The sequence below is a fragment of the Pinus tabuliformis genome, chromosome 6, assembly GCF_031772625.1.
Source record: "Pinus tabuliformis cultivar Carrire ecotype Pingquan chromosome 6, CPIR1, whole genome shotgun sequence".
NCBI classification, from domain to species: domain Eukaryota; kingdom Viridiplantae; phylum Streptophyta; class Pinopsida; order Pinales; family Pinaceae; genus Pinus; species Pinus tabuliformis.
Genome location: NC_142292.1, coordinates 605,768,108 through 605,840,196, shown reverse-complemented (window position 1 = coordinate 605,840,196; position 72,089 = coordinate 605,768,108). Strand labels below are relative to the sequence as shown.

General features: G+C 35.4%; 2 protein-coding genes across 3 annotated transcripts; both read right to left on the bottom strand.

Moving 5' to 3' along the window:
• Positions 1 to 6,492: 6,492 nt before the first annotated feature.
• Positions 6,493 to 9,872, bottom strand: LOC149260023 (LEAF RUST 10 DISEASE-RESISTANCE LOCUS RECEPTOR-LIKE PROTEIN KINASE-like 1.4). Of its 2 annotated transcripts, none has more exons than XM_089378474.1 (3): positions 9,078 to 9,872; positions 8,079 to 8,108; positions 6,493 to 7,918 (listed from the first exon to the last, which is right to left on the bottom strand). In XM_089378474.1, exon 3 carries the CDS (start codon positions 7,250 to 7,252, stop codon positions 6,779 to 6,781), a length of 474 nt encoding a protein of 157 aa, XP_089234600.1. In that variant the 5' UTR covers positions 7,253 to 7,918; positions 8,079 to 8,108; positions 9,078 to 9,872; the 3' UTR covers positions 6,493 to 6,778. Both variants share the same exon structure in this region, with proteins under 2 accessions (XP_089234600.1, XP_089234609.1).
• A 3,708-nt stretch (positions 9,873 to 13,580) lies between these two features.
• LOC149260022 (LEAF RUST 10 DISEASE-RESISTANCE LOCUS RECEPTOR-LIKE PROTEIN KINASE-like 1.2) lies at positions 13,581 to 49,616 on the bottom strand. Its single transcript, XM_089456194.1, has 3 exons — positions 49,519 to 49,616; positions 48,678 to 49,321; positions 13,581 to 14,960 (listed from the first exon to the last, which is right to left on the bottom strand). Exons 1-3 carry the CDS (start codon positions 49,614 to 49,616, stop codon positions 13,762 to 13,764), a joined length of 1,941 nt encoding a protein of 646 aa, XP_089312320.1. The 3' UTR covers positions 13,581 to 13,761.
• Positions 49,617 to 72,089: the final 22,473 nt, after the last annotated feature.

Below are 72,089 nucleotides of genomic sequence, written 5' to 3'. Positions count from 1 at the left end.
ATTGGATCCTTTTTTTGGAGCCTCTAGTGATGAAGTCTCTCTGTCGGCCTGTGCATTGAAGATTGTGCCAAACTATTAGGCACTAATTGGGGATGAGTTTTTTTACTTTGTTTCTAGGTGGTTGTTTATCACTGTGTGGAGAAGCGACTACAATGGCAAGGTATTGTGCATTATAGCAGCCACAAGGTAGAGTCAAAGTCCATTGTTTTATGTAGATTTGATTATGTGATACAGTGATGGGTCGGAAAAGAAGACTCAAAGATTTTAGAAGAAAATTGAAATAGTTGAGGAAATATAATAGAAGTGCAATTGTTGCAGAAGAGTATGAAATACTTCAGCCAAATATAAATCTGATTCAACCTAAATAATTTGAAGACACTGATGTAATATTGAAGCAATTAATGCCACTTCTGTCAATTTTCTCGGGTAAACGTTTTAAAATTTTGGCTATCAAAATGGAGGGACTGCTTGGTTCAGTAGATTTATGGAATTTTGTCCAAGAAACTTCTATAAATCTCAAATATAAGAGAAGAGGTGCAGTAGCATTGCTTCTCATTATTTCAGCGCTAGATGAAAACACTTTGTCTAGTATTTTGTATGAATTTAGTGAAATATGTGATTCAATTTTTTTGGGGGATATTCTTGAAATGAAGTACAGTATGTAGGGGTGTGAGAAAGCTAAAGATGATGAACATAGTTATGTTGAAAATGATGATTGTGGTTTCAGTCTCATAATTGGTTGTGAAACTGAAGATGGCAACATTGAGGTTGCAATGATGTATGATTAATGTGTGCTTGTAATTGACATTGAAACATGTGTGGATGATGAAACAACATTGATGTAGAACCTGAATATTTTTATGAATTCAAGTCTCTCTGATGCAGAGATGTATGATGTCAAATTTGATGAGAATTATGTATGTCATGAAGAGTGGTTGAATCTGATGCAAGAAAATCATCTTATTGATGAGTTGTTGTTTGGTGAGAAGAGCTTCTTACCTCCATACACAAATCAAATGCAGGACAACATGTTTGCGGCAACAAAGTTGATTAAAGAGGTTGAAGACATGAATCAACCAACTATGTCAGCAAAGAAAGATGAACGAAGCAAAGCTCTCTTAAAATATAAGGATGACAATGGTTATTTTTATGATCTTTTATATAAGGCTGACATTCATTTTAAGTGTGCAAATATTGATAGTCAGGTAGAAGCAATAAAACTTGAAGAAATTGCAATCATTAAGGACAAGTAAAAGTCCCAAGAACCTGCGGAAATGTTGAATACAAACAACGTTAGCCCGCAATCAAGATCAATAAAGAGGAGATCAAAAGTTCAATTGTTCCACTATCTTATGGAAAGAAAGGTGAAGATGAAACTTCACTAGCAAATGAACAAGCATGGACCCTTTGGCAAGAAGGCAGAAATGAAATGTTTTATTGTAAGCCTAGCTGAGACTTAATCTTGATATGTCACCAACCAAGAAAAGACTAATATTTTATAAGAGACTCTAATCAAATAGACACCATGAAGTCGATGAAGCCAACAATTTTCTTCATCCACAAGAAAACACCTAACATTACAAACTAGTCCTAACTCATGACACTGATTCTAAATAAAATAGATATTATGAGAATCATATCGAGTCAAAGGGAAACCAAAACTCCATTCCCAATCTCTCTAGAAAGGACCATCCATATCAATATTCATCTCCAAAAGGTCTTCTTAAGGGATAAGCTTGATACTATCCATAAAGGTATCCAAATTTGGAGACGGTAGGGAAAACTCCTAGTCCACTAAACACTAGTTTTTCCAAGAATGGGAATTGAAATTCCAAAGATCCTGAAATGATTTTTTATAAAATTATTTTTTGAAAATGATAAATATTATAATACAGGTTACTTATTGTTTCCAACTCTTGATTAGAATTTTTGAAAAATCCCAACCTAATGTACTATCTGACCTCTTCCAACACACCGAGTTTTCCACCTTCCTCCAAGCTGGCCAAATACTCTTAAAAATGATAGGCCATAAATTTGAAATTATGAGTAGAAATGATGTGACATAAGCCAACTAACCCATAGTTTTTCTAACATGTTTTCCTACCAATGACTTTTTGTCACATCAACACTTTCTAAAGGGATGAATCTTCCAACAATTTGACCACCTATGTAGTAGCCAAAATGTTTCCTTGGATCACCACATTGATCACACCAAGACGTCCCTCATCCGTACGCATAGTGCAAGCATTCAAAGGAACAAATTAAGACCTCAGTATCCACCATATGAGGCCCACTAATAAGAATGTAGAAAATACTCCAGTTAACTTGAAAGTTGTACTCAGGTTACAACATGACACATATTTAATATGAGATGTATAAATAATTTTTCTCACCATTGTTGGCCTACAAACAAAAGGAAGATCTTTGTCTTGCCATACAAAATTCTTATGTTGCAATCAATTCAAGCACCAAAACTACATAGAAATGGGGAAAGGTCAACCTCAAAAGGAATTCCAACATGTCCCACAATAACCCCTGGTTGAACAAACATCCGAGTAGTTGGAATCCATGTAATAAAATTTTGAAGACGAAGAAGCAAAAATTTTGTCTTATGCTTACTCATGATAGAGCATGAAACCCCACAGAATATAGAAATATGTTCCTCGGAAATGGAAACTTACTCCTGATCAGTGACAAATAAATAAGGCAGAGTCACTTGTAAAGTGATTGTTAACCATCTTCTTCCTCTCTGATAGGAAGATAACTTTAAGCCAACCTTGGAAAAGGGCCTCCTCCAACAAATATTGGAGATAATCTATTTTCAAGACATAAACAATGCAACGGAATGCCCCCAATGACCTCTTTATTCTTTTATTTCCTTTTGATTTTTATTTACTCCCCTTTAGCCCTCTAACTAAACTCCAAATTCTTATGTGCCTGAGGTTAGAATCAAGGTTTAGCACCCAGTGCTCTTAAGCCCAAAATGTTTGTTCCTCTCTTTTCCCTTTATAATTTATTTCCCTGAAAGTTTCCCTTTTGCATGGTCCATGGTTGGAAGGCTGCGCAAAATAGAGTCAGAATTTCTTCCAACTATTGTATCTGGGTTCTTGTACCGTATGTCACTTTCTTCATTCTTTTGAGTTTCTAATCTGATTATCCCCTCAGGCTCGCACCAATGACATCGCTATGGAACAACTCTAGTCATATCTAGATGGGATTCACAATATGATCCTACCACGAGCTCGGGTTTTGTCAACCCTCGAATATTTGACTTATTCCAAGGTTTGGATGCTTTTTAACAAATGCCTCTACTAAAAGCTCGAAAGGGTAGTCTATCGAGGCCAAAACTTTTCTCGAAAAATGGTGAAAATTTCAGAAATATTTTAATTAAAACTTGATAGAAATTTTTGAAAATTGGGTTAAAACTGTAAAGCTTTAGGATTTTAGTTGCCCCAGTGTTTTTTAATGGTGTCAAATTTACTTCCACCATCGAAAACATGATTTAAACACTCATATCTTGTTGGTGCTGAATCTATTTCCACCATCCAAAAAACGTTTAAACACTCATATTTTGATGGTGTTGAATCTATTTCCACCATCCAAAAAATGATTTAAACACTCATATGGTTGGATTTTTTGAAAACAGATGGCCAGATTCTGGTGAAAAATGGTCTTCTATGCAAAATTTGTTGCCTCAGAAGACAACGCCCAAGCCCAAATATCCTTCCACCAAATTTCTAGCTCTATACAAGAGTTTGGATAAATTAGCCATATGTACTTTTGCAACGAGCTAGATGAGTCCAGAACCAGAACTCTTCAAGTTGGGTCCCATGCCAAATGTTTTCAACTTGAACACATTAACATTAACGCTGAATATGCATTTGTTACAAATAATGATGCTTTGCCTCAAACAAAGCCTGATATCTGTTGTGTCTCGATGGGATGAATAAATCTATTTATGATCTTTTCATAAAAAAATCCACATCCCCAATTTATGCCTCGAACCTTTGAGATAACCCCATTCCTTCTTGGTGTATGAAGCCACGAGAGCCCCACTTGTTATTGAGGAGACATAAGATGATATTTCCACTATACTCTTAAGCTTAGCGCAACTATCAAGAAGATTCACTACATAGGTAAATTGAGTTTCAAACCTGGGAAGGGCTCCTATATTGGTTGGAAAATTCTTTCCCATGTAGAACGTCCACCGTTTGACCTAGCCCAATGGGCACAAATTTTATTAACTTAATAATCGAACATCAATTAGTGGTAGGGTACATTATTAAGGCATTCCTTGTGACATCACTAGTTCAAACCCCTAATTAGATATGTGTGACATTCGACCCATGTTAGATAAGTATAAGCCAACCTCTTAGTTCACTAGACGAGCAGAAACACTTTGAAAATTTAAACTTTTTGGATTAAAAAGAAAAAAAGAAACATGGTGAGACATACTACAATTTTGAATAACTTTGGCCAAAGCATTATTGATACATGAATTAATGTTTCTTCCATCTATTTTTTTATCCATATCCTCTGTTGGGGCAAAGAAGAGATCATGGGATTTTTTTTGAAATCTTGTCTAATTATAGAGGTATTGTGCAGGAGGGTATTGACATCACACACTACAAACCCCACAGAGACGTGATAGATAGCACAAATGTGCCACAAAGGATGAAGATTATTACATGGTAACCAAACTATTTCCCAACTGACAGGTTATTCGCCAATCATGTAGGTCGGTTGGATACAGGATAAGGTGGAAATTCGGCTGAGTGTAGTGCAACTAACGGTTGAGGCTTTGCACATATGAGGACAACTCATCAAGGTGACATGCCAAATGATTCCCCAAGTTGAAAGGATTTGTGGTTTGTTGGTTCCATTATTCTACTGTTCGAATGATTAAGTGTTACTTAGCTGGTTTCTTAGTGGTCAGAAATTATGTTCTATTATGTTAAGTTCAATTTTATGTATTGCCTAATACAATTTAGTTCTATTGATGGATTCTATCGAATTAATTGTATGGAGGCTCTGACATGGAACCATTATGTGGATGTTGTGTTTGTTGTATTATATGCCATCAATGAGTAGTATAATATGAACATCCACTTCTTGAGTCTTTATTGTCTAACACATGAAAGTGATGCACATTTTTCTATTTACTGGTTAACATAATTATGACATGTCCATGAGCTTTGTTCCAAATATATGATCTAGATGTTTAGATACTTTGTGTTGATGATGAATGTTATGAATGGATTATGAATTTGTGCAAATTTCTTGGTTCTTGTCTATGTAATTATCTTGTATGTTGTAGCTAACTATCACTGTATAATGAATGAACCTTGTTTTTGGCTATATTTTCATGTCGAAGTTAATTTTGCATGTATATTATGATCTATGTCTAAACCACATATGAGGGATTAACCATGATATGCCTTTATTCATACTTCATATGCACAGAATAACTCAAATACTGATGAATACCTTTCTCCATGGCTAGCATCTCAGAAAATATCTCACCATAGGTTTTGTTCCCTTAATTGTGGCTTGGGGAATATGGCTAGAAAGAAACCATGGCATCTCTAAAGGCGAGGCCACTTCTAAAATCAATATTGTTATTCAAAGCCTAGCCATTGCACAAAATTTGCCTAACAAGGAACATGCTCTACATTCTCACCATCTCCTTGAACCAAAATTCATAAAAGCACTCCATGGACATTCTTTGATGAGGTAGCTCAATGGAACATCTCTTCGGGAGGGGGGAGAGGAATGCTCCATTTATCTCAAGCAACATTCATATTCTTTTATGCAAATATTGGGCATGCTTCAAACAATTATGTTGAACTTTTGGCTCTCAAATAATTGTTTCAAATTTCTATATCACAAGGAATCATCTTTATCCATGTCTATGGGGATTCTCACAATGTCATGAATTAGGTAAAAGGAGTAGTTAGAATATGTAATTATACTCTCAGTCTAATTTTTGATAAATTACAACAACAAATTCTCACCTCTATCCATGTGTATGTTGAAACTCAAAAAATTATAAATTAAATAAAAGAAATAACTATAACTCACAATTATACTCTTAGTCTAATTTTTGAGAAAATACAAAAACAACAAAAATAAATTTGTGAATTTACTCAAATCTATTTTGCATATTTAAAATCACAAAATTAGAAAGAAACCAACCAAAAAAAATATTTTCTTTACCTAAATAAATAAATTTGTAACTTTGTTTTAAATAAATAAATTTGTATATTTTTGTTTTTTGGTCAAATCATTTATAATTTTACTAAAAATTATATCATTAAACTAAGGTAAAAAAAAATACTAAAATCTTAAAACATTTAAATTGCATTTATATAAAATAATATATAGTTAATCATTTCATATGAATTTATCAATCACAAAACAGAAAATATAATTTGATGTGCTCTTAGTCCGAGCTAAATATGTTAGTGGACGTATTTAGATATTTCCTTAGGAAAAAACCATACAGAGATGTATGTTCTATAAACCGACGAGTGGAACAACTATAATGACACAAACAAACTCCTTTGCAAAGATTCTACTGATACTGCTAAATAAAAACCGTGTAGATGCATAGGTCCAAAGCTGTACAATCTGGATATCATCACATAATGGATGGAAAATATGGCCCTCCTTGGAGTATTGCTTGGATGGAAAGTATGGTCCTCGGTGTACTGCTTCTCAGATATAAAGCATAAATTTATACGCTACTGTTGGGAATGGAGCTTATGCTAGGCCACTTTTACTGCGCAGATATGGGAGATACTGCCTCTGTCGTTGGCTGTTTGATGTCGGAAAATGATTCCGACTGTTCACCTGGAGGTGTTGAGCTGAGCCACGAATATTGTCTGATTTTGTCCAGCTGAGCAACAACTTCATTCATGACTGGTCTGTCCTCCCTCTCTGACACCAGACATCTGAAGGCCAATTCTGCAACTGCAGTTACCCCGACCTTTAATTTTGGATTCATTTCAATCTCCAGCTGCTCATCCACTATTTCATGCAAAGCCCCTTCTTGGATCTTTGTTACCGCCATGTTTGCAAGGTTGATTTCTCCTTTCTTCCGATTTATGTACACTGCTATTTTGCCAGAGATGATCTCCATCAAAACAACCCCGAAGCTGTAGACATCGGATTTCTCCGTCAGTTCATAACACTGATGGTATTGTGGGTCAACATAGCCGGGTGTGCCTTGTGGAGCAGTGGTGACATGCATGGGAATTAGCTTGCAAAGCCCAAAATCTGCTACTTTCACATTGAAATCCTCGTCCAGGAGAATATTAGACGATTTCACATATCTGTGCAATAAAAGCGGATCATGGCTGTGAGGGAAAGCCAGAGCCTGGGCAATTTGTATAGCAATGTTCAAACGAATGTCCCATGTTAATCCCTTCGGGCTTCTGCGCTGGCCATGAAGATGATCTGCCAAGGTTCCATTGGGGACAAATTCGTATACGAGCAGAAGCTCTGGACTGTCTTCATAGGGACAGCCTTAGAGACGAACTACACGTGGATGATTCAAGCTGGGAAATGTCGTCACCTCGTTGATGAACTGTTGGACTCTTCTAGCATTATCTTGATAAAGTCTCTTTACGGCCACACTTCGTCCGTCCCCGAGTTTTCCAAAATATACCAACCCGAACCCTCCATCCCCAACTTCGTTCTCTTTATGGAAGCAATTTGTAGCCTGACAAAGTTCTTGGTAAGAGAATATAGGAAAATTACCTATCTTAAGCTCACTGAGTCCACTTTCTTCCATGTCTTTCTTCTTGCGTTTGCTGAAACCACTGGTAAAATCCATCCTAACACTTTTTCATGTAAAACATCATGAACAGTAGTATTACTGCTACAGCTGTGAGCAGAGCCCCTCCAATGGAGCAACCTGCAATCGAATGAAGAGATTGATGGCAATCCCCAAAGAAAATATTAACGGAAGCACAATGCAAATCCACGGCCATCGAAATGAGAGATTGACAGGAATATTAATGGAACTAAAATGCAAATTTCTCCTCTAGTACTGAACTACAAGAAAATATATTTACCTGTTATAATGGCTGATATGTTTGATCCCACTGTATCAAGAATACACAGTTTTTTTGGTAAGAGAATGCATACTTCACAGGAAAAACATATAATAACATAATTTTAAAATATTATCTAAACATTATTTTGGACAAATAGAAAAAAATATTATCTCAGTGCATTATGTTTGCACTAATAGAAGGGCTTATACATAACTTTTTTAAGAATCCTATTTAAGTATCAACAGAAATGAAATGTGTTGTTCACAGTTCAGTGGGACTTGAATGTGTAATTTCTAGGTTTCAAAATGCTTGGATATATATATATATATATATATATATATATATATATATATATATATATATATATATATATATATATAAAATTCAATTTTTCAAAAAAATTATGGTATTGCTATAATAGAAATAATTTCTAGAAATTTTATATAATATTGAATTTAATTTTGGTTAAAAAATATCTGAAAATTTTTCTATTATATAATTTATACAGAAAAGACTCTTTCTTAATATAATATGGATCGCAGAAATATGAAATCAAAAAAATTCAATATTATTGAAGTTAAATTGTATAAAAAAAGTTCACTATTATTAAAGTTAAACTGTATAGTGAGTGATGTTTTTTTTGTTTTTCTCAGACTAATATAAAAGACAATTATCACTCACTTCTATCTTATTGAAAAAATATATATTTTATTAAAATAATTAAAACAAAATAATAATAAAAACAAAAATTTACTATCAAAATTACAATAAAGAAGAATTTAATCTAATCTTATATAATAAATAAGAAAAAATCTACTGTTTTTATTAAATCTAACGAAACAAAAATTCTAAAAAAACATAAACTTTATCACGCCAAAGTTTATGTTTTTATTAAATCTAACAAAACAAAAATTCTAAAATTTTCAACTAAATTATAATAAGGCTCATCATGTAAATATTAAAAATATTGAACTTCATATTTCAATGATTAGAAGGTAGGGATTCGGGAAGACTTACCGTGATCCTGACCATGACATTTGTCAGGCGTCGATGTAGCAAAGAAATTCTGTTGATACGTTAAAACCGCAAAACCCTTGACTCGACAAACAGGCCCGACAGTTTTGATCTCTGTAGGGGTCGACACGCCGTGTTATCCAAAAACCCTGCCTCATGAATGTCTGGTTACTAATGGATTGATTGAACTCCACAACTTCCTTCTTAACTGGTAGATGAAGATGCGTTTCACATAGAAGTGTCCAATTCATATAGGTTTCTGCGTTGAAACTGTAGTACCAGATTTTGCCACATAACTCAAGCATCATTAATGTATAATTCTTCTCATAGCGATTAATTTGGCGGCAGTCCGTCCAGAACGCTAAATCTGTGTATCCTGGGGCCATTTGGAAAAGCTTGGGACGATACCACCACGAATGAGAGTAATTACCAAAAAGTTTGCCTCCTCTCCCACAGAAATCGTTGATAAGGATTCTGATGCTCTGATTAGTTCTATTATCCCCATTATTAGTTCTATTATTCCTATTATTCCCCAAGATATAGGGCTCCAATATCTAAAATTCAATTTCACTAATATTTATGAAAGGGCGGTGAATACCTGGATCACAGTCAATCTGAAAATAACGGTCAACACAACTGCTGTGTTTCTGTCCAAATGGATAGCTGAAACTGAAGTTGCCGCACCTACTAACAGAAGTACAATTGTTCGGGAAACATGATATTGACGAGGAGCAGAAGAGGATGAGCAGAGTGCGAAGGAGAGGAGTTCGAGACATTGCATTGAGCTGGGAACACCAAAACTTGTTCTGTTTTCTCTTGATTTATTTTTCAATAAATATCAGCGGCTTAAAAAGCATGGGACAATATTGGCGACCAACTTGATAGGTTGTGCAAATCAGCTGGGAGAGCGCCGTGGGACAGGCGGCATTCACTTAGTTCTGCTGAAGTATTTGATTTGGATTTTTATACTATAATTTTGCTCGGAATTTCGGGAATATTGCTCACTAAACTTGTTTCCACCCGTAAATTTTATTAATTGCTGAATTTTGTGACAAACATTTCGGTGATTTTTTTCCGAAAATCCGTGATACTCCAACTTTCTCCTGAATCTTATAACATTCAGGTGAACTTTGTCCTAAAATCCGTGATACTTCGAACTTTCTAACTAAAGTTTCTGCGTTTGGCGAATAAATCGTGACACCTGAGCTTTTTGAATCGTGGTATCGTGACTAATGTATTTTAAGCCGTAGTATACACTTCTTCAAATTTGGTTGGAAATTATATTTTAAGCCGTAGTATACACTTCTTCAAATTTGGTTGGAAATTATAGAAATTTTGGTTGGGAACTTTTTTAAATTTAAGTTATAGTTATCAAATTTCAAGATTTTCAGTGTTTTATAGGTTTTTGATGGCATTGAATTCATTTCCACCATTAAAAAATTAGATTAAATATTCTTACTAGATTTTTTGAAATATTTTTTTGTCAAATTCAAACAATTTGGTCGAATAAATTTGAAAGCTAAATAAAGTCACTTAAATTTTTATAATAAATTCCATTATCTTAAAAAACAATTATTAACTTTTTGTTTTTAAAATCAAGAGAAATAATAGACTTGTCACCTGTCATCCAAAGACCTAAGATAGACCTAACACTATATTCTTAAGGCTAAAGCAATTGCTCACAACATTCACTACAAAGGTAAACCAAATTTCAAATCTAGGCAAGGCCCCTATATTGGTTGGCAAATGCCTTCCAGTGTGAGATATCCACCCTTAAGCCTAGCCGGATGAGCAAAATTTTTATTAACTTAATATTCAAGCATCAGTTAGTAATAAGATACATTATTAAGGTATTCTTTGTGACATTTGTCATGTGTGCCATTCCACTACACAAGCACAAACATTAAAAATTGAGACCTATTACAATTTTGAATAACTTTGGCCAAAGCATTAGTGATACATGAACTAATGTTTCTTCCACATATTCTTTTTATTCATATCCTTTGTTGGGGAAAGAAGAGATGAGGGGAATTTTTTTGAAATTTTTCTTATGTATGAAAGTACTACCCAGGAAGGTATTGACATTGTGCACTCTAGAACTCATAGTGGCTTAACATACCGTGCAGATGTGCAACAAAGGCCAAACACTACTGCATGATAACCATTTTTTTCTCAGTGATAGGGTATCTGCCAACAATGCAGGGTTGTTGGATATGGACTAAGGTGGCTATTTGGCTAAGTGTAGTGCGGCTCACGGCTGAGCGTTTACACATACGAGGACAACTCATCTAGGTGAGTTGGAAAAAGATTCCTCGAGTCTTATATGAAAAACTACCCTATATAAAGGATGACCTTGTTGATGATCAAGATTTATGTTGTTGGTTGGTTCTATTGTTCGATTGTTCCACTGATTAGATGTTGCTCAGTTAGTTGCTCAGTGGTTGGAAATTCTATTCTATTACGCTATGTTTTCTTTTCTATTATCTAATATCATCTTGTTCTATCGATAGATTCTATGGAATTAATTTTATTGAGGCTCTGACATAGTGTCGTTTTATGGATATTGTGGATTTTTTGTTGTATGGTATTAACTAGTAAGATAATATGAACATCCATTTCCTAAGTATTTGCTATTGGACACATGAAACTAAGTCTTTATTGTTGGACACATGGAACTAAGTCTTTGTTGTTGAAACTAATTCTTTTTACTTATTAATAAAATATGATCTCTCCTTGAGATTTGTTCTAGATCTATGATCTTGTTGTTTAAATACTTTATATCGATGGTGAATGTTATGAATGGATTATGAGATTGCGCAAAGTTCTCGGTTCATGTACGTGTAATTACATTGTCTGTTGTAGTTAGCTATCAGTGTATAATGAATGGACCCTATTTGCTATTGTATTTTCATGTTGAAGTTAATTCTGCATTTACATTATGAAGACCTATTAGGAAATGAATTCTATGTCTAAAACACATATAAGAGGTTAACCATGATATGCCTTTATTCAGACTTCATATGCATGTAATAGCTCAAGCACTAAAGAATGCCTAACATCTCAGAAAAATCTCACCATAGGTCCCTTCCCTTAATTGTGGCTTGGAATATGGCTAGAAAGAAACTATGCCATGTCTAAAGACAAGGCCACTTCTACAACCAAGATTGTTTTTCAAAACCTAACCAATATTATTTTGCAAAGCCTAGCCATTACATAAAATGCTTCTAGCAGGGAACCTGCTCTCAAGATTGGTTTTCAAAGCCTGGCCCTTTCATAAAATGCTCGAAAAAGGAACCTACTCTCAAATTATTGTTTCAAATCATTATCTCATAGGGAATCACCTCTATCTATGCCTATGGTCCCATTTTCAAAATGATATAAATTGGATAAAAGGAGTAGCTAGAATTTGCAATTATACTCTCAATCCAATTCTTAAGAAAATACAACAACTAGAAAATACAACAACAAATTCTCATCTCTGTTGATGTCTATGGGTAATTTTAAAAAGTCATAAATTAGGTAAAAAGAGTTTATCTAATTCACAATTATACTCTCAATCCAATTCTTGAGAAAATACAACACTAATGCACATTTGAAGTCACAAAATTAGAAAGACCAACAACAAAAATATTTTTCTAGACCCTCATGTAAGTAAATTCTACAATATATATAGATGTTTATTGATGTTTCTTATTACACTTTTACATTTTGTAAATGATATTTGAGATGAATACAAGACTCCTTATGGGAAAAATATAAAAAGACTCTTAATATATAGCTTTTGCAAAAGATAGACAGTTACCATCATCCTATCACCCTCCCAAAAAGACTTTTTATCAAATACTACATTTTTATAAGGTTCAAAATCAATGAAATACCATGAAGCATCTATAGTTTGTAATATTATTTTAAATAAATAAAATTACAGATTTTTTTCTTTGAGAAAAAAATTCATAATCTTCAAAAAATTATATCATTAAATTTAAGTAAAAAACAAAAATGTTAAATATTTAATTTAAATTATATTTATGTAAAATAAAATAAAATAAAATTAGTAATTTCATATAATTTTATTAATCACCAAAAATATATTTTAAATATTAAAATTTTCCAAACTACTAAATTTAAATATAAACTTTCCAGATTAATGAAAAAATTAAATCAACTATAAACTGTTCAAAAACAAAATGGAATTAACTATATCTTAAACCATATTCTACATTAAGAAAATATGATAAAGATAATATACCTATTTGATTATTAAAAATAACTTTGCCACTTTTCAAAACCCTTTCGTGAAAAAAAAAACATCACTCCACACCACGAAATAGAAACAATAATGGAGTATATTTGTTCATAACATACTGATATCATATCAGAAAAATACGGTTGGCAATGGTACGACTAATGTCCTAACATTTTTCGAGCTAAATATGTTAACAGAGGTATTTAGATATTTCCTTTGGGTTAAAATTTAAAACCATACATAGATGCATGTTCTGTAAACCGGCCAGTGAAACAACTACATTGTCACAAACTAACTCCTTTGCAGAGATTGGATTGATAGTGTAAAACAAAAAGCGTAAAGATGCATAGGTCGAAAGCTGTACAAGCTGGATATCAACCCAAAGTGGATGGAAAGTATGGTCCTCCTTGGTCTACTGCTGCTGAGTTATAACGCAGATATTTATACACTACTGTTGGGAGTGGAGCTTATGCTAGGCCACTTGTACTGCACAGATATGGGAGATACTGCCTCTGTCGTTGGCTGTTTGATGTCGGAAAATGATTCCGACTGTTCACCTCGAGGTATTGAGGTGAGCCACGAATATTGTCTGATTTGCTCCAGCTGAGCAACAACTTCATTCATGACTGGTCTGTCATCCCTCTCTGACACCAGACATCTGAAGGCCAATTCTGCAAATGCAGTTACCTCGACCTTCAATTTTGGATTCATTTCAATCTTCAGCTGCTCATCCACTATTTCATGCAAAGCCCCTTCCTGGATCTTTGTTACCGCCATGTTCGCAAGGTTGATTTCTCCTTTCTTCCGATTTATGTCCACTGCTATTTTGCCAGAGATGATCTCCATCAAAACAACCCCGAAGCTGTAGACATCGGATTTCTCCGTCAGTTGATAACACTGATGGTATTGTGGGTCAACATAGCCGGGTGTGCCTTGTGGAGCAGTGGTGACATGTGTGGCATCATCGGGCATAAGCCTGCAAAGCCCAAAATCTGCTATCTTCACATTGAAATCCTCGTCCAGGAGAATATTAGAGGATTTAACATCTCTGTGGAATAAAGGCGGTTCAAGGCTGTGAAGGAAAGCCAGAGCCTGGGCAGTTTGTATAGCAATGTTCAAACGAGTGTCCCATGCCAATCCCTTGGGGCCTCTGCGATGGCCATGAAGATGAGCAGCCAAGGTTCCATTTGAGACAAATTCGTATACGAGCAGAAGCTCTGGAGTGTCTTCATAGGCACAGCCATAAAGACGAACCACGTGTGGATGATTCAACGTGGAAAATGTCATCACCTCGTTGATGAATTGTTCGACTCTTCTTGGATTATCTTGATAAAGTCTCTTTACAGCCACACTTCGTCCGTCCCCGAGTTTTCCAAAATAAACCACTCCGAACCCTCCATCCCCAACTTCGTTCTCTTTATGGAAGCAATTTGTGGCCTGACAAAGTTCTTGGTAAGAGAAAATAGGAAAATTACGTATCTTAAGCCCGCTGAGTCCACTTTCCTCCATGTCCTTCCTTTTGTGTTTGCTGAAACCACTAGTAAAATCCCGGATGAGAATTTCTCTCTTCTTCACATAAAACATCATGAATAGTAGTATTACTGCTACTGCTGTCAGAAGAGCCCCTCCAATGGAGCAACCTGCAATCGAATGAAGAGATTGATAGCAATCCCCAAAGAAAATATTAATGGAAACAAGATGCAATTCCATGGCCACCGAGACAAGACATTGATAGGAATTCCCCAAAGAGAATATTAATGGAAACAAAATGCAAATTCACCTTGACTGAAATCATATATTTACCTGCTATAATTGCTGATTTGTTTGGACCTCCTGTATCAAGGGTCCACAGTTTTTGTTAAGAAAATGATACTTGAGATATCACGAAGCACATATACACAGCATAATGTAAAAACACTATCTAACCTGTATAAGCACAAAGAGAAACATATACACATAACTTCATTAACAATCCTATAATCATCATCAGAAATAAAATTATTTGTTGTTTACAGTTCAGCAGTTCAGCAGGATTAATAAAAGAAGAAGCGTGTAATTCCTTTTTGTAAAAAAAATATAGTTAAAAATTGTTGAAAATATAATTTCAACTGCGATCGCCGATATCTCATCGGCAAAGTCGAAGTGAAGGAATTATAAAGGAGCTTTTGTGTTTGCGATGAGCGATCGCCGATATCGCATCGGCAAAGTCGAAGTGAAAGAATTATAAAAGAGCTTTTGTGTTTGCGATGAGCGATCGCCGATATCGCATCGGCACATCGCTATCGGCAATATCATAGGGTCGGGGTCTTTAACATGAGTTTATTTGCGATGCGATCCGATCGCATATCGCAGATCGCAACATATGTGTGTGCCCCAACTTTGTGTTCCGATTAAATGGTTTTTTGCGATGCGATCTAATTAAAGTCAAAGGGTGAAGTATGGGCCAGCATTAAATGAATTATACGTGAAGTAAAAGTTTTTCACTTACCGCCAGTAAATGTCAGTAAAACAGTAAATGCTATTTACTGTGGGTTGGTAAGTTTTGATGAATTTTTTTTAATTTTGTTTCAGCAGGAGTATGGGCACAAGTAAAGCCTGATAAAAACATTTAATTTTGTTCATTTTTTTACGGAAGCATGGCAAGTGGAGACGTATGTAAATCTTTTTGTTTTATTGCCATGAATATATATATGTAATTTTTTTTGTGTGTGAATTGTATGTAGAAGAGGTATGGTAATGCACAGCAGTGCGATGTAATGAAATTGAAGAGTGATACACAGCAGTGTGAAAAAGGGATAGAACTAGATGATGTAATTTTTGGTGTAGGGAAAAACCATGTGTGGTTTTGCACAGCAGTGCATGAAGGAAATGGTGGAGCGATTTTTTGTAAACCTGTGTTATTATTATTTACAGCAGAAAACTTATGTAAACTTTTATTACAGCAGTAAGTTGTTGTTTTTCACAGCAGTGAATATAAAAGGGATTTTACAGTGGTAAATCTTTGCATCAGGTCTTAATGAATAGAATGTTTTTAATGGTGGTGAAATACTCTGTTTCTTCATGAAATTCTTTTAAGCTGTCTGTGCACAAAAATCCTGTGGAGGTAAAACAGAGCATTGCCTCTGTGTGTTTGGTTTTTGGTTTTTGGTATTAACTCCAAATAAAAAACTTTCCCAACAGTGGTATCAGAGCAGGCTTAGGCTCTTGAAGGTGTTCAAGAAGCTGAAGGGAGAAGGTTGTTGCTGCAGAAAAACTTCTCAGGCAAACAGAAGACTCTGACATCAAAGGATTCAGGTATTTCAAAAGTTTTTTTTGTGTTGCTGAAGAAACAGTCAGTTTTTTTTTTTAAATACACAGTCAAGGAATGGCCAGCACAAGCACTGGTATGGGTTTGTTTAACACCCAGCTCCCACAGTTTAATGGGAAGAACTATGACTATTGGTCAATAACTATGACAGCCCTGCTTGCCTCCCAAGACTTATGGGAAATAGTTGAAGATGGCTGTGAAGAACCAGCAGATGAAACTGAGTTCAATGCATTAACTCAGGGAGAGAAGGATCTGCTTAAGAACAATAGGAGGAAGGACTCAAAAGCCCGTGTGTTGTTGTATCTAGCAGTAGACCAGAGTATGTTTCCAAGGTTAGCAGCAGCTAAGACAGCCAATGAAGCATGGCAAACCCTTAAGACAGCCTATCAAGGCATGGAGAGAGTGAAGACAGCTAAACTACAATTGCTGAGAAAGGATTTTGAGAACTTGAACATGAAGGAGTCAGATAACATTGACTCATTCTTCACTCATGTGATTGGTGTAATCACACAAATGAGAACTCATGGAGAAACCATTGAAGATAGAAGAATTGTGGAGAAAATATTGAGGGTCTTACCCTCAAGGTTTGATGCCATAGTCACCACCATTGAAGAAACAAAGGATCTCTCAAGCTATTCAGTTGATGAGCTACATGCATCACTGATAACATATGAGCAGAGGTTGAGTAGGAATGAAAACTCATCTCTTGAGCAAGCCTTCAAGACCCAGATGTCCTTTGGAAGAGGAAGAGGTCAAGGAAGAGGAAACCGAAGAGGAAGAGGCAGAAGCCAGAACAGAGGTGGAAGGAACAACCCATCAAATGCACAAGGAAGAGGCAGCAATCCAAATCAGAACCAAGGCCAAGGCAGCAGCCAACAAAGAGATCAACATCATGCTCAAGGACAAAGGTATGATAAATATAATGTTCAATGCTATTATTGCAAAAAGTATGGACATTATGCTAGTGATTGTAGAAAGAAACAACATGATATGAACAGCAGACAAAATGCAAATGTTACAAGAGAAAACAACAGTCAAGAAAATGTCCTGTTAGCTTGTAACATGGCTGAAACACATAGTGAGGACATATGGTTTTTAGACTCAGGTTGCAGCAACCATATGACCGGAAACATAGCCTTCTTTTCTGCCCTAGATAAAAATGTGAAATCAGAAGTCACACTAGGATCTGATAGTAAAGTGTCTGTTATGGGAAAAGGAGAAATAAAAATACTTTCAAAGCAAGGAGAAAGGAAAACCATAGCAGATGTCTACTATGTCCCCGGAATGAGATGTAATCTCTTGAGCATTGGACAGCTTGTCCATAAGGGGTACAATGTTTTCTTTAAAAATGATGTGTGCACCATCATGGATATACCACCCAGCAAAAGATGCATTGCTGAAGTGAAGATGACAAGGAACAGGATGTTCCCTCTCCGGATCCGGGCAGACTTGAAGAACAAGAAGGAAATGGCAGCAGTCACCCAAGAGGCCTTCCAAAGCGTGCCAAAGGATGAGAACTGGTTATGGCACTTGAGATTTGGGCATCTCAATTTTGGAGGCCTAAACTTATTGAGCAGAAAAGGAATGGTAAAGGGATTACCATTGATAGAGAAGCCTGACAGCCTTTGTGAAGGCTGCATTTTGGGAAAACAACACAGAGAAAGTTTTCCATCAGGGAAAAGCATAAGGGCAAAGACACCCTTAGAGATCATCCACTCAGATTTATGTGGACCAATGCAAGCTCCATCATTAGCTGGCAGCCAATATTTCCTAACATTCATTGATGACTGTACAAGAAAGACTTGGATATATTTCCTTAAAAACAAAAGTGAAGTGTTTGAGAAATTCCAAAACTTCAAGGCATTTGTTGAAAACCAAAGCGGGCTGCACATTAAAGTTTTGAGAACTGATAGAGGAGGTGAGTATATCTCCAAGTAATTCCTAAGATTCTGTAGAGAAAATGGAATTCATAAACAGTTTACAACTCGGTACACCCCACAGCAAAATGGAGTTGCTGAAAGGAAGAACAGGACCATCATGGATATGGCAAGAAGCATGTTGAAGGCAAAGCATTTGCCAAATGAGTATTGGGCTGCAGCTGTACATTGTGCAGTTTATATATTGAACAGGTGTCCTACAAAAGCAGTCATGAACAAGGTGCCAGAAGAGGCATGGAGTGGGAGAAAGCAAGGAGTCACCCACATGAGAGTTTTTGGGTGTGTGGCCTATGCACACATACCAGATCAGCTAAGGAAGAAGTTGGACAACAAAGGGGAGAAATGCATCTTCATTGGATACAGTGATGAATCCAAAGCCTACAGGCTGTACATTCCATCTACCAAGAAGTTCTTTGTCAGCAGGGATGTTCAATTCATTGAAGAGGAAGCTTCAGATGGAAGCATAGAGAAAACAGTGAATGTCAAAAACTGTTTGTCTCATGATGAAGATGATGAGGAGGTGGCTAAAATACATCCCCAAACAGCAGTGCCAACACAAGGACAGCAAGGTACACCATTGAGGATCAATGAGAGTGCTTTTCCAAGCACACCACAAGGAGGAAATTCAAGTGCATCTTTAAGCACTTGCACACCAAGTGAACGAGGTAAGAAATTTAGAAATCTAAGTGATATTTATGAAGAAGGAATGAATTCCTTATTTGCCTTGTATTGTCATGTTGATGATCCTATTCATTTCGAAGAAGCAATTAAAGATAGGAAATGGATAGAAGCTATGGATGAGGAGATGAATGCCATAGAGAGAAACAAAACATGGGATTTGGTAGAGTTACCAAAAGACAAAGAAGTCATTGGTGTGAAATGGGTCTACAAGACCAAGAGCAATGCTGAAGGCAAGATTGAAAGGCACAAGGCAAGGCTGGTTGTCAAGGGGTACAAGCAGCAGTATGGAAGAGATTATGAGGAGACTTTCGCCCCGGTTGCAAGAATGGAAACCGTGAGAGCAGTGCTGTCCATAGCAGCACAAAACAAATGGAAAGTCTACCAAATGGATGTGAAATCAGCATTCCTAAATGGAGTGTTAATGGAAGAGGTCTATGTGGAACAGCCTCTCGGATATGAGAAGAAAGGTGAAGAGCACAAAGTGTGCAGATTGAAGAAAGCTCTTTATGGGCTGAAGCAAGCGCCAAGAGCATGGTACAGCAGGATAGATTCATATCTATTGGAGAATGAATTTGACAAATGTGAAGGAGAACCCACAGTCTACATCAAGGAAAAGGATGGTAAAATTTTAATTGTTGTCTTGTATGTAGATGATGTTATTTTCACTGGAAATGATAGTTATCTTATTGAGAATTTTAAATCAGTCATGAAGGATGAATTTGAAATGACTGACATGGGTTTGTTGAGATACTTCTTAGGCATAGAAGTAGATCAAAATGAAAAAGGAATTTTTATATCTCAAGCAAGATATGTAAATCAAGTTTTGGGCAGATTTAACATGGAAGAATGCAAGGCAGCCATCACTCCCACAGTAATAGGATTAAAACTCAGCAGAGAGGACAGCAGCAAGGATTTTGATCCTAGTTTGTATAAAAGCATTGTGGGCAGCCTTATGTATTTAACAGCAACTAGGCCTGATTTAATGTATGCTGTTAGTTTGATTTCCAGGTTCATGGAGAGGCCGAAGGAGGCACATTGGCAGGCAACAAAGAGAATTTTGAGGTATGTCAAAGGTACCAAAATGTTTGGCATATTATATAGTGTCTCAGAAAGTTCAGATTTAATTGGTTACACTGATAGCGATTGGGCTGGAAGTGTAGATGATCGGAAGAGCACTTCCGGTTATGTTTTTCATATGGGTTCAGGAGCCATTTCATGGGCTTCTAAGAAGCAGTCCATTGTAGCATTGTCTACAGCAGAGGCTGAATATGTGGCAGCTACAGCAGCAGCTTGTCAGGCAGTATGGATGAGAAGAATGTTGAGAAGCTTAGGCCAAGAGCAGGCAAAAGCGACAGTCATCTTTTGTGACAATAGCTCAGCCATTGCATTGTCAAAGAATTCAGTGTTTCATAAGAGAACGAAACACATTGATACAAGGTTTCACTATATCAGAGAATTGGTAAGCAATGGAGAAATCAGTTTGCAACATTGCAGCACTCAGGAACAGGTCGCAGACATCTTGACAAAGCCATTGGATCAGAAGAGCTTTGAATTTTTGAGGAAGTGTTTGGGTATGATTGAATGCCCGACAGTTGAAATTAAAGGGGAGTGTTGAAAATATAATTTCAACTGCGATCGCCGATATCGCATCGGCAAAGTCGAAGTGAAGGAATTATAAAGGAGCTTTTGTGTTTGCGATGAGCGATCGCCGATATCGCATCGGCAAAGTCGAAGTGAAGGAATTATAAAGGAGCTTTTGTGTTTGCGATGAGCGATCGCCGATATCGCATCGGCACATCGCTATCGGCAATATCATAGGGTCGGGGTCTTTAACATGAGTTTATTTGCGATGCGATCCGATCGCATATCGCAGATCGCAACATATGTGTGTGCCCCAACTTTGTGTTCCGATTAAATGGTTTTTTGCGATGCGATCTAATTAAAGTCAAAGGGTGAAGTATGGGCCAGCATTAAATGAATTATACGTGAAGTAAAAGTTTTTCACTTACCGCCAATAAATGTCAGTAAAACAGTAAATGCTATTTACTGTGGGTTGGTAAGTTTTGATGAATTTTTTTTAATTTTGTTTCAGCGGGAGTATGGGCACAAGTAAAGCCTGATAAAAACATTTAATTTTGTTGTTCATTTTTTTACGGAAGCATGGCAAGTGGAGACGTATGTAAATCTTTTTGTTTTATTGCCATGAATATATATATATATGTAATTTTTTTTGTGTGTGAATTGTATGTAGAAGAGGTATGGTAATGCACAGCAGTGCGATGTAATGAAATTGAAGAGTGATACACAGCAGTGTGAAAAAGGGATAGAACCAGATGATGTAATTTTTGGTGTAGGGAAAAACCATGTGTGGTTTTGCACAGCAGTGCATGAAGGAAATGGTGGAGCGATTTTTTGTAAACCTGTGTTATTATTATTTACAGCAGAAAACTTATGTAAACTTTTATTACAGCAGTAAGTTGTTGTTTTTCACAGCAGTGAATATAAAAGGGATTTTACAGTGGTAAATCTTTGCATCAGGTCTTAATGAATAGAATGTTTTTAATGGTGGTGAAATACTCTGTTTCTTCATGAAATTATTTTAAGCTGTCTGTGCACAAAAATCCTGTGGAGGTAAAACAGAGCATTGCCTCTGTGTGTTTGGTTTTTGGTTTTTGGTATTAACTCCAAATAAAAAACTTTCCCAACAAAAATAAATTATTACCTAATATTATTTATATAAAAATGATTAATATTTTTGAGGAATTTCTGAAATTACAAATTTTAACTCATTATTTAATATTATGACATTGTTTTGATAGAAAGGAAACTAAAGATTTATTATAATTATTTAGTTATATGATAATTGCTTTATAGTCAAATTTATTTGAGTAAGCATGGTTGGATAATTGTTTTATAGTTAAGTTTATTTGAGTGATGATGATGATAATGATGATGGTGGTGATGGTGGTGGCGGTGGTGGTGGCCGCGCAGAGGACAGCTAATGATGACGATGACAATGACAATTATGTCAAATTTAATATTATTTAATATTACAACATTGTTTTAATAGAAATGAACTAAAGACTTATTATAATTATTTAGTTATATTTAGTTATATGATAATTGTTTTATAGCCAAATTTATTTGAGTAAGAATGGTTGGATGGGGATGACGTCAAATTTATTTTACTAAGAATGGTTGGATGATGATGATGATGATGATGATGATAATGATGATGATGATGATGAAGAAGTGTTTTTTAAGTTTGTTTAAAAATATTTATTATTGAGAAGACCTATATTCCTATAAATTTTCTAAATATTTATTTGTAAATGTGGGTACTTGTACTTGAGCCCTGGAAGAATTCTTTTTTTGTTTTTTTTCAAAAGAAAAAAGCATTAATTTATATAATGTACTATTGCATATGTTCAAAAAGTGTCTTTGTACAAAAATATTACACAGGTCTTCCAAAAGGAAAACTAGTAAGAAAAAAGTGAGGTAAGGGTACATATCTGCCATAGTTCTAGTAAGATCTACCAATGCATCAGTATGTAAAGAAATTAAGAAAAGATATGTCCCAATTTCTAGACGAGACAAAATGTGGAGCATGACTAGTGGTCAAAATCACAAACCAAAATATGAAGAGAAGTATAATGTTGCTATGGGAGGGGGATAGTACTCCCCTTCTTTGACAGAGAGTCTGCAACCCAATTTTTCTCTCGGAAAATGTGTTGGGGAGAGACCGAAGAGAATGTCCCTTTGAGGATATTAATCTGAGAAATCCAAGCAGTAAGATGAGGAGCAATAAACTCAGTGTTTCTCAACAAACCTTCAATTAGTACCTGTGAGTCCCTATATACAAATGGGGTGTCAATGGACAGTTGTCTGGAGAACCAAAAAAGTCCCTAGAAAGCTAAGAGTTTAGCCCTCATGTTTGTATCTTGTATTGACAATTTTGGTCCACACGAATCCATACACAACAACCACATTGAGATTGTTGGGCAACACCATCAAAGAACCCCATCAGGAAGTGCAAGGGATGTGAAAGAGATATGTGTGAATGATCCGGAATTGGTCGAATGTGAGTCCTGACATTCTCCAACCGTAGTACGATCTTTTACATGATGCAGTGAGAAATGATAATAACGCCCTCAAAGATGTGTCCATTCCTGGCACACCATATTTCCCAAATTGTCAGGAAATAAGCCTCCATAATCTTACCTCCCCATGCTAACCACCATTGGATACATTCTTCTATGCATCCAAATCTTCTGCAAGATAGATTGAAAGAAGATAAAATTCCATTCCAAACCGTGATAACAGTTAAGCATTCAAGGAATAGATGAAATTTTTTTTCGGAAAAGTTTTTGCCTAAAGGACATCTCCCTGGCCCATTGAATCCCCTTTTACATAGATTCTCCCACGTGAGGTTCTTGTTCCTCCAAACCAGCCATATAAATAGTATGATCTTAATAGGGATGTCAAGTTTCCAAACCTTATCGAACAAGCAAGAATCATGTAGAGCATAGATAGAGAGGATAAGATACCTATAAGTGTCCTCCACTTCCACCAAACTAGCCCGCAGCTTTCCAACACAAGTGATGAGGTACCCCTCCATTGTTCTGCATGTTGAAAATAGCAACAAGAAATACTAAAATTAGAAATGCTATAAATAGCATTTCAGGTACCAACGTTGAAAATAGCAACAAGGAATGATAAAATAGAAATGCTATAAATAGCGTTTCAAGATATATTCCAATTTTAATTAGTCCTTGAATTAAAATTGAGAATTAAAATTTGAATTTGGTCTCAGCGGCTATTTGAAAAATAATTAATTAATTCATCTTGAGTTAATTAATTGGAGAAAATCAAACATGAAGTCTTTATGAAGACATGCAACAGTTATCCCTTTGATTGAGGAAGTTATCCCTTAATTAAGGAGATAAGGATGAGTTTTATTTGAGTTGTAATTAGTTAGCTCAGTTAAGTGAGTTAATTCTAGTTAAATTAGTTCCAAACAGTTTGTGGAACTAATTGTGAGTTCAGTCACTTAATGCATGCATGCATACAACTAGTGTTCTCTCATAAATAACTCATGCATGTCAGTTAAGAGAAATACCTAGTTGAGATTAAAGGAAGGGACAGTGGACTATCAGTTGGAGGAATTTTCCTATAAAGGAAACTCATCCATGCAAAAGGAATTCACTCCTTCAGGATTGCACAGTTATTTCAGAGGTCAGAGCAGTGTGTGAGGTGAGAATCACACAGGATACAGTTGGAGGACCCAGGAGAAACTGCGCAAGGAAATAGGAGGCTTGGAGGACTGAAGGAAGGCATATGTGTTGTCTATTCTATCTATGAGCAGCAGTGAGGGATTGTACTGAGAGCTAGATAGCTTGAGAGATAAAGATTTGTGTAATCCAGAGATATTCCCACTTGTATGATAATACATAGATTGGGTTTTTTAGCTGAGGCTTTCCCCAGAGTATTCTTTTATGTTCATGTGTGATTGATTTCTCATTCTCTGTTATATTTGTTCCGCTTGACCTTGCTCAAATTTATTAAGCTTCCGCAAAGTTTGATAGTAGAAGTAGATCAAGTATTTTTCTTTAGTTACATTGCATTATCAGGTGATCTACAGTGATAATTTCTACATGGTATCAGAGCTAGCTGATCCATAAAGTAAGGGATTGTACTGAGAGCTGGATAGCTTGAGAGCTAAAGCTTTGTGTAATCCTGAGATATTTCCACTTGTGTGATAATACAGAGATTAGGGTTTTTAGCTGAGGCTTTCCCCAAAGTATTCTTCTGTGTTCATGTGTGATTGATTTCTCATTCTTTGTTATATGTGTTCTGATTGATCTTTCTCAAATTGATTAAGCTTACGCAAAGTTTGATAGTAGAAGTAGATCAAGTATTTTGCTTTAGTTACATTGCATTATCAGCTGATCTACAATGAGAATTTTTACATGGTATCAGATCTAACTGACCCATAAAGTAATTTCTACATGGTATCAGAGCGAGGTTTTGTAGAAAAAGTTCTACATGGTATCAGAGCCAGGTTTATCAGAGTAGTGAGTAGTATACGAAGAAGAGAATTCGAAGTACAAAAAATAAAAAATAATTGAATAAATATATTAAAATAAAATTGAGCTGCGAGTTTGCAGAGCAGATCTGAATTTTTAATTTTAATTTTAGTTAATTTATTAATTTATTTTTCACAAAATTTTCAGAAACAAATAGCAGATCTGGATTCCGTCTGAAAAAATACCCAAATTCAAAAAAAAAATCAGCTGAATCAGAGTTTGCATGAGGGAGATATCGTTGATTTAAAATCAGCTCTTTTTCCATAAATGTCGTGATGGTAGGAAAGATGAAACAAATTGGTGTGCTAGCCAAAAACCTGTATGCACTTGAGGTACAAGATGCATGCATAGCCTTGAAGAACAAGGCAGAGGTTAGATACTTGGTGGTTGAGAGGGAGAGTAAATTATTGCTCAACATGCAGTCCCAGAAGAAGTCTCAGACAATTGTGGAGGAGCCACAATTGGAGATGGTGAGAGGAGACCGAGTGGAGGCATCCACTCATGGAGAGACCTCCATTAGGGGGGAATTTCAAGCCAAGTGGGCACAAGGATCACATGCAGCCATTCCTCCAGGTGGGAGGTGGGGCAATGTGAAGTAATAGTTCCAAGAAGGTTGAAATAGGGTTAGGATCCTTGAGGTACCCAACCTATTTGATTAGACCTTGCTATGGGAGCCCCGATGAGGAGTAGCGGGACTGGCTGAGTGGGTAGAGATGGATGCAAATGGAACGGAAGAGAGAGCTACAATGCAGGAGTCCCAAGACAGCGCAGAGCTAGCAAGCTACAGCAATGCGTGAGGCATAGGAGTGTTGCACCAGTGCAGGATGGCACAGAGAGGTGTGCAATGGTGTGAGATGCAGGGAGTTGTTGCAGCAGTGTAGATGTCAAAGAGGGAGCACTTGTTAGTGGCAGAGGAAGCTTCATCATCAGAGGGTGTTTCGAGCCCAATAGGGAGGTCAGTTAGGAGATCAATTACTTACTTCTCAGTAACTGAGTTGCAGTGCAACAGTGGCCAGCACGATGCCACATGATGAGAGGAGGTGCAATGCGGATGCAGTGTTGGGAGATAGGACCAGCGGCAACATAGATGCAGCAGAAGGAATCAGTGTGATTGATGCAGTCAGAGGTCAAAGTGGCAGAGGCTAGAGCAGTTAGATATTGAAGGGCACAGAGGTGCAGAGTTTTCAGTCAAAAAAGGCAATAACAATCAGAGACTTTGATGATAGAGGCATCATTCTGATTCGGGTTGGATATTTTTTTGTTTCTGAGTTGTTGAAGCAACAACACTAGGGAGAAGTGTTGCATGCAAAACATTCCAAAGGTTCAGGATCGGGTTCAAATTGAATGCCTTTCTTATTAAGAGGGTGTTGAAAATAGCAACAAGAAATGCTAAAAATAGAATCAATATAAATAGCATTGCTATAAATAGCATTTTAGGTACCAATGTTGAAAATAGAAACAAGGAATGATAAAATAGAAATGCTAAAAATAGCACTGTTATAAATAGCATTTCATGATATATTCCAATTTTAATTAGTCCTTGAATTAAAATAGAGAATTAAAATTCGAATTTGGTCTCAGCAGTTGTTTGAAAAATAATTAATTCATCTTGAGTTAATTAGTTGGAGAAAATAAAACATGAAGTCTTTGTGAAGACATGCAACAGTTATCCCTTTGATTGAGGAAGTTATCCCTTAATTAAGGAGATAAGGATGAGTTGTATTTGAGTTTTAATTAGTTAGCTCAGTTAACTGAGTTAAGTCCAGTCAAATTAGTTCCAAATAGTTTGTGGAACTAATTGTGAGTTCAGTGAGTTAATGCATACATGCATGCAACTAGTGTTCTCGAGATAGCTGAATATTCTCTCATAGATAACTCATGCATGTCAGTACAGAGAAAGACCCAGTTGAGATTAAAGGAAGGGACAATGGACTATCAGTTGGAGGAATTTCCTATAAAGGAAAGTCATCCATGCAGAAGGAATTCACTCCTTTAGGATTGCACAGTTATTTCGGAGGTTAGAGTAGTGTGTGAGGTGAGAATCACATAGGATACAGATGGAGGACCTAGGAGAAACTGCGCAAGGAAATAGGAGGCTTGGAGGACTGAAGGAAGGAATATGTGTTGTCTATTCTATCTATGAGCAGCAGTGAGGGATTGTACTGAGAGCTAGATAGCTTGAGAGATAAAGATTTGTGTAATCCAGAGATATTCCCACTTGTATGATAATACATAGATTGGGTTTTTTAGCTGAGGCTTTCCCCAGAGTATTCTTTTATGTTCATGTGTGATTGATTTCTCATTCTCTGTTATATTTGTTCCGCTTGACCTTGCTCAAATTTATTAAGCTTCCGCAAAGTTTGATAGTAGAAGTAGATCAAGTATTTTGCTTTAGTTACATTGCATTATCAGGTGATCTACAGTGAGAATTTCTACATGGTATCAGAGCTAGCTGATCCATAGAGAGATTTCTACACTAGAAAGTCCTGATCGTCTAAGAGACTGAATAAATACTTCCCATCCTGCCGCATATGCACCTGTCAGGTCCATCTCCCTAGCCTGTTTCCAAATAGGAAAACTCTCATTCCATCCAACAATAGCTTGTTCTAACACAAATATGCCATGAGTGTGTAGCGTAGCAATAGGTCCCTTATTAAATCATGTGAAACAACCACCTCCTTAATGCTATCAATACCAATAATGATATGATTTCCCATGCCAAATTTTCAGTAGATTCTCTCCAAAAACAAATCCCTTTCATTTTGGAAAATTCTCTAGATATAGGATCTAGAATTGCTCCCAAGAAGTCCCAATCAGATCCAGTCTTCTTCCCTTTTCCTTTGCAAGTATTTTGTGGAGATGTTGTCCCTCCAGATTCCTTCCTTGAATAGTCCTTGCCACAAGGATTTCATAATAAGATCCCAACCAAAAATATTTATATCTAAAAGACCCCAGCCACCTTGTTCCTTTGGGATAGAAATACTTTCCCATTTTGTGATATGATATTTCTGAATTTCTTCCCTTCCCGCCCAAATAAAATGTGCCATGACATTTTTTAGTTTGTTAATAATGGCCGAGGGGAGGATGTATAAATGTGTCTAGTATAGAGTTAGTTGTTATAGTACAACTTGTGCCAATATGTATCGACCACCAAGGGACATCCATCAATGTGCCTATCCATTTATCATGCGCCTATATTTGTCAATTATCCAAAGCCAATCTACAATTTTGTAGTTATAAGGCTTGATTCTAAAGTCGAGATATGTGAGGTTATCACACAAAGGCTGAGATTGGAAGTTGAATAATCTTACAATCTCATTAATCTCCCCCGGATCACCTAATGAATATATTATATAAGATTTACCTTGATTTTTTAGCATACCTAATGTAGCTCCAAATCATTGCAATATATCATAGAGCACCCTCCATTGTGCCCTAGACACCATTCCAAAAGCTAGAATATCAACACAAAAATTTATGTGAGACCTTAATACGTGCACACAACCTTATACCATTGAATTGACCTCCTGAAACAACTGAAGTAATCTTAAGGATGAGGCAATCCATTACCAAAATGAATAACAAATGAGAAAGTGAATAGCCTTGTCATAGTCCTCTAGCAGCACTAAAGAATTTTGTACGGTATTCATTGATCAAAACTGCAAAATGTGCACTAGAAACACAAGCCATGATCTACTCAATGATTAGAGTAGATGGGCTAATCTTAGATAGGATGAGGTGCAAGAATGGCCAATCAACATAATCATAAGCTTTCCAAAGGTCCACCTTCATCACTAAACCCTAGTTTTTTTGGTATGTATGGAATGAATAATCTCCTGAGCGGTGGCCACTGCATCATGTATCATCCTGTTGTTAAGGAAATATGATTGTTTCCGTGATATGTGAATCTAGAGGGTTCCTTTGATGCACTTTGCAATAATTTTTGATATAATATTGTAAGTGATGTTGCAGAGTGAAATGGGTCAAAAGTTAAGAAAGAAGGAAGAGATTGATGCTTTAGGAATTAGGGCAATAAAAGTTGAATTTATAAATCTAGAAACATGACCCAGGGATCGAGATAACTCCACCATATTTAACAGGTTCGCCCCCACCAAGTCAAAGAAATTGAGAAAAAACTCCATCGTCCAACCATCTGGGCCCGAACTTTTATTTTTAGCAAAATACCTTAACAACTAGTGGATTTCCTTAGTTGTGACTGGCCTGAATATTGTCTCATTCATCTCCTCATTGAACATAAGTGGGTAGTCAAATGTACCCCATAACTTATCTTCTATGAATATTCCAGAACACCTTTGAAAGAAGGACTCAAAATAATGAACAACTTCCCTTTGAATTTCCTCAATGGTGTATACCATATCCCCACCACAACTCTGAATCTGCCAGATAGTGTTTCCATTTTTCCTTTGATTTGCATATTTACGAAAATATGTTATGTTTTTGTCACCTTCCTATAACGAAAGGGCTATTCTCTTTAATCTCCAAGTCGATTCTTGTATGAGTAGGATCTGTCACTTTCTACTCTAGAGTGATTTTAGCTTGTCCCAAATATGTGTAGATGGAGCACCTAGGTCCACTATGTTGCTAAGCTTTTCAATCTCTAAGACCTGCATTAAAAGTATGATAGATATGTGAGTGGTGTATGGAGCTTGGGCTCGAGTCTATTGGAGTACTATATCATGGGTTTTTTTTTTATTACTGGGTAGAAGGTAGATTAGCCAACCCTAATGTTCACGAGATGTTACAAAGATCCCTCGTCACTTCCTTCAATCATGTTTGCACATTTCTAGAGCTTCATCACATGTTGTCTACATAAGTTCTACAACAAATGAATTATTTCTAAGCTCTTGGGCTAGCCCTTTCTCCCCTCCAACTGCCCCTAGAGACCTTCCATACCCATGGAAAGGCTCACTATCTAATCTAATATCACTTATTGCCAAATTACTCTATATAGAGGAGATGGAATAAAACAACATATGTGGATTCTATTGTTTGATAAATAATTTGGCTATATATGTGCAAGTATATGGGATTTTTGTGTCTTTAATAATTCATTGTTATTTTTTATTATGTTACAGTCACTCATTCAAAGTCTTCTAACACGGTTTATAGTGGATTATTATTCTTCAAGAAAAAAATGGATATTCAGTTTTTCTAAGTAAATAGATTCATGTTTGATTAAATTGATTTGATCATTTACAATTGATATAACTCCTTTTCTTTTCAAAATACAAGATTCGTGCATTGTTATATTCTTGTCATACTTGGTAGGAAGTCTAGTAACAAAATTGTGAGAGCAACAAATTTTAATGGGTTTGGTACTCTTTTGTGGCCTTTTAAGATTATAGAAAGGTGAAAAGCCAAACAAGGCCATAAGTGCAAGATTGAAAATAGGGGGACATTTCTACCCAATGTAAGTAATAGGAATACATAAGTTTACATCAATAGATGTGAGGTTATCATGATGAATCCAGAGATATTGTTGGTATTATAAGTTTGTATAAGAATTCAAGAGAGAGAAATAATGACATAAATATATAATACACACAAAACTTTGCATGGTAAAACCCTAACAGTTTTTCACGAAACATCTACAAATTAATAAGGCAAGGATTTGATTATTAGAAGAAAAATTACAATAAGGATCTTACATCCTCTTCAATCTCTTGGGATTCACAAAATGAAGTAGGCATTGTAACATTGGTTAAGATAACTATCATTTAGTTTCATAAAACAACATTGCTAAAGTAACCATAACAAAACTTTACTTAGGTAAATTTAGTTTTTACATTTTCTTTTAATTTTTATCATACTTTAACATTCTCCACCTTAAAAACAATTTTCATGACACCTTATCAAAGCCCTTCCATCATCTCTTTTGTAAGCTAAGAGAAGTAAAACATCGTTGCAACTTCTCTAACACCATTGGTTTCTTAAACACGTCTACACACCATTCCTATGTGAGGATCTATGAAGATCTATTTCACCTCCATCAATGATCTATCTTAAAACATGGTGTATTTTATCAATATGTTTAGTCTTATTATGATAATTTTGATTTGCATGCAAATATAAAGCACTTTGACCATTGCAAAATACAATTACGTTGTTCTTCATTCTTCCAAATTCACATAGAAGACCCTTCAACCAAATTGTATCTTTGGAAGCATGAGATACAACAATTTACTCTACCTCTATAGTGGATAAAAAATTGTTTCTTGAAGCATTGATATTCAACTAGTATATCCCCTTGCAAGAGTAAAGACATAATTTGACTCTAGACCTCCTCTAGTCCAAATAACTTGCAAAATTTGAATCAAAATAGCTGCAAACATAATCATTAAAACCATTAATGGTGATGTAATAAGCATTAGTTCCTCTAAGATACCAAAGAACCCATTTTGTTGCATTCCAATGTTCATTTTCCATATTTGAAATGTACCTACTGACAACACCTACTACATGTTAAATATCCTATCTAGTACATACCATCACGTACTTTCTTATTGGTTTAGCATAAGCTACATAAGACATATAGTCATTCTCTTTCTTACTACTAGGACATAAACCTGAAGAAAGCTTAATATGGGAAGCTAAAGGGATATTTACAAGTTTCACATTATTTAGCCCAAATATTACAAGTACTTTCTCAAAATATTTCTGTTGTGAAAACCTAAGCTTACCATTTTCTCTATCCCTATGATCTAAAAATGGAGGAGGTAGTCTCTTTAATCTTCTCCAAAAACAAACAAGGACGGTTTCGACGTTTTGTAAGGAAAAATGGGTCTTGACACAAAACAGTATTACAAAAAATTCTCTTCAAGTCATGAGGTAGTCTTCACATGTAAACTTAACATAAGAAACATAATATCACATGACTCATACAGGCATCATGAAGAGGATAAAAAAGGATTTGGTAATGGAGTTCACCCCTCTTGAGCTACATCTTTGGGTCTGCCAGCATAGCTAGACTGCTCCATATATTTAGTAGAAAAGGGAGTACATAAAAGTTGGCTGATAAAAACAAGTGGATATTACCACTACAAAGTAATGTTCTCTTGCAAAAAACTCTCACATAAAGAAACAATACAAGGTATCTCCTACAAATATCCTATACTCCAACTGAAATGAGCTTACATGAGCATATGCGCACTTCAATTCCACATTGAAGAGAATAAACAAAACTTCCTTTGGCATGACATAATGAGAAAAGTAAACCTAAGATGAACCCTTCAAGTAATAGCTGATGCAATAGACTTCTGAAGGTGAGAAAAACCTTACAAGGCCTTCTCCATGCTCAAACACCTACCAAAACTGCTTAAAAAACCTAAATGATCCATACACCCTTGGTCTTCAACTTGTGAAAAGGCTCCTTAGATATACTCAAATCAGTAATTAGAGGTCACCATTGGATCCAAAATATCCAAAAACCCCTAAGTGGACTCTTCTTGAGCTCCAAATCACTGAAAAATCCAAAAGATATGGATCTACAAGCTCTCTCATGAGTTTTACTATTAAATTCCCTACAAATTTGACCAATAGTCTAACTATCCTACAAATCCACCATGTTTTTCGCTAACCAAGAGACATTTTTTCCCTTCGGTGATACATTTCGTTGGACACTTAAATTGTCTTATGACCCCTTAAGGTCGAAAATTTTGGCCACATGGCCCCATAAGGCTGCAGACTAGGCCTTAACACTCGCCGCGGCCAGCCTAGCCCCTTTAGGCTCGAGATCGTGGTCATGTTGGGACCCATGGGGCTGAGGGATGGGCCAACAGCCTGACCTAACCATCGAAGCCCCTAATTCCATGGTGACTAGTCTTATGCAGGTCATATGCCCTTGTCCCAGGGCTAAACCTCTGCACTCTCCATCTAACGCCTTCGAGACTTCACCACATTCCTGTGGTAGGTTCATGTGACCAAGGGATAGGGGCTAATCCTAAGCCCCCTCTTCATTTGCGCTCTGGTGGCTTCATCTGTGGTCATGTGGGTCTCCATCACTAGGGGTCAGGGCTGGTCCTTGGGCCCCATACCCTTATGTTTTATGGTCATATACCGAGGATGCTACTAGGGGCTAAGGTTAGTAGCTTGACCCCACCTCCCAAAAGCGCGCCATAAAAAATTTAAATAAGAGTTTTGACCATAGAAATATAAGAACCACTGCTAGCCCAGTGGTAAGGAGTTGTATTGCTAAGTCAAAGTTCAAGGGTTCGATCTGCCTAGATCTCTATCTCACCATTACCAAAATTTTAATATGGCCTGGAGGTACCACATGGTAGCCTGTGATTGGGCCACGTGGCACTATTCTATTGGTCCACTTCAAAAGCCCACAAACCAATAAAAAATCCCAAAAATTGATGAACCAGAAAAGGACACTTGGTGACATCTGGTTTTTCCGTACCTACAGATTCACCCTGGGTGATGTCAATAGTAAGAAATCCCATTCAGCTACCCAGTCAACAACCTGCTCCTTTTTTTCTTTATTGGGCCAAATTATCATAATTCAATAATTTTAGCATACTGTGTTCGATTGAAGTGAAACAAATGTCGTTGGATTCATAATGACGAGCAATTCGACTTGACACTAGTTTCAAGACTTTATGGGCACTTTCATTTTGAGCTAAAATTTGATCACCTAATCACACTCCCCACTAGGAACTTTTGGACTCCGAAATTTTACTTCCCTAGTAACTATAATGAGCCTGAAACTCAAAATCACTGAAAAACACAATCCAAAATGCTTACTTTTCAATTGGTGCCCTTCACTTCTCAATCATGGCACTTCACCTATCTTCTCCGTGAAGACCTACTATCCTCTTAAGAATACTCTTTAATCTCATCTTTGCACGGTTCAAAAACAACTTCACCTTGAAGTTAAACTGTTGAAGACAAATTTGACTCCATATTGGAAATCATAAGCAACATAAACTTTCTTTACCGTCCCCAAATTGAGCTTGTACATAAAAAGTACACTGCTGCAAAATTTCAATGATATAATTGTCTTTGCCTACAAAAACTTAGTCATCTTGTACAATCTTAAAAAAAAATATTCTATTCACAACAAGTTTCATATCAAAAAACTGCATTGGTGAGTACATGACAAACTTGTAGACAAAATTGGATGAAAACCTGTACATTCCAAAAGTCCTTGAACATTTGGACTTATAACAAACCAATACATAACATCAATGAAAAAACACATACTTGTTGCACATAGTGACAATTATTGTTCACTTTACAAAAGTACGCAAATAGGTAAACAAAAACAAGTAAGTACAAATCTATAAAGCAAATTACAAACATGTTTACCCCATCTATGCCTCTCCTAGGCTTATAAGTTCTCTTTTTGTATCATCTTTTCCTTTAAGGTTTCTTTAGGATTGTTGTGAGTCCTCTTTGTCGCCTCTTTCTTTCCTTGCATTAGGTTGCACAATCTCTTTTCCCTTCTTCAAACAAAGCTTTGGATGTAATTTCCAACATCATTCATTACCATGCCCATGCATATTGCAATGGGCAGAAAATAACTTTCTTTTGCTTGTTGACAAAGAAGTCCTCTCATTCAAAGAGATTCATTATGCTTGATAACTAGAATTTGGTCCATTCTTTTAACCATTACCATTTGTTTCTCATAGATAGCCACACAATGGTCAAATGCATCACAGAAAGTACAAGGGTACATATTCCACAAGTATTCAAAATTACCATGCATTCGAAAACACCCATAAGATTTATACCTGTCTCTTGGGCTGTAACTTTGATGGAGTGGAGTGGACGATGAAATGCAAGGTACCTTCAAGAATTCCTTGCTTGGGAGATAAATGAGAATTTTCACCACCATCTTGGTGTGACATCTCATCCTCAAATGATTTTTGTGCCTCAAACCATTTGGAGCATTCTCCAAACTCCCTTTGACCATATCCCAATGCTTGATACTTTAGTATATCCTCAACCATGATTGGATTGGTAATCCCTTGGCCATTGATGTCAAGGCCTCCTCCTTCATAAGCCATTTTAGAAAGCAGGTTCATACGAATGCCTTTGGTATGTTGCCCAAATGCTACAAAAGAGGGGTTATGCACATAAACAAATGGAATTGTACTTGAAATGCTTATCACCTCCTTAAACTTGTCATTCACCTTTTCAGCTTCTGATGAGGATGACGATATTGTAGATGACTCTAGCCACCCACTCTTACCAACTAGCATATGGTGAGAATCTTGGAGATGCTTGCAAAATGAACATGCATCATCTTCCTCATATGGTCCACAATCATTGTTTGAACCATGGCCACATACTGGTTCCATTATGGAGGTTTCTTTTATTGTCACAAGAGTGGAACTTTCAGTAACTCGTTCTTCAACTACATGCTACAACTGAAGGCGCATATGCCTCTTCTCCTCTTTAGCCATCTCTAGAATTCTTCTCAACTCAATTTTCTCCATCTGAAGGGACAATTTCATCTCTTCTAGCTCTTGGATACTCTTTTTTCCCATTCTTGCAACATGGTTAGATGAGGCTCTGATACCAATCTAATCTCAAAATGGAGGAGGTAGTCTCTTTACTCTTCTCCAAAAAAAAACAAGGACCGTTCCAAATCTTTTCAAGGAAAAATGGGTCTTGACACAAAACAAGTTTTACCAAAACTTATCTTCAAGTCATGAGTTATTCTTCACATGTAAACTTAACATAAGAAAAATAATATCACATAACTCATACAAGCATCATGAAGAACATGACAAAAGATTTGGTGACGGGGTTCACCCCTCCTCGGCTACATCTCTGAGTCTGCCAACATAGCTATATCGCTCCATATATTCAGTAGAAAAGGGAGCACATAAAAGTTTGCTGATGAAAACGTGTGGATATTACCCCTACAAGGTAATTTTATCCGGCAAATAACTCTCACATAAATCAGCAATGCAAGGCATCTCCTACAAAGATCCTATTATCCAACTGGAGTGAGCTTGCATGAGCATATGAGCATTTCAATTCCACATTGAAGAGCATAAACAAAACTTTCACTCAACATGAAATAATGATAAAAGTAAACCTGAGTTGAACCCTGCAAGTAAGAGCTATTGTAGTAGACTTCTGAAGGTGAAAAAACCCCTACAAGGCCTTCTCCATGCTCAAACACCTTCCAAAGCTGCTTCAAAAACCTGATTGATCCATACACCCTTGGTCTTCAACCTGTAAAAGGAATCCTTAGATGTGCTCAAATCAGCAATTAGAGATCACCATTGGATTCAGAATATCCAATAACCCTAAGTGGACTCTTCTTGAGCTCCAAAACACTGAAAACTCCAAAAGATATGGCTCTACAAGCTCTCCCATGAGTTTCACTATTAACTGTCCTACAAATTAGACCAACATTCTAGCTGTCCTACAAATCCACCAAGTTTTTTGCTAACGAAGCAACATTTTCTCCCTCCGCCAGTAAATTTTGTTGGACGATTAAGTTGTCTAATGACCCCTTAAGGCCGAAAATTAGGCCACATGGGCCCAGAAGGGTGCGAGTTAGGCCTTAACACCCGCCCCCATCAGCCTAACCGCTTAATACTCGAGGTCATGGTCACATTGGCACCCACGGGACCGAGGGCGGGGCTAATGACGCTCCCTAACCGCCAGAGCCCGTAATTCCATGGTGCCTGGTCTTATGCAGGTCCATATTCCCTTGTCCCAGGTGTAAACCTTTGTTCCCTTCTTCTAACACCTTCCAGACTTCACCACGATCCTATGGAAAGTTCATGTGACCAAGGGCTAGGGGCTAATCCTAAGCCCTCTCTCCATTTGCACCATGGCGGCTTCATTCATGGTCATGTGGGCAGCCGTGACCAGGGGTCGGGGCTGGTTTGTGGGCCCCATACCCTTATGCACTATGGTCATATACTGAGGATGTGACCAGGGGCTAGGCCTGACAACTTGACCCTCCTCCCAAAAGCACGCCATATAAACTCTAAATAATAGTTTTGACCATAGTAATATAAGAATCATTGTCAGCCTAGTGGTAAGGCATTGTTTTGCTAAGTCAGAGGTTGGGGATTTGATCTGCCTAGAGTTTTGTATAACCGTTGCCAAAATTTTAATATGCCTTGGAGGTGCCACATGGTAGCCCATGATTGTACCATGTGGCATCATCCTATTGGTCCACTTCAAAATCCCACGAACCAATAAAAAACACTTGAAAATTGATGAACCATAAAATGGCACTTGGTGACATATGGTTGGTTTGTACCTAGATAGTCACCCTGGATGATGTCAGTAGTACGGAATCCCAATCAAGAACCTGCTCTTTCTTTTTGTTATTGGGCCAAACGATCAGAATGCAATAACTTGAGCATACAATGTCTGATTTAATTGAAACGAACGTCGTTGGATTTAGAACATCAAGTACTTTGACTTGATGCCAATTTGAAGAATCTATGGGCACTTTTATTTTTGAGCTAAAATTTGATCACCTGACCACTCTATGTATTTCAATACCCAAGATTTGCTTTTTTTACTTGTTTGGGCCCTAGAGTCACACTATGTTGTGTTATAGTGTAAATCCTGGGAATGTCTAAGTTCTATCTAATTTTTTGTTGTGATTTAGGTCTTCTATTGAAATTTGGTGTATGAAATCATCTATTGTTTATTTTAAATCTTGTTGAATTTGTCTTTGTCTTTGTCTTTGTTAGTTTTTAATATTCTAGTTCATTGATTATTAGTTTCAAACTTCAAAAGGAAAAATAAGATGACGAAAAGTTACAACAAATTAAATCATACGTAAATGTTTGTTTTCTGTGAATTTTCTTTTACAAAATGATTATGTAATTCCGACTTAAATTTTGATCTTATTTTTTGTTCGTGTTCTAGATTTAAGCATCATGCACTCTACTTTCTCCATAAAGTTGTCCCAAGAAAATAGAGGAGCATGGAGAACCATTTTCAACAATTTAATTTTAATTATTGATCTCTATTTAAAATCTTTGTTTTTGTAGGAATGCAGTAAATATTACTCAAAAGAAACTACCATTTATGTCACACTTTAAATATGAGCATCTCATTAATTATATCATTCATCATGGGTTCAATTCAAGAAAGTATGAATACAATGAGTGAATTCCATTCAAGTCAAAATTCAATTTCTCCTGAGAATTTGGGTAAAGGAAAACTAACAACTATTAAAATAATTATGTTGAGTAGGATTTCCACCAGTTTTCAGTTGGAGCATTCATGAGCTTTGGGTTTTCAATAAAGAACTAAAAAGGGTATGGAGAAGGGGGGAAATGAAGAACAAACCTTAATAAATTCAAAAGAGAAATCCAAAATTCCAATTTCCACATCAACAAACAACTTGGAGGAACTTAACTTGTATGACATGGCTCTTGTCACTTAGTTAGCTCAGTAAATTCGAGTTAGAGGGATTGGATTTCAGTTAAGCATGTGCGATTATTAAATTAGTAATCTTGTTTAGTTATATCCAGTTGTGTTGAATTAAAATAGTTCTAACATTTAGAGGAACTAGTGGAAATTCAGTTGTGTATTGGGACAATAGTCTAACTCAGTGATCATCCAATTAACTAATCAATCAACCTAAAATAACTAGTGCATTTAGAGAATTTGAGTTCCTCAGCTATGGTGGAGATTCCAAGGTAGTGTAACAAGAAATTGTAAACTAGTTTGAGTGTACAAGTGTTGCATGCAATAAGATGATCAGACCTTGGGAATTATGCAAGCAATTGGAGGAAATTTCCTTAAAAATAGGGGCTGATTCTTTAGGATTTGTAAAAGGAAATAATAGCTCAAGTGGAGGAATAAATTGACTAAGTCTGGGTCATACCTTTTCATTGAGCAGAGAAATAGGTTATTCACCTGCAAGTTGTACCCTATGCAGGAAAGAAATTGTAATGCATCTCTATTCATCTGATTAATGCAATGAGGCTTGAGGGGTTTTTCCCAGTTGGGTTCCCCTAGAAAAAATATTGTGCATGTGTGTTATTTTTTATTTCATGTCTGATATTGTTGTTCTAAATTATGAATTGAATTCCGCAGATTAGTAGAGTAGAATTGTGTCTCCTAATTTAGATTAAAATATCTTGAGCAGTTGGAATTCTATCACCAAATTTCTACAATCATCCTCAATTTAATGGAAAAACTGAGATAGTGAACAAACATTTGCAAGGATTTTTTGTTGCTTTGCATCTGATAAATGAACACAATGGGTCAAGTGGTTACCTCTAACAGAATGGTGGTATAACACTTCCTTCCATATTGCTACAAAAATGATCCCATTTATGGAACTTTATGGATATCATCCACCATCCATCGCATCATCTTTAAGAGACAATTATAAGGTTCAAGCAGTGGAATATCACATCAGGCATTAATAACAAGTTCTCCAACTCTTAAAGTATAACGTGACTCTAGCACAAAATTGAATGAAATAACAAGAAGATCAACATCATAGCGAAAGAAGTTTTGATGTGGGTTCTTGGGTATTTTTATGACTACAACCATACAAACAAATGCACCTCAAGAAAGTTAAGAAGGATAATAAATTATCACCTAAGTATTATGTCCCTTACAAGGTGTTGCAAAAGATTGGTACTATGCAAATTAGAGCTACTTGCATCTTCATGAGTACACTCAGCTTTCCATGTTTCATGCTTAAAGAAGGTTATAGGTGACAAGCTCCTAGTTCAAACGATATTGCCATAAATTAATGAGGAAGGAAAAATAATATTGGATCCCAAAGCAATCATGGAAACAAGAATTTAGAAGCTACTAAATCGATCAATTTTAGAGTATTAAGTAGAAGAATTTACCTACTAAATATTCCACATGGGAGGATGAATATTTCATATAGAAACATCCATAAGTACTCAAGCATTGAGGACAACACTTTTTTAAAGGAGATGGGCATGTTAGGTCCCAATAATACTAGTGTATCCCCCATATTATTATTGTTGTACACCATAGAAGCCAACTAGTGTTATTATTTTTCCCTTGCATTATTATTGTTATATAGGCTCTAATTATATTTTGACCCTTTAGACATCTATATATACCAAGGTCTTGTCATTTGAATCATCCAATAATAGTGCATTTATGTGATTTAAAGGAAGGTTGACCCCTCGAAGTGACTTATTATCTAGTCATTGATCCATCTTTTCTTATATTTTTTTGCTACTTTTGATCTTGATACATAATACTTTTCTCAAATCACACGAATGCATTACCAATTTTCATGGTCTAAAAAAATATTATATAATTTTATTTTATTTTTAATCACAAATATTTAACTATAGTAGATAGTCTTACTTTCATCACCCATACCTTTTTATCAACTTCGTTTGTTGATTCAAGTATTTGCAATAGATTGTTTTGAAGGTACATCTTCACAACAATAAGTACCCAATCATTTTAGGATCCACAAGTTTGAATAATTTGAAAGGTTTATACTAATCGACTTATGTTATATAAAAAAAAATCATGAGGAAACTTGTGTAAAAGTCAAGAAGGGTCCTAGCCTTGAGGGTTAGCTCAATTGGTTGAGGTCTCATTGTTAAAGCACTTCGTCATTGGGAGGTAATTTGGTAAATTCACCTTAATGGCCTCGGGTGGGTCCTAGCCTTGAGGGTTAGCTCAATTGGTTGAGTTTCATTGTTAAAGCACTTCGTCATTGGGAGGTAATTTGGTAAATTCACCTTAATGGTCTCGAGGTTAGGCTCAAATTAGTTTAGCCGAGAGGATGTGATGCCTTCGAGTGGATCTTCCCAGATATTCTTTGGAAAAAAAAAAACCTCAAGAAGGATCTACACAAGATAGACATGAAAGTCATTGTTGTTTTTTCAGTGACATGGATGCAAGTCCAAATTCAATTATGCATCCAAATTCAATTATTATTGTTGGACTCATAATTAAAAGATGATAAACATTTTCCATCTTTCAAACAAAATCCTTAAGGCATTTTATCATATGGAATAACCTGGTTGGCGACAACCATGAATCGACTTTAAAACTGACATATATTGAGAAAAGTGCATTAAAATTCATATGCTAGAGAACAATTCGGGCTTGCTTCTTTGGTTGGGCCTTGAAAGTCACAGTTTGTTTTATGCTCCCAAATCCAGACACTATCTACTATGGCTAGAAAAAATGCGTCAGTCATATGCCATACCTCTATTCTGAATGGCTACAGAAAAGCCCAAGTGCCATTCGAATTTGTTTCTCGCAGAGAATCCACCACAACTAGGCCAACTACTATGTAAGGTTGCATCAAGTCCATAATCCTCCATAGCAGTGTCACAATTATAATGTGACCAACTGTTGCATCAAATTTATACAAAAAGTCAACTGTAAGTAGCTACTCTGAATATGCATATGCGATTTAATTTTGATGCCCTCACCCATGTTATTTAATGATAAGTAGAACATGCAAGGTAGCACGTCAGGGAGTTATGATAATCAAATCTACTGTAGGGTGTTGGATGAAAAAAATCTCAGCATGTACCGACCTTTAAGGCAATCTGTGGCACAAGCTCATCAAAATCGAGACTCGAATGTCCATTTCCAAAAAGTACAAATGTGTATGGAAAAGCATAAGATAATAAGTTCATCGTTGGACCAAACACATCAATGTAGTTAGCCCATCATGTTGGTACCTTCTATTATTCCCACAAACTCCCAAAGTCCAGATTTCTGGGCACACCTATGACAAAGTGTTTACCACTGTTTGGGAGTGCCCACCCACGTGGGCCAAGTTTCTTTTCACTTTACCATATTACATCATACCTCTTATTTCTCGAGGCACAATAGATAACCCTAATTCATTTTCCGAATAACCCTCCTTGCGAGACCCTGTTCCAATAATATTAATATTGTTGTCTCAGAAGTGGAACCAAGTTAGTCCCCATTCTTTTTGAGGTTCACTGGACTAGTTCATCTTATAAATTAGTTTGCAACAATATCAAGTTACATTATTTAAATCGCAATTCTTTTGTTCAAGTCAAAAAACGCCATATAATGAGAGGAGTTGCATTAATTAAACCACATTTGCATTTTCTAATTTATTGTTTGTAGGATCTCTGTTTATATAATTTTTCATTCTTCTTATTCTTTTATTTCGTTACAACAATCATTCATTCAACTTATACTATATTGAATTTTCTTAGAGTAAATAGAATCATGTTAAATTAAACTAATCTGATCATTTATAAGCGATATAATTTATTTGCTTATTGAAGTAGAGGATTCGTACATTGGCATCTATTTATATTACTAGGTATACAATCAAGTAAAAACCTTCCCCTATGGATCCAACAGACAAACCCTACAATGTTCAGTCCACTGCAACTCAGCTCAGCTCAATAATGGCACAAGGGATTTAAAGGTGTGGAAGATACTCGTTGCTTTCTGCAATAAAGAGGTGTTTCTCTCTACAAGCAATGCAATGATGTATATGGATTGTTTTTTCATTTCAAAGTGGGAAAGGGCACCATCTGGGCAAGTTTCTCAAAAAAAAGTCCCAAGATTTTCATTGAAACTATTGGAGACAAATTTAGCCACATTAGCGGAGCTATTAAAATGTAACAATAATTTAATTTAAAGAAAACATAAAAATTGGATTCACTTAGTAAATTTTTTGGTACAATTTCCTTAACGGTGTTGGTTTTCGAAATCAAACGATAGTTATCACAAAACTATTGCAACGGTGCTTGAGGGGGTTGGTTTTCGAAACTAAATAATAGTTACCAAAGTCTATCTCATTTATGAAGATCTAGAGATTGAAGATGCCAGTAAAGTAAAATTATTTCGGATAATAAAAACCCTTGCTTTATTCATGGATGTTTTCTTGAAATATTGTCAGGGTTTTACCATGTAAGCATTGTCAGGGTTTTTACCATGTAAGCTCTATGTATATCAATAATTTTTCTCTCATTATTTCTCTATTATTGTATGATTAAACAGACCGCGAATACCAACAATTTCTGATGAAATACAATAAATTTGGTTTTAAGAAAATATTGTTCCCATGCCTAACAACATCATCCTCATTGATGAAGGATATGGAATGCCTAGGCCTCCCCAAACAAGTAACTATTTGTGTTTTTTTTCCGATCTATGCCTCTATAATATCATTAGCATGGACCCATCTAAAGTGGGCTACTTTTCAGAGTGTAACAGTCTTATATACAACAAAATTTTCACTTCTATAAGAAGGAAATCTCACTAATAACTATGGAATAAGTCAACAAAATTTTCACTTCTATAAAATGGAAAACTCACTAATAACTATGGAATAAGTCTTTGGAAGTTACTAGTGTGCACATGAACTCACATGAACTCAATTCGATGGCTGATTTTGGAAGTATTCTGAAATCTAATAGCTATGAGCAAAGTCAATTGTTTAACCTCGTTTTTGACTGTCTCATTTTAGAATATAATCTGCATTTCAGATAAAAATAAAAATAGTTGTCTCATTCTAAAATATAATCTGCATTTCAAATAAAAATAGTCTTATTAGACATGAGTAACAATTTCTAATAAAATTCCTATTACCATTTTTGACTACTAAATATGGTCTATAAATTAAATACAATATAATTATTATATGAAAATATTTTCGAGACCTGTAAACTACTATAGTCTATAATTTATGATTCTATAAACTAGTACATATTTAATATATTTTATGATTCTATAAACTCCTAGATATTTTATTATACTGTATTACCCTGTATACAAAGCCAAATTCTCTCTTTCCAAGCTTGTTTTCCTTATAGATTTAAGCTAGAGAGAATCAAAGCTCATGTGTCAGCGATAGAGAATCTTTGAAAAGAAACCTGTATTGACATGATTTGTTATTGGGATAAAATGGGGAACCTGGAAATTGAGTTTCCAACATAAGAATTGTTTGCAAGCTATAATGATTGCTTATTTCATGCTATTGACTCCATGTTGATTATGCAGGTAACCATTTTTTTTGGCAACTTGATATAGAATTATGTTTTATATTTTTATTAAAGAGTAAAATTTAATGTTGGTTTCGTTTATTTGAATAATGTTGGACAATTCAAATGTCTAAAATAGTAAATATTAATATTGTTTAATTCAGATGTTTTAAATGGCAAAACGAATGTCGTTTAAGATATAGTAGGAGCTGAAGTTGGTTAGAAGATCATCCATAAAAACATTTTTATAATTTTATAGGTTTTCTTCATTAAAATTTTAATTAATTAATAAGATTAGATTTAATATAATTTATAATTATTTAGTGATTTCTATTTATATAGTTTAAATAAGATTTAATATAATTTAGAATCATTAAGTGAAATTTTATTTATATAGTTTAAATAAAATTTAAAATTGATATATTTTTTGTTTGGGTAGTTTAATTGATAATGGTTGTGGAAATGAAGTTTCACTGCATTAGAAATCTTGGATTCAAATCTTGTTCTATTCTTTCAATGGAAATAAGAAATTGAACATAATGAAGATATAATCCAACAAACTTACAACAACAACAAAAAATTTGATAAGTCAACAATAATAATATTTTCAGAACTAACTCATCTGTAAAATGCATTTCGCAATTTTGTAATACAGTTTCGCTAGCAACTTTCTATTACAGTTTCAAATTTTATTGGATATTAAGTTATTACTTTTCAACTATGTTTTCCCCAATAAATTGTTAAATAAGGCCTGATTCCTTTTTTTTCGCTGTGCTCCTGATTTCATTCTTTTTGCAGCAGAATAGAAACACTCATTGTCATTTTTGCTACGATCACTCCATCAATTGTGAATGAAAGGACCAGAGGCAAAATAGCCTGGATAGGTAATAGGTAATGCAATTTTGTTTGGATTAGGTTATTTTCAATTGGGCACATATTTGGAGTGAATATTAATCAATCCCTTAATATTGCCAATGCTAACCTTCTTCCATGTGTATGTCGGTCTTTATTTTTCCTCGAATAACTTTACATTATTATAAACATTTGATTCATTTTATTGATTTCATTGATAGTATAGTTTATGTGATTTTATTAATGGAAAGGTATTAAGTCATCAAAGAAAAAGAAGATTAGTGGATGACTCATGATTCCTACCAAATTTAGGCGGTAGAAAACATTCTCACATCAGCTACAACTCTCTCATCAATAAATATAATATTATCATTCGCTGTCTTATAAAAAAAATATGAATCATGGGTTATATATATATATATATATATATATATATATATATATATATATATATATATATATATATATCAGTTACATTTTTTTCATCAATAAATATAATATTATCATTCGCTAAGTCTTATAAACAAAGTGAATCGTTTGTTATATATATATATATATCTCACAGTTAATATATATAAAAACATTCTCATAGTAACATTTTTTTATTAATAATTATAATATTATCATTGGTTGACTTTTATAAGCAAAGTATGAATCATTTGTAATATATATTTTTGAAAAGTTATATATATATATATGGGTATAGAGTAAATGATAATGTGTTATGTTAAGATATTCTGTGGTGAAAATGTCGCTAATTTGAAATTATAAGGTTACAAATCTAGCAATGTTATGGATTGTTGTGACTCAGAATGAGTATAATTAATAAGTGATTTTAATGATTTAGATGCCCTAGATTGTGGCTAGTCAAACTACCCATACATTACTTTACAAACAAACAAAAAATTAATACATAACATCTAATAAAATAATTATAATTTAAAAAAAATTATAAATTTTTTATTAAAATATTTTATCATAATTTTAAGACCACAATTCAATAATATAAAAAAATTAATAAACTTTATAATATAAAAATTATACAATTTTTAATAAATTTTATAATATAAAATTTTTAATAAACCGTTCGATAATAAAAATTAAATGATTTTTTAAAATAAAATTATGACAAATTTTACCAAATTATATATATATATATTCTCACTCTACTATATACAATTTTTCCAAAAAAAGATCGTAAGTATTTATAATTATTTCTATTTTTAGTTTACATTATATATATGATTAATAACATTTTTAAAAGGCAAATACAAGTAGTCTTGCGGATAATTTCATTTGTTTAATATATAGTTAAAAATTAGAAGTGAGAATTTTGTTGCACTAAAACATTTGACATTTATATTTAAATCAAACCTTAATATAATTTTAAGATAAAAATATATAATTGTTACACAAGCAAAATATATAATGTTTTGTTTTTTTGATAATCTAAACTTGTTTATGTATTTACTAAAATAAGTTAACTGTCCACGGTTCAAAAGTATTAGGCGACTAAAGGTCTATGTTTTTTTTCGTGAACGTGGATAATTATTAAATTATTTGTTTATTAGATAATAGTAATGAATCAAATTTATATTTATGGATAGTGGTTTATAATAATTATTTTCATTGTTAATTTGATAACTAAATTAATAGCACAATTATATTAGTAAATGTGGTTGATATATTGACATCATTTTCATATGTTGATTGATATTTAAAAGGTGGAAAATGTTATTGATTGGCGTATATCAACCACTTTTATTGATGCAGTTGTACTACTTAACGTGCATGGATTGGATTTGTTGACTATAGTTAATTATGGTTCATATTCTCTAACTATGGTTAAAAATGGTAGACAAAGGTTGAACATGGTCAATAAGGGTTGTTGATGGTTGGCCATGGTTGAAGAGGGTTCATGAAGTTGACCATGGTTGAGGAGGATTCAGGTGGTTGACCATGGTTGATGAGGTTCACCGAGGTTGAAGAGGATTGATTGAAGTTGACAATGGTTGAACGAGGTTGGCGATGATTAATCATTAATGTAACAATGTATTTATGTTACATTAATGTAACAATGTTATGATTGTTGGGACATCTTTCGGTACTAATCACATCCAAAGATTTTGGTCGATGCGTTTCGAACCATTTAGTGTCGTTCATCATCAAAACTAATTGTTAAACTCTAACGGTAAAAAAATTTAACTCTCTTCATCGCAATATGTTGCCATGATCTGACTCTGCATCTTGTCTTGATGATGAACCACAGTAGATGGTTCGAAACACGTCGACAAAAAGCTCTAGATGTGATTAGTACCGAAAGATGTCCCAACAATGATAATTATGGATAACAAAAGCCTAAATTCAAAAAGTAACAATGTTATGTTAATGTTGATCATTGTCACATTAATATTGACCATGGTTGATGTTACATTAATGTTACATGAAGGTTAAAAAATGGTTAAATTAATAGTTGAAGAGACTTGATGATGTTGACCATGGTTGACTGAGGCTGGCCATGGTTGGTTATGGTTGATCTTGGTTCACCATGGTTGATCATAGCTATCGAAGTTGATCGAGGTTGAAGACGGTTTACCGTGGATGACCATGGTTGACCATGGTCAACCATTAATGTAATAACATATTAATGCTACATTATTACAACAATGTAACGTTGTTGAAAATTGTTACATTAATGTTGACTAATATTGACCATCGTTGATGCTACATTAATGTTAATGTTACATTACAAAATTAGTTAAATTAACTATTGAAGAGGGTTGAAAAGGTTGACCATGGTTGAAGAGGGCTAATCAATGTTGATCGAGACAAAATATGGTTGACTGAGAATGATCATGGTTGATTATGGTTGGTTATGACTAGTTGTGGTTTACTATAATTGACGAGAGATAAAAATGATAGATTATGGTGAAATAAGCATGATCATAGTGTCAACCATACTCAAGAAAAATAAATATAGTTTGAACTTGTTTTAAATAAATATCCCAAAAAATAAAAAAGCTCAAAAAATAATGGTTTGAAATAAATACCAATCAACTATTTCTACCGACGACAAAAAAATAATCATTATGAAATTAAAATTATTATTCAGAATAAAATATGCTTACGAGCATAATGGTAAATTATAATTGTATACGTATATATTCTTTTTTTTCGAGTTGCCTATGAAACCTAACACTTTTCTTGTCTGGCTGTCACCTCCTTCCGGGGCATCTCCAGATCGTAGTTGAAGGGAAGAAAGGGCGGAGACCAAAGCTAGGGAGTAGTTGTTTCCAGATCGTAGTTGAAGGGAAGAAAGGGCGGAGACCAAAGCTAGGGAGTAGTTGTTTCCAGATCGTAGTTGAAGGGAAGAAAGGGCGGAGACCAAAGCTAGGGAGTAGTTGTTTCATTAAATTAAGCTAGGGAGTAGTTCTTTGTTTGTTTCTCATTACATTAAATTAAGTTAAAAATAAATATTAAAAAAATTGAAAATACCAAACTTTGAACTCAAATTTGTAAGAGGCAATGGAAAACATACCATAACCAGGACATTCGTCAGGATGTGATGTACCATCGGGACAGTAGCACAGAAATTCTGACGATTTGTTATGACCGCAGCCCCCTTTACTCATCAAACAAGCCACACAGTTTTGATATCTATACGGGTCGACCTGCCATATTATCTCAAAGCCCTCCCTTTGGAAAGTCTGATTATTAATGGACTTCTTCAATTGCAGGACCTCCTTCTTAATTGGTAGCTGAAGATGCGTTTTACAGAGAAGTATCTGATTGAAGTCGATATCTGGGCTGAAACTGTAGTACCAAAAGTTACCACATAAACTCAACTCCAGTGTCTTACCCGTATGATTCTTCTGCAACACATTTCTTGGATGGCAGTCCCTCCAAAACGTCAGATTGGTATATCCCTTGGCCATTTGGAAATATTTATAGCCATACCACCATGACTGAGTGTAATTATCTAAAGGTTTACCTCCATTCTCGCAAGAATTGTTGATAGCGATTCTGATGCTCTGTTTAACGCTATTATTCCCCAAGATACTAGGCTCCAATATCTGATATTCAGTTCCATCAATATTAAGCAGAGGGCGGTGAACATTTTGATCACAGTCAACCTCAAAATAACGGTCACCACAGCCGCTGTGTCTAAGCCCAAACGGATAGCTGAAATTGAAGTTGCCACATCTATTAACAGAACTACAATTATTAGGGAAACATGAAATTGAGGAGGAGCAGAAGAGGAGGAGCAGAGTGCATATATCAAGGCGAAGAACAGTTAGAGACATCGCATTGAAGTGGGAAGAGCAAAACGTGTTATGCTCTCTCCTTCATCTATTTTTTAATAAATATCAGTGACATACAAAACAGGAGAACGTTGGCAATGGCGACCAACTCGATACAGAAAGAGATGTTGTGCAAAGCTACTGGGATTGGAGGAGCGCCGTGGCATAGGCTGCATTCATTTTAGATCTGCCCATGTATTTGGCTTCTCTCTACTATAATTTTGGATTTTGCTGGAATTTCGGAAATATCATTCCATAGGTAAATTTTCTTAATTGCTGAATTTTCTGAAGAACAAAACATTTCGGTGTACTTTGTCCAAAAATCCGTGATAGCGGAACTTTCTCATGAATTTTCTAACAAGTAGGTAAACTTTGCCCAATAATCCGTGATACTTTAACTTTCCATCCAAAGTTTCTGCCTTTCGCTAATAAATGACTGGTGAACTTTTTGACTAAAATTTCGCTCAAACGATAGTGATACTGGAACTCATGGAACTCATGTATGTTTTTTAGCGAAAGGAATTTAAAAAATATAAAATAAATTTCATTTTCATTTTTTCTTCTCTTTTCTTTTAATTAGAAGAATTGTTAGAACTACGATATCTTATTGGGGAACCCTGAGATGGAGTAAGTGGGACTGTCACTATATTTTTCAGCCTAGTGCAATCATGCACAAGCCTCACTAGACAGGTAAACTGCATAAACTGAGTTTCTAAGCTCAGTGAGACCCCCTTTATTGGTTGACAAAGGCAAGGTTGACAAATGTAATTTGGTGTCAGACATCCACCATTTGTCCTAGGGTGATGGGACAAAGTTTTATTAACTTTATAATCAAGCATTAGTTAGGGGTAGGGTACATTATTAAGGCATTCCTTGTGGCATCACTACTTCAAACCCCTAACTAGTCTTATCTACCATTCCACCCCATGTTAGATGAGTACAAGCAAGCCTATCAGTACACAAGCATAAACACATAAAATAAAAAAACCATGGTCACATCTACTACAATTTTGAATAACTTTGACCAAAGCATTAGTGATATTTGAACTACTGTTTCTTCCATCTGTTTTTTATTCATATCTTCTTCTTGAGAGTAACTAAAAATTATAATAAATTTCAATAATAATTCAAATTTAATAGATTGACATCACTAATCAACAATGTTCCTTTTCCTAGATGTTGCATAATTATCTCATTACACCTTAATTGACAAAACACACTCACAAAACTAATGTCATTATAAAAAATGCATATGCAATGGGGTTTCCAAAGGGTATATAAAGTAGATACTCTCAAACAATGCCAAATATTAGACAATGAGTCCCTAAATACCAAACAAGAATCTTCCAACAAATTTGCTCTCCAATGTAAATAGCCCTGGAAAATGTTAGGAAACTAAGATTGAACCTAAGCCCAATAAGATCTTGCAAAATAACATTCCCGTAAAATATGCTTCATTGTCTCTAATCTTAGGCAGTGATGACACAGATGATCAATAAAGTTGCTATTGGCCAACCAAGATTTGGAAAGGAAACCTTGATAAGTCACCGACCAAGCAAAGACATAAATTAACTACACACCATGCAATCGATGAATCCAACAACTTTCTTCGTCCATAGAAATCCACATGACATTACAAACTAGTCCTAACTCATGACATTGATTGCAAAGAGAGTAGAGCTTATTGGAATCATATTGAGTGAAAGGGAAATCGAAACTCCATTCGCAATCTCTCTAGAAGGAACCATCCACATATTGATATTCACCTTGAAAATTTCTTCTTAAAAATAAACTTTATGATCTCCATAGAGGTATCCTACTATGGAGAGGGCAAGGAAAAATCCTAAGCAACTGAACACCAACTTTTCCAAGAATGAGAATTGAAATTCCAAAGATCCCTCCAAAGAAAAATGTTTTTTTCTAATAAACTTTGCCTAAAAAACAGAAATATTAGAATACAAGTTACTTCTTGTTTCCAGCTCTAGCTTAGTCGTTGCCCAAATCTAATGCTTAACGTCTTCCAACACACTAGTTTTTCCACCTTCCTCCAAATTTCCCAAATACTCTTAAAAATGACAGACCCGTAAATCTAAAAATTAGGAGTAAAAATGATGTCACATAAGCTAAATTTTTCCAACATGTTTGGCTAACAACTATTTTTTGTCGCATCAACACTTTCCAAGGGGATGAACCCTACATGCATTTGATCACCTATTTGGTAGCCACATTTTTTCCTTGGATCACCATGACGATGACACCAAGACCTCCCTCATCCTTGGGCATAATGCAAACATCCTAAGGAACCAAGAAAGACCCCAATCTCCACCATGTCAATCTCATAGATAAAAACATGGAATCTACTCCAATCAACTTGAACAATGTATTACTCAGAAGGCAACATGACACATAGTAAATATGGGAGGTCTGAAGAATTTTTCCCACCATTATTTTCTTACCAATAAAGGGAAGATCCTTGTATTTCCATACAAGAAGCTTCTGTTCCATTCAATCCAAGAACCAAAACCACATATAATAGTGGGGAAAAGGTCAACCTCAAAAGGAATTACAACTTGTCCCACAATAACCCCTAATTGAACAAACATCCAACTAGTTGGAATCCATGCAAGAAAATTGTCAAGACTAGCAAGCCAATGTTTTGTCTTATGGTCACTCATGATAGCACACAACACTTCCTACAATATTGAAAGAGAATCCTTCGCATTGGAAATTGACTCTTGATTAATATAAATCAATAAGACTGTGTCATCTGTAATGTGATTGTTAACCATCTCCTTCCCCTCCGATAGGGAGACACCTCTAAGCCAACTTTGAGGAAGGGCCTCAACCCACAAACACCTGAGAGCTTCAATTATTAAGACATGAAGATAGGGACCCAATGGGATTCCTTACCTGATGGCCATGTGAAGATGGATGAGAGGGGTATCAAATTATTCATTAAAGCAAAAGTAGAGTCATATGTAAACAAAGTGTTCAATATGTTAACAAATCGTTGTCTAAACCCAAGGCAAGTCAACATATCTATGATAAATGTCTAGTAAATATGATCATAAGATTTGCCAAAGTCATTTTTGATGAAAATGGCATGTTGACTTATCTCCTAAGACCACTCCATGATGACCTAACCTCCCAAGATTACAACATTATATCTAAAATCAATTATCCTTGAACAAACCCCATTTCTCCTTGACAAACTATTTTCTGACTAACATCCTCACTAGGTGAGTTTTGAGGTCTAAAATGGGCCTCCTAAGAAAAATGTACAACCAAAATAAACTTTATAAGGACCAATAGGATTCAATATGATAATGTCAACCATGGGGGATGATTTACCATTTTCAAAGTAAAAGGGTAAAAAGTTTTAAAAATAATAAAACTACTTTTTCAACTCGTATTTTCAACTTATCTCCCTAAGTTTTTTCTAAAATTTTGAGTGGGATTTCTCATTGAATGAAAAATTTAATTCCTCACCCAAGGAGTACCCATGTTGCATATATTCGATAAACCCCGCTACACGAAAAATGAGAAATACATGAACAAACATTATTGCAATCAAGTTTTTCATGTATTTCTCATTTTTGCGTAGCAGAGTCCATCGAAAGTATGCAACATGGGTACTCCTTTGATGAGGAATCAAATTTTGCTTCCAACAAGTGTTTCCACTGTAAATTTGAGTAAACCCATAGGGAGATAAGCTGAAAATATGAGTTGAAAAAATAGTTTTTCTTTTTCCCTCTAAAATTTGATGATGTAATGTAATCTTATTTTATTATTTCCACTTTTATTTTATAATTTTCTTAGGAGACCCATTTTAGACCTCAAATTTCCTCTAATGGCACCCTCAAAGCTAGAACCTTAACCATAAATTTATAGGAAACTCTCAATAGGGTAATCATGTAATACCCACTAATAGAATCTTTTGTAGAATAATTTGCAATAAGATTGATAAGGACAATATTAAGAAACTATAAAAGTATCCTTATATAAAATACTTCTTGAACAAGGATGCATAAATCATCTCCAACAATATCCTGTGCCACCTTGTCAAACTCTTAAGGTAGACTATCATACTTGATCAATTTCCTATTTTTCATGGAATATAGAGAATAAAATAGCTCTTCTTTTGCAATTTCTCTTTCCAACCTATCCCAATCCCTAGTCAATACCTTGCAAGGGGGAATTTTATAACAAGAATACCTAGCAAAAAAACCAAATATGATGGATGGTGAGCAAAACATGTTCTTCGCAAATAATCACTAAACATATCTTGGATCTTTCTTGGGGTCTTCTTAAGAGTTCCATTCAATCAGCAAAGACTAAGAACGTTGTTAGAAACCAGATTCTTCTTTATAAGGTCAGAGAAGAACCAATGGTGAGCCTTGGTATTGCACCAAGAATGTTGCAACTCCCAAGGTCTCCTCAACTCAAATTATCAACCCGGGGTTCATAAAAAATTTGAGGTGAAAGTGTTATATTCACAACAAATAGGATTCCACTCATGCCACCATCAGTTATGACATTAGATCAAAAGTGCTCAAAGGCCATTCCTCCTACCAATCAGAATTTCATGTACCAGCTACCTAGTTCACACTTTCTTGTAAATCATTAACCTATGTGCATCATACTTGTAATAAAAAAAATAACTCTACTCTATTTTTGCAGTGAATAAAAGGAAGGGTTAGAGTGACCTAGGAGCTTCCCTTGATCACAAAATCATAGCTGGGGGTCATTATTGATCAAGAATAAGTCAAATTTGTAGTGGGGATCAAAACCGATGAAGGAAAGTGATGCTACTGGTTTGTTACAGGTGATTTCTACAGGAGGCTTGTAATGTTATAGGAAAGCCAATAATGCTACAGGAGGGCATTTGAGTGGCCTTAGGAGGTGAAAATGATGTCTTGAGGGTATGGAGAGGTGGATGGAAGTTGAAGCAAATGGAATTATGAGGTTGGTTTAAGCCCCTAGCCAAGCTCAGGACCTCTCAGAGGCCTCTCTTGCACTAGGATGAGTGATCTCTATGTACTAGGCAAAATGGCTTATAAAACAGGGTTTTGGGATAGAATTTGGAGGTGGAAAGAGAAGATGAAGGAGCTCAAGATGGAAGTGGTGAAGGTGCCCTTCCTTGAAGAAAAAAAAAAATCATCCACGCATTCAATCACATGCATGCATCCATTTATCATTAACAAAATGAAATAACTTATGATGGAAAAGATGAGTAGAATTTAAATAACATCTAATTTATGCCATAACACTGATCTACTCACTAAAGTGACTTCTAAGCTATAGAAAGAAAATGTAAAACATCACAACTAACACTAATTTATTTCCAATCAATCATAAAAAAATATTTTTGGACTGTGGTTGTGAATCCTTCCACTCATTCTCCCACAAGAGAGGTGATATAGAGGTTGCAACCACAAGTTTTTTTTTATAGATTAATCTCTATTGAAATGCAATAAACTATGAACTGCTTGGAATCAAGAAGAAACATAAGTACAAAAATAGGGACTAAAGCCTCTGGCTTGGGACCAAACCAAGGGTCTCTGCCCTATGAAAATAACTCATATACAACTTAAAATCCAACTTCTCATTATAAAAAAGCACAGGTATAATACATCACATAAAAATTTAAAGTAATAATGAGAAGCTTGAATCTCAATAGCTACACCTAGCTGAACAAAAAATCTAAATCCTAATGAGCTCTTCTTCAAGTTTATTTATACGAAAGGGCAATTGAAGAAACTCCCTTGAAAGTAGATGTGGTTCCCTCCTTGATCTCGAAAATGGTGCATCTTGACCCTCTTGGTCTTCACTTGGACTAGGAGTCACTTGGATGCCAATGAATTCGAACTGATGAGAGAGGATATTATGATCCCGGGCCAAGTTTAGGGAGTTAAGGAGGTAGGAAAACCCCCTAGTCTCTCTCCTAGTTGACTCCATCAAGCCCTTGCATAGTAGTAGCCTAAAAAATGTTTCATTTTCCGACAATTAAACCACATTATGCCACATACTATGAAAAACACCTTTTACTCCTCTTACTAAGCATAATATATATATATATAAAAAATGAATTAATATAAGACAAGGATAATTTTAAGGTTGAAGGATGGCATAATGGTCTTCAAAATATACTTATTTATGGGAATCATCATCACCCCCCTGCTGAAGGTGTTTCTCATCCTTTGAGAAACTAATTCATCCATGTGAATCTCTTTCATGGCCCTAGTGGCCTCCCTGACATCCCAGGGCTCTTTAGATGGTGTGCCCTCTTCTGGGTAAAAACTTGCATTCCTCTCTATCTTTGTCCACTCCTTCTGCTCTTCTGCTTCATCTCTTCCTTCTTGTAAGCCTAGCAGCAAGGGTGGATTGATTTTGAGCCCTATCCATCTAGTTTTCATCCTCTGCATGATCCTCTTGTACAATGGTGTTTTCTCTAAGACATTCCTCAGCCTTTTTCAGGAGAGTGATTTTTGTGATCTGCAGGCTACGAGGTGAGGCATGCCATCTCCTCTACCATGCTTGCATACTTTATGTTCCCAACATCCTAAATGTGTCTTCAAAGTGTAGAATGGCTTGCTCCTAGGTAGCAATGTATTTCGGTGCTAAATCAACATCATTGGATATGAAGCTATGATTTCTAATGACCACCTTAGCACTCTGTAGCTCTTCTCTGATATACAGTGGTTCCTTCTTGTCTTTTTCCATTACCCTTTTCACTTCCTCAACTCTTGTCTCCTCGCGAGTTATCCAAGATGCTAAAGCCATTAGATGCATATCTCCCAATCGTGAATTGGGATCCCAAAAATTCATATTTGCCAAAGTGAGGTTGTACACATAAAGTTCAACCAATTTTTCCATGTCTTCCATGTTGGTTTGGTTGCAAAACTCAATAAACTATATGTAGTCCTAAAAAGGCAGAGATCCATATTGTGCCAAAGTTTTTATTTGGAACTGCAACCATTGTTTTTTGAGAAAGAGAGCATAAGACTTTGATTTCTGTCTGCATTGTAGGGCTTCCATAAAGAGACTTTCCATGGTGGAAAGTTGTGCTTTTTTCTTCTGCAACCTCTCTCTCAACCTAATTTTTTTTGCCTATAGTTGCTCCTTCATCATGGGCTCTCTCATTATCAAATCACTTAATGCTTTTCCCATTTCAATGACCTTCTCTTCCATGAGGCCTACATTCTCCACATTCTTAGATTTAGAAATTTGCATCCACCTGTGGGTTCTACCTCTCTCTATCTCCAGCTCATCAAGGAGTGGGATTGCAATTTTTTCAGGGATAATCTTTCCTCCTTCAATAAGTTTATAGTAAGACCCTAAGCTAGGTTGTAGGTTAGGTTATTAGAGCTCTTGTAGGTATTTTCCAACAATCTTTGAGGTGGTCGCTTCCTTTTGTAACTCTTTATTGTGCTCTTGTAGCTTCCCCTATCCTACCTATAATAGACTCACCCCCCTTGTAGCAAACCTTGTTTCTCCTGTAGCAAACCCTGATCTTCCTGTGGCTTCTCTTTTTCTTCTTCCTCAAAGATAGATTGTGTCCTTGGCTTTTTGAAGGTGACATACCTAGTGGTACGCTTGCTCATAGTTACTATAGGTGACTTGGTTTTGGTTTAAGGAGGAGTGACCTCCTCAATATTTCCTTCACCAGTCAAATTTCTTCCTTTTTCTTGGTGACTCATCAATAATTATAGGAACCTTTGTAGGAGTTTGTGGCTTCCCTTGTCTAATTCTAGTTCTCTTCCTGCTTATGAAATACATTTGACTTGGTCTTGATTTCTTCCTCTTACGCTTGAAAGGAGTGCCCAATGTATCTGATGTTGCAACTAATTCTTATATAGTGTCTTCTACTCCTTGTGGTGGAGAATTTTCCTCAGGGCTTAATTTTTCTTCTCCCCCTCTTCTCCTTTCATATTTGCTTCTCCTTCCTATGTCTCTGCTACCTCTTTTTCCTCTATTTTTATTTCTTCCTCTTCTATTATTGTTGCCTCTTCCTCCTCTATCTTTGCTCCTTCTTCTTCCTCTATTTTTCCTTCTCTTCCTCCAATACTAGAGGCTAGAGTCTCTCTTGGTGTGAGGGCCTAGGTTTCTATGAAAGTCTCCCTATCCATGTCCACAAATTTGTTCCATATGACAAGGATCCTCAAGTGGTTCATAACATCCACCACTATCAACTTAATGAGGCCATGGTGAGCTAAATGTTAGTGTTTTCTTTCCCTCACCTTCCGACTCATCTCCATGATTGATTGTAGGAGGAAGGGAGGGACACTAAATTTTTGAGAAAGAGGTAATTATGCCTTGAATCTCAAATCACGGAGAAACCTGAAGTGGTAGTCATAAACCACACTTAATCTCCCTTCACAAGATATATATTTAAGTATATGGTAAGCTACCTTCTCCCAAGGATAAGGAAAAATTTCTCTTCTCACTCCATTCTCATCTTCTAGAGGATTTTATTTTGAAAGGAAGAAGTTTTTCCTAGCTGTGACACTTAATTGATTTTCTTCTTTTCTCTGTCTAATTACTAGAGGAAAGGTGGTCAATCTACCTATGGTTTCAAGACTAAGAGAGATGGCCAACCCCCTGATAATAGTTGTAGCACTATCTTCCTCTTGAGATTTTAATTCCATGGCAAATTCATGGGCAATATCATCATCATACCCCTTCAACAACTCAAGGAAACCTAACCACTAATGTCTTCTGAAGATGTCAACTACAGGAGGGTGTTGGTGAATTCTCCTAGTGTCTGACTATTCCCTTTTGTTAAATCCCCCCCCCCCCCCATTTCTTCTCTATTACTCCTTGATTCTATGTAGGTGTGAAGTTCAAATAATTTTCAAACAGTCTTAGTAGTGAAATAGTGGTAAAGTGCTTGGTATCAGTGAGGAAGAAGGATGGCTCGAATTGATATCAACTAAACTATTTTTTTCTTCTCCTAACCACATCGAACTTAAAAAAGACCTCTTACTGATCAATTGAATGTTATAGGCTCTTAATTTTAAGCAGAATTCTCATGCATTTAGGTGTAGAAACAAGGAAGGAGGGTGTCACTCACTTCTTGTCAGAGAAATTTTGGGTGTGCATGAAGGTTTTGAGATAGTATCGAGCCATTATGACTCATTTTCCTCCTCCCAACTCCTCCTGTAGCTCCTCTTGGCCCTCTTGTAGCAATTGCAGGTATGCCTGTAGCTTTCTTCTATAGAACTCACAGGTTCAAAACTACTCGGTGGCACTCTAGATTGCTTGATGCGTGCTTGATGCACTAGGTCGTCCTTCATCTACCTATTTTTGGAATGAGTGATGGTGAAAATGAAGTCGATCTAGCACATAATATCCTATTCTGGTTAAAATATTGGAGCGCTCTAGTGACTGGGCATTAACACGAGTTTCCTCTTTTGGACCATTGTCCACACTAACTGTAATCATTTCTCTCTCTTCGTAATTCTCAGCCCACTCTTTGAGGACACCACTTCATTTTGAGTTGACATTTCCACATTGCATGGGTGACTAAACTCACAATTGAGTTTACTAGTTGATGTTGTCTAAGTTCGTTGGCCACCTCTAGCCTATTAAAACACATTTTCTTGCTCAAAACAAATTTGTAAAACCCTCATCCCACATTTTCCCAAGTAATTGGCCAACCAGGGTAAATATGTGACAAGAGGCCACTATAATAGGATTCAACCTCCTCATTCACATTAAGGAAGTCAAATCAATGGAATCACACTACACAGACCTTCCACATCAACAACAAAACTCTAAGGAGCCATCCCAGCCACTCAGGTAACCAACCCTTGAGACCAAATAAAGTTTTAGTGCATGAAACCCCTAGAAAATCCCTAGATATGGACAAGGGTGCATCTAGGAGGCTTCAGATGCTCACACAACAAGGAATGTGTGCATCTGGGGACTTTTCTCCTCAAACACGTGGTTGTGACTCCAAGATTTGTATCTCTTTTTTAGGCCCAAAGCCTAGGTCATCGCCCAGAACTCAATGACAGGTTCAAAAATGAATATACACAACAGAACAATGATACATTTATAAAAAAATTAATAAGGAATAAACTAGACCCCTATTATCGATGACATGCATTTCGTCAAATATGTCACAAATATGTAATCTATAGTTTAAACAACATATCTGATCATAGGGGTCTCATACTTATCTGATAATATCTAAGAAGCATTATTCCCTTATACCATTAGTTGCATTATCATCTATTAGGTCATATATAATTTTTTCATTCATTTACAAATCAAAACATGAGGACAACCATACATCATCACTGTCATAATACATGCTTATAACCAACATAATAAAAATAGAAATATGAAGGGTACATTAGCCATAGAATCCACATATAAACCAATACATTTACACATAAGGTACCAAGGAAAGAACCTCTTATTAGTGAATGCAAAATCCAACCCTGTATGGGACTACCATGTTCCACTCGACCATATATTGGTTGAGCCAAACCTCTCTTTAGCCAATCACCCCTGTGCCATATTCCAAGCATGACTGTCAGACTCAAATCAAAAGAACTAACCAGGGAATCCCAAGGATAAACCACTTCATCCTCATCAAATAGAAACTAGCCTTTATCGTAATCCACACTGAATCACTAGGCCAAAACAATAAACATGTAATAACAAGATTTACCATGATCTCCAATAGTTCACTAGGACAAAATTAACGTGGATGCCACTGGATTTCTACACCTACACCCTGAGAAATTTTCTTGTCTCCTAGTCTCTAGGCTTTATCTCAATCCACAGTCTGATGAAGGGATCACTAGGCCATAACCGAGACACCAGTCTCTGGGCTTTACCACAATCCACACCAGGTCAATAGACCCTAACCGATACTCCACTCTCTAGGTTTTACTCTATATCCCATCCCAGGATTACTAGGCCTGATGGAGAGCATGTACCTCTAGGTTTACCGTATATCCCTCCATTCACCGATCGAGGATTCCTAGGCCCACCGAGGCAACAAAAATTCAGGCTTTACCTCAACCCACATTCTAGTTCAGGGGTTACTAGGCCATGCGTTCTTTTATTTAGAGATCCATGTCACTCAACTTCAAATCCATCAAGTGATCCAACTTAAGCAAAACATGAGAACCCCATCACACCATGGTTATCTGAAAATTGCAAGGTTGGGCTGAAAAAACCGGTCACACCTAGAAAAACACATGCCAATAATGGAAAGAGAACCAAGAACACACATGCAACACCATGCATGAAAAATATAGCAAGGAAACCACACATTCAAATTGATACCTATAAAGGATCCTGTTGTAGCTGCTTGATCCCACTCTTCCTTACTTGCTCCTTCCTTCCTCTTGCCTTCTTTGCCTTTCTTGATCCAATGCCAAAGTCCTCCAAGAAAGCTTTGTGTCTAAGAGTGAGAGAGAGAGAATAGTGAGAGATCTCCAAAATTGAACTAAGAAAATGTTACACTGACCAAGCCTGAAAAAAATCTTGCCAATTGATCCTCAGAAGCATTTTTATCAATGAGGCCCTTATTTTCTTCATTTTCCATTATTTTCCTTCATTTTCTTCCTCACATGCAATCCTCGAGCATAATATTAATGAAGAGTTGATAGAAATCCCCAAACAGAATATAAATGGAAACAAACTGCAAATTGAGATTGATAACAATCCCCAAACATAATATTAATGGAAACAAGATGCAAATTCATCCCTATAAGATAAGAGTTCGATAACAATCCCATAGAGAATATTTATTGAAACAAAATACAAATTCACCTCTACTGGATAAATCATATTTAGCTATTTTAATCGGTGATTTGTTAATTGTTGATTTGTCTGGACCTCTTGTAACAAGGGTCCACAATTTTGGTAGGAAAATGCATACTCGAGAGATTAGGAAAGACATATACATTACATTATTTACTAGCAAATAATTGGAAAGAAATTATAGTTTCGTTTCACAATCATTCAAATAATATTTATATATTAAATTTTAAATTTTTGTGTGTCTTTTTTTTAATATTTAGTGTATTATGTGTGTGGGTGTGTGTTTTAATTTTGTAACTTTTTGAAGGTTCAAATCTAGAGAACTCGCAAAAATACCATGTTCTATATTGCAAAGAAACATTGGTTGGTTTCTCTGGTTGCTTTTTCAAAAGCTTTGGCCCAATTTCTTGATTAAAAGGAAAGAACTTTTAAGGCAAATCCTTGGTAAACTTAACAATTTGGTTGTAACAACTACAAGTAGAAGGTGCCAAAGATGTTATAATTTCTCTATTGCATTTCTTCTACGCCTGTCAAAATGGTATGTCAATGGAGACAATGCATAACCACCACTGAGGAAGTACAACTACACAAAAAATCATTCATAAAAATGATCCATAAAGATTAAGAGTGATACCACTTACTAAGAAATTGGTTCATCCATAAAATTATAGCATATAGCATCCATGAAATTTTAATATTTTTACAAAGATATTTTTTGAAATGTTGGTTTACCAAAACCAATTTTCTTAAGAGTGTTGACATAATCATTCAGTGGTTGGATAGAGCCCTTCAAACCTCACCACATCCTCAAATTATCCTATCTCCAATGTCCTAGCCACCTTGCATCTATTTGTATTATGTGAAATTTGGTCCCTTGGCCACATTGAGTCACAGGCTGGATCGTTTGATGGTGTTGCAACATAAAATGACCAGGTCAATTTTTTTTTTTAACTTTTCCACAATATTCTCTCATGACCTACCCATTTTTTTCATCTCAACACAAGAACTAGTATTGTTGATCACTGTGACATGTCTTCAAGAAAGGAATTATACGTTATAGGAAGAGTAGATGACTATTGATCCTCATAGTTGCTTCATTTTGACACCCTTCTTCACATATTTCGGTCTTCTTTGGCCATCATAATCACTCAATGGGCATGAAATCAGAAGATTTATGGCATGTCAGGTATATAATTGTCTTGTATTTCATAAGTTGATAATTTTCTTTATTATTAGTCTAATATTTTCTTTAGCTACCGAATTGGGATGATTTTGCAACTAATGTTTGATTCTACAACCAAGTCCATGGTTTGATAGGTTCCAAGGTGCCAACTGAAGAGAGAAATATGTGGAAAGGTGGCGATCAATGCACTCAATGATTCCATCCTACCTTCATGAAACAGATTGATAAAAGAAGCTTCTTGTTACGTGGTTAAGGATAAAGTCAACTCTATCAGCTATAACAGGCAAGCGAGGAACGAGATATGCGCCTCATGATTTTCTTTGTTAATAGAAAATTGCGAGAAAATTTTGTTTTGATATCTTTTCATAGTTAATTTTAGCATTATGTTAGCAAGGATAGGCATATAGCTCTGAACATTTAATGATACAGGCTTTATAAAAGGCCTTGCAATAGAAACAAACACAGTGATATATTTTTATGCGACAATGAAGACTTAAAACTCTATTTTTAAGGAAGTTGATAGTGTGATTCTTGTTCATTTTTAGTAAATAGAATTTCTATATAATTTCATAAGCTTTCTGCTATGTTCAATTGAGTAGATGTGTTTTTAATTTCATTCATATTCAAATTATGATTTTTTTTCTAAACATCTATTTTGTTTATAGATGCACATAAATTAAGCTTAACAATAGTGATAGCAACGATATGATTTATACTTGGACAATACTTCATTTCCCTTATAGAACATAGGATTTATTTGCAGAATTAGATGTTTCATTTCAAACATATGTGATTTATAATTCAAGCAAGTTTGGATGTAGTTAAACAGAGATTTATTTCATTTTGGTTTCAAACAATTACAAATGATATTCTTACATATGTGTGATGAGATTAATAGTATCCTTTTCCTTTGAAATCGAGTGTGTATATAAATAGTGTGAAGAGTGCAATTAATTTTCATTTATAATAAGTGTGGGATTGATTTACTTATATGGAGAGTTGTGAGATTTTCTTTTGAAGAAGAGTGTGAAATTTTCCATAAGTAGTCTTCAATAAAAGAGTGTGATCATTTTATTTTCTAGGAATAATTTCTTTGCTCATGTGCATTTCAATTACTTAATTTAGAATTTAGATTTCGATAACTCAACTTAATTTAGAATTGGTGTGAATAAACAAAGACTTCTAGTATATATAGTACACTTACACTTCATCATATTACTATCCTTGGACAATAATTTATGCAAGTAATTTAAGGTTAATTAAATTACCAAACATTTTGGCATTGTTGCCAAGGAAGTGTAAATAGGAGACATTTCTTTTTACTAAAAAAAAACGCAAAATGATATGCATAGGGAAAGTAGAGGTATATTTATAGGTAGAGGTAAAATTTTAGTTCCAACATCATCACTCACCCCACCACAACCCAATAGTACCACACCACCCACTCAAACTCATATTCTATCATTTGCAGGAAAACATAAACTTCCTGAGGTACTTCGATATGAAATCCAACCTAGAGATTCACCAACCTCATCAACCGAAGAAGTAATAGAAGAATAAGATCCTACATCCCTAACATAAGGAGTAGATTTCCTATCTTCAACTAGAGAACGACTTCTAGCACAAGAGTTAGAGATCCCTAGTGAAGAATAAGAGGAAGTAACGTATTTTAACTTACCATTGATAGAAGAACCAGAACCAGAAGAGCTGGAAGAAGAATTAGAAAACCAAATTTTTGAACCCTATATTAGTTATGAAGAATCTATAATGGATGGAGAAGGGGAAGAAGAGGTACATAATGTTAATGGTTGATTGGAAGAGGAAGAGGAGGAAATAAAGTAGGAAGAGGTGGAAGAGGTGGAGAAAGGGGGAGAGGAGGAGGTAGAGAAGATCCAAAATCCTTTGGATTTCCTGTCCTCGATGAAGATACACCAACTACAATAAAAAACAACTCACCCTCCATCCTTCCAAATTTCTGTGCTTTAAGAAGTGGGGATCCTGAAATATTTCTCTTTGAGTCTCAAGTTTAGTGTAGATCTTATGATTACTTGCATGACACTCAAAAGTTTAAATTGTTTCCAACAACTCTTACAGATGCAACATTAAAATGGTTCATGGGCTTAGGAGTACATTCTATAAGAACATGGGAAGAAATGAAAACTGCATTCTTAGAGAGATATAAGGATTATTGTATGCCCCATAATATTAAGGATGAAGTCCTTAAAATGATGCAAAAATAAGATTAAAATCTTGAATATTTCATTGAAAGATTTTCTTATAATATTAAAAGGGCTAAAATGCATGAACTAGATGTAGAAACTTTGAAAGCTCTCTTATTAAAATCCATCAAAGATGAGCAGATTGATCTCCTCAATTTGATGGGTAAGGGAGATATTTCTCAGTTATCATTTGGAGAAATTTGTGAGTTACGCATACACGTTTTAAGAGGTAAGGCAAGAACTGGGAAGAATCCAAGAGATCCACTCATGTCTAGGATTAATAAATCTGCAGCTGTGACTGTAAATAGTGATGAATTAGGCAATTTGCTTTACAATTTTAAAATAGACATTTTGGGAAGTCTTAGTGAATAAATGGATACCCTTAAAGTGAAAAACAAGTAAAATGTTGAAAATGTTGCATTGTCAATCTTCTGTCCCAAATGTAGAAAGAAACATGCTCTAAGGGAATTCCCTCTTGACTTTAAAAGTGTAGAAACATGTGTTATATGTGCATAAAATCATGATACAAAAGAATTTACGTCAATACCAGGTCTTAAATTTGTTTATCAAGAGGAAATAATACATAATCAAGTAGATCCCCTCTATTTTATTGCTAAGGTACCATGATAAAATTCACAACCAAATATGACTTAGTGATTTAACACTCAAGCATTTGCACAACCATCACAAAAAAATTGGACTGCACCCATGCCTTGGCAATCTTGGCTTGAACCTTGGGCACAAGGATGGAAAAATACTTACGGTAAATATCCTCAATGTCAACAACCTTACCCTGTTTTTCCACCACAATATTTTCCTCAACATGTTCAACCAATGCAATCTTAGAATCTGAATCCACAACTTTTATTACCATTCCCTTCAAGACCAAATCAATTGCTTGCTCAAACACTTACAAATCCAAATAATAATAAAAATTCAGAAGCTATTTACAATATGGAAGGATAGAATTTCCAAACATACATGATAACTCCACTAGATCTAAACAATGTCCAACTTAGATTTGGTAGAGTATTTGAAAAGAAGTCCCCATCATTTGTTATTTAGGAATCCGAAAAGTGTTGAAAATGGCAACAAGAAATGCTAAAAATAGAAGTTCTAAAAATAGCACTGCAAAAAATAGTAGTTTGGGTACTAGTGCTGGATTGGGCAACAGGGAATGAAAAATGTAAGTGCTAAAAATCGCATTATATTTTTAGCAGTTTAGATGGATTCCTATTTTTAGTCAGTCCTTAGACTAGAAATAGGAAGTATAATTTGAATTTGATATTAACAACAGTTTGTAAATTAATTAATTAATTCAGTTTGAGTTAATTAGTTAAGGGAAAACAAACTTGAAGTCTATGTGAGGACATGCAACAGTTTATCTATTAATTAAGGAATTTATCCATCAGTTAAAGAGATAAGTATGAGTAGTAATATTGAGTTGTAATTAGTTGACTTAGTTTAACTTAGTCAAGTCCAGGTAGATTAATTTAACAGGTTGGTAAATTAATGAGAGTTCAGTTATTTAATGCTTGCATGCATGTAACTATTGTGTTTCAGATAATTGAAGATTCACTCATGGATAACTCATGCATGTCAGTTCAGACAGAGGCCCAGTTGAGATCAGAGAAGGGACATTGTATTATCAGTTGGATGGATTTTTCCTATAAAGGAAAATCATCCAAGCAGAAGGATCAAGGTTGCTTGAGGATTGTGTAGTTTTACAGGGTGTGAGATTAGTGTTACACTTGGTAACAGGAGGATCACCCAGGAAAAACTGTGGAAGGAAATAAGAGGCTTGCAGGGCAGAGGAGAAGGCTTAGGAGAAGTCTTGATTGCCTGTGAGCGTCGAGGGGGATTGCACTGAGAGCTGGCTAGTTGTGAGAGCTAAGGCTTTGTGTAATCTTGATGTATTTCCACCTTCATCTGTGAGGATTGTAGTGAGATCTGGCTAGCCGTGTGAGATCTAAGGCTTTGTGTAAATCCTATGTATGATAATACAAAGATAGGGTTTTAGGCTGGTGCTTTCCCCAGGTTATATCTTTTGTGTTATGGTTGATTACTTCTCATTCTTAGTTATATCTATTCATGCTTGATGTTTCTCATGTTCAATTAAGCTTCCGCAAAGTTCATGGTAGATGTAGATCTAGTATTATTCTTTAGTACATTGCATATATCAGTTTGATCTGCAGGTGAAATTTCTACATGATATCAGTGAGCTAGCTGATTTGTAGACAAAATTCTACAAAATGGAGAATCTCTCTAAAAAAGAGAAGTATCTTAGTCAAGAAAAAAATTCTCAAAAACAAACCACCCCTGTACATTATGATGATATTCCAATAAACTCAACTCCTATCATAGAACAACCTTTAGTATCTATTCAAACACCACCTTTTTATGAGAGATTAAAATTGATAAAGGGGTAGAAAAATAGATTTTATTTCCTGATTATGATATGATAGATGAACTAAAGAATGTTTGTATAAAAAATCATTTGTTACAATATATCAAAGAAATACCAATATTTGTGAAGACAATAAGGGAATTAAGTATTAAAAGGCCAGGAAGAAAGAGAAAAGAAATCAAAATAATTCAATTAGTTGGAAAAATTACAGATATCATGATGGGAAAATCAACAATTCAGAAATACCTTGATCCAGGAAGTCCCATTGTGAAAACACATACCAATGGTATTGAAATTCAAAATACATTTATTGATTTAGGAGCTGTTGGAAATAATATTGAGAGGGGGGGTGAATCAGTATTAGCAAGTCATTAATTTTTCATTTCCATATTCATATTCATATACACTACTCTAGTTAATGAAACTTGCATGTGTACACAACTGTGTTTAAGGAAACTAGCGTATATCTTGCAGACATAAGATTTAGTTAATTCTTCATATGTTGATCTTTAATCAGTGCATCAGAACCATATAAATAGTAACCAGGTGCAGTAAAAATAGAATAGACAGTCACACACACGAACACAAGATATAAGGTGGAAACCCAATGTGGGTGAAAACCATCTACTGCAATCATCTCTATCTTCTTTTAAATTAGAAACTTCTTTTTACAATTTTTGTATTGGTGCAGTCTTATATCAGTACGCAGGCTTCTACTTGCAGAAGGATACAACCTTCTCTCATTCTCCAGCTTCTCCTAGAAGGGAGCTACAACCCCTATCTCTTGTACTAGCTGATATGTTTACTAGTATGTAGGTGTCAGCCTACAAAAGGCTCCAACCTTCTCTTTTCTTCCAGGGACCACGTTTCATAAATTTTCAGACTGGATCCATCATCAACATCATTCAATCATCAAATATATCTACATCAACCAATATCCTTTTACACCAACCAAAACTGAATCAGCCAATCACTTTGACAACCCTTCGATCAGTTCTTCAGAATGCTGTAACCAAAATACAGTAAACAAAATACAGCAACCAGAACCTAAGCCAGAACCCAGCAAACAAAAGTAGATAAAATATATGTTATGATATATATGCTACTTCCTTTTGTCGAACCTGCCTGTATATGCACTTTTCTCAAGGCAGACCTACGTATATATCTGCAAATCAAATTTAAGATGTATACGTTGTTTTGATATGCAAAACCAGCGTGCATACACGCCTTTTCTAAAGTGAACCTGCATACAGATCTATAAATGATTATTTAAACTCTACAACAATTTTAGACTTAAGTTATACCAAGATCATCATATTTATAGACTACAACATGTGTTAGTTATACAAATAAATTATCAAAACCACATAAACATACTTCAATTCAAGCCTTAAGATCTTGAACCATCATTAGATCTTATCCTTCATTAAGCACTAAGGTTCATCCTTGGTTTACATCCAGCTATGCATCACAACCTAATAGCTTGTATATTAGATCTTGCTCTTCATCAGATATTCAATTGCTTGAGTGTCTTTGCCTAACGATCTTATCCTCCTTTTATAGTCTTAGGCCTTGCTCAATACCATGGACCAAAACCACTTAGGACCAATACCTTCGGCCAAATACCTAAGGTCAACACTTCATATTAGATACCTTGGACCAATACCATGGATCAAAATACCATAGACCAAATACCATGGACTAAAACTTATTTTTCCAACATGTACGCGCCTTTCCTTCTGTGAAAGTGCATGTGTACGTTATACAGCCTTTTGGTTTGCTAACCCACGTGTACACATGACTTGATCAATAGGGAACCTGCGTATACCTCTCTTTCTTCATTCTGTAAGTCTCAGCTGTGATCTGTCATCTGAGTGAGTTTCCATCAAGGACAACACCTGTTTCATAATGCTAAATCTGTGTCATAATGCCAACAATCTCCCCCTTTGGACTTGATGGAAACCTCAAGTCACACTCCCCCTTTTTCATCAAGGGCAAAGGGTTATGCTCCCCCTGAGGTCATGTTGAATTCTCTAATATGCTGAAGTGTGTTGATTGCGCTCCATGCTCCCCCTGAATATAAGAAAGGTCTGCAAAAGGATGTTCTAAAATAGGAACATGACTCTATACATACATCATAAATGACCTTCCTAAGACTCGTACATACATCCATCACCCAACCATGTGGGGATATACCAATTTTTTATACATGTCAATAGAAGAACGTTACATTATCCATCCCATACATAGTGGGGTAACAAAATAGGTCGTTTGATGACCTTTACATTACCAAATATTTGAAACAAGACCATGATCGTCATCAGCAACTAGCAGCATCTGTTAATCATCATCCAGGCCAATAAACATGTTCTCCCGTTGAACCTGTTCCACCTAAATAAAAAACAACTGTGTGAATTCGTACCAAGATCTTCTAAGATAATGACAACAATGCAAAATTAGAAGTATATGCTCCCCCTAAAGCTGTGCCAGATGATCACTATCAGACCCATATACAACTCCTTTCATCCTGAGTCTAGCCTACTTCTTTTCTTCATATCAACATATACACAACTGTAACCACAGAAACCCACGTATGTACGTTATTGCGCTTCATGAAACTCGTTTATAACCACTTTTCTATGAAACAGATAAGTTTTAACAACATGATGATGCATCAATTACTCCTAGCTTCTATCTGAGATATTCAAATGTGTCTCTGGGTAGTGGTTTGGTGAATATATCAACAACTTGTTCTTTGGAGGGAACATACTCAAATTTGACCTTTTGTTCAAGCACTTGTTCACGTAGAAAATGATATTTGATGGGTATGTGCTTGGTCTTGGAATGCATGACTGGATTTTTTTGAAATACTGATGGCACTTGTATTATCACATAAAATGGAAATAGGTGGAGTACATGTGACCTGAATGTCTTGTAATGTTTGCATCATCCAAAGGAGTTGTGTGCAGCAAGATGCAGTAGCCACATATTCTGCTTCAGTTGTAGATAATGCAATTGAACTTTGTTTTTTGCTGAACCAAGATACTAATATGGGACCCAAATAGAATGCACCACCACTAGTGCTTTTTTTGTCATCAACGCTTCCTGCCCAATCTACATTTGTATATGCATGAAGTGTAAGATCTGTATCTCTAGGATACCATAAACCAAAATTTTATGTCCCTTGAAGATATTTGAAATTCCTTTTGACTGCCTGATGGTGTGATTCTTTTGGATTTTCTTGGAATCTTCCAACTATTCCTACAGCATGCATGATGTCCGGTCGGGTACCTATTAGATAAACCAGACTGCCAATCATGGATCTGTAAATTGGTTGATGTACCACTACTGATTCATCATTTGAGTTGAGACTACATCCTATTACCATTGGGGTACATACTGGTTTGGAATCTTCCATGTCATACTTTTTCAAGATCTGTTTGACATATTTGGTTTGTGACAGAAAAATACCATCTTTATGTTGTTGAACTTGTAGACCAAAAAAATATGTAAGCTCACCAAGCAGGGACATTTGAAATTCATGCTACATTACCGAAGAAAAATTTTGACTCATGGCTTCTTCATTGCTACCAAAAATAATATTATCAACACACACAACAAGTATTAGCAACTTATTATTGTCAATCTTTGTATATAGATTGCTATCAACTGACCATTTTGAAAAACCTTGTTGATGGAGATATTTGTCAAGATGGTAATACCAGGCCCTTGGAGCTTGTTTTACACCATAGAGAGGTTTTCTAAGTCTGCATACAAGTTTTGCATCATTTCCAAGAATGAACCTATCTGGTTGCTCAATATAGACTTCTTCTTTTAAGTCTCCATTAAGAAAGGCAGATTTTACATCCATTTGGTATACTTTGAATTTCTAAAAACTAGAAAGAGCAAGGAACATTATTATAGCTTCAAGTCTAGTAGCAAGTGCAAAAGTTTCTTCAAAATCTATACCTTCTTGTTGAGCATATCCTTTACAAACATGTTTGGCCTTATTTCTAATAACTTCTCCATTTTCATTTGGCTTGTTTTTGAATATCCATTTAGTTCCTATGATACTTTTATCATGAGGTCTAGGAACTAATTCCCAAGTATTATTCTTTTCAATTTGCTCAAGTTCTTCATTCATGGCTTTGACCCAGCATTCATCTTTACATGCTTCACTTACATTCTGAGGTTTGGTGGATGATAGCAATGCTAGACAGCTTGAAGCTTCTGAAATAGTTCTTCTTGTCTGCACACCTACCTCTTTCCGTCCGAAAATTTGAGTCTCTGGATGATTTTTCTGAACATACCTGGATGGAGTCTTTTCTTCTACCGTTATCTCTTCTTCTGGTGCTTCATTGGTTTCTTCTTCAGAATTAGTCTGATTTGATGTAGAAGGATAATCCTCATCTTCTTCATTCTCTTCGGTTTTTATTTGCCTTGGATTTTTGCATGTTTCATCAACCACAACATCAATACTTTCTAATTTTCCCAAGTCTTTTATTATAACATTTATATCCTTTACTTTGGGAAGAGTAACCAAGGAGAATACCTTCATCTTCTCTGGGTTCAAACTTACCAAGTTTTTCATCAATCCTTTTGATGTAACATTTGATTCCAAAAACTTTGAAGTATTTTATAGTGGGAGTCCTACCATACCAAAGTTCATGAGGTGTTTGAGTGTTGTTTACCTGAACATTTGTTTTGTTGAGAATAGTGACGGAAACAAATGCAGCTTCACCCTAGAAGCTTGCAGCGGTTCTAGACTCATCTAGCATAGCACAAGCCATTTGTTGAATAGTTTTGTTCATCCTTTCTACCACTCCATTTTGTTGAGGAGTCCTTGCAATGGAGAATTCCCTTTTTATTCCATGCTCTTCACAAAAGTCAAAGAATTCATCCGAGGTAAATTCCCCTCCTTGATCTGATCTAAGGCATTTGATTTTACGATCTGATTCATTCTCAGCCAAGGCTTTGAAGGCTTTGAATTTTTGAAATGCTTCATCTTTATGCTTTAGAAGTCCTATCCAACACATTCTGGAAAAATCATCAATGA

Coding starts and splice junctions, on each gene's coding strand:
- LOC149260023 (XM_089378474.1), bottom strand. CDS start 7,252: ATGCATGTCACCACTGCTCCACAAGGCACACCCGGCTATGTTGACCCA.
- LOC149260022 (XM_089456194.1), bottom strand. CDS start 49,616: ATGCAGCCTATGCCACGGCGCTCCTCCAATCCCAGTAGCTTTGCACAA. Junction 49,322..49,518: donor TGCCAACGTTCTCCTGTTTT/GTATGTCACTGA, acceptor CTTCAATTTCAG/CTATCCGTTTGGGCTTAGAC. Junction 14,961..48,677: donor TGACGAATGTCCTGGTTATG/GTATGTTTTCCA, acceptor ATTCGATTGCAG/GTTGCTCCATTGGAGGGGCT.